Source organism: Mustela nigripes, chromosome 6 (assembly GCF_022355385.1).
Source record: "Mustela nigripes isolate SB6536 chromosome 6, MUSNIG.SB6536, whole genome shotgun sequence".
Lineage (NCBI taxonomy): Eukaryota > Metazoa > Chordata > Mammalia > Carnivora > Mustelidae > Mustela > Mustela nigripes.
In genome coordinates this window covers 27,495,600-27,558,781 of record NC_081562.1, presented here as the reverse complement: position 1 = coordinate 27,558,781, position 63,182 = coordinate 27,495,600, and the positions used below count along the sequence as shown (strand labels likewise).

At 39.4% G+C, this 63,182-nt stretch overlaps 1 long non-coding RNA gene across 1 annotated transcript; it reads left to right on the top strand.

Annotated features, from left to right (window-relative positions):
- Positions 1-2,452: 2,452 nt before the first annotated feature.
- LOC132020518 (uncharacterized) lies at positions 2,453-22,728 on the top strand. The gene is made up of 3 exons (XR_009405008.1): positions 2,453-2,526; positions 3,559-3,751; positions 22,506-22,728. It is a non-coding gene; the product is annotated as an uncharacterized LOC132020518 (long non-coding RNA).
- The last annotated feature ends 40,454 nt before the right edge of the window (positions 22,729-63,182 follow it).

Sequence of the window (63,182 nt, the reverse complement as noted above, 5' to 3'; positions counted from 1 at the left end):
AAGAAGAAGAAGAAGAAGAAGAAGAAGAAGAAGAAGAAGAAGAAGAAGAAAGAAAGAAAGGAAGGAAGGAAGAAAGAGAAAGAAAGAAAGAGAGAAAGAAAGAAGAAAGACAGGAAGGAAAAGAAGGAGAGGAGGAAGAGGAAGAAGAAAAAGAAAAAGAGGAGGAAGAAAAAAGGAAGGGGAATAGAAAAGATTAAATTAGTGTGTGTTTTAATTGTAAAATACTCTGCTTCTAGAAAGGTCAAAATAGATGTTTGGGAGATGGGGAAAGGTATGCCCTGTAATGAAAATTCCCAGGAAGAAAACCAAAAATTGTTAAAGGTATACACATTTTATAATCAATGGCTTCCAAAGATCTGCTTTTAGAGAAATTTTTAGAGAAATTGTAAGCCCAGGAAGCCTGGGAGATTTACTTTAAGTTCTAGAGGGAGTTACTTGATAATGAAATCAGAGCCAGAAACCTTATCTCTCAACCTCACGTTTGGTTTGCTTTCCATAACACCAGAATGTTTCAGTCATTTGGAGAAGAGAAAAATAATCTCATCATTTCTCTTCATGTTTAGAGCTGAGGAAACTATTCAGAGATAAAGAATGTAAGTAAGTAAAAGATATCATAACTAAGTACGTTTTAGTGAAGAAACAAGCAAAAGATCACGGTGCTCCAGTTCCCTACAAGCACTTTTGTTAATTTATTCAATGGCTGTTATCCTGAGAGCATGACACTTGCATATCAAATTGCATTTGGTGTGTCAAAATGACTGGTTTTACTTGTTCTTTAGTTCCTAGGGCTAATTATTATTTTTAACACCTTTTGATATGCTAAATGAGCCTAATAAGAGCTGGATTTCTCATGTGTTTATTACTCATCACCATCATCTCACATGTGTACTTTTTTCCTACCTTCAAAGTGTCAATAAATGAATATATTTGAGCCTTGTAGGAACATCTTAAAACAGCGTTTACCTCAGTGTGGCTCCCAGGAAATCTATACTTCATTGCCAGAATGCTGGTGAAAGATGTGGTATCAGACCATATAGTTTCAAATCTTTCCTCTGTCACTCACCAGCTGTGTGGCCTTGAGTAAGTTTCTCAACCCTTCTGTGCCTCAGTGCCTCATCTATAATATGGAGCAACAAGAGTAGCTGTGTCATGGTCCTGTTTTTAAAACTGCATGGGGTAATCCATGCAAAGTGCTTAAGTCACCAGGTATATTCTAACTATCCTGTATTGTTAGCTAGAATAACCATTTATACATGACGTACAGTTGGTCTGTAATAACTAACACTTCATGGGTGCATATTATATTCCAAGTATTATTCTAACAATGCCACAAGTGGTAACTCACTTAATTTTCATAATGAGTTTGAGGTAAGAGCTATTATTACTATCTCTGTCCTACAAATGAGAAAATTGAGAAACAGAGAGGAAAGTCACTTGTCCAAAGTCTTGCAGCTGAGGCACTGTAGAGCCGGGACTCAAACTCAGAAAGTCTGGTTCTAGGTCTGGTTTGCTGCCTCCTGGGACAGGCTGTGTGCTAGGCGCAGGTCCTGCCCTTGGAGAGCTCACTGAAAACCAATGCAGTGGGCCCTCTGCACAATGGTGGCAGGAGAGAGAGTTCTGCACTCTTCCTGGGAGCTTGGGAAAGTGCCAGCTACTTCCAACCCTCCTATTGTTCAGGTCTGCTTTCTGTGACCTCCACGGCCCACGCATCTACACCAGGCTAAGAATCACGGTGTTACCAGACCTCAGTTTCCTCCCTATGACACTTGCTACTCTATGCTGAAAATTCACACGCAGACTCCAGGCCCCTGACCATTTTTATAGACCCGTTCAGTCATTTCCATGATAACCTTTCTAATGTCCTCAATTCCCTTTCCGTGGGTTGTCAAGCAAATACATTCTTGGCACTCAGTGAGAACTCCCTGTTCAAAATGCCACACATTACAAAGTCGATGAGTCAACACACATTTCTTGAGTGTATCCAATCTATAAGCTGCAGTGCTAGAAATGAATTCACACTTCTTTTATCCTACCATGCTGTCTTTCCCGAGAGTGAGACCTGTGTTTCTTCCATGTATAGTTTCTGATAGTATATTATGATTTCTGCTTTTGCAAAACAGGACGTTGTTTAACCAAGTTCTTATGGGAGGAAGCACGGCCCAGCGAGCAGAACAATGATTTGAAAGTCCTGGGTTCTATTTTCAGCTCCAGTGTTGACTAGCTGTGCATTCAGCCCTAGGAAGGTCAAAGGCAGAATGGCCTTGTGTCGGTGACTTTTTCTGTATGTACAGCACTGGATGGAAAACAAATCAGGCATCTGGCTCACAGCCTCGAAGAGCTATGGTCTTTGGAGAATAGATGTGTAGTCACACTTTGTTTTCCTTTTTAAAGCAAAAGAACAGAACAAACTCTCTGGGGGGGAGAATGGGCTGGCAGAGAATAGAAGAGAGAAATCAAATAACCTTTTAAACAATCTGGGGGTTAAGGGATTGTTTGAGCCATTCAGATCAAAGAAGTCTCTTTGGGGTAAGTTGGAATAGCCTGCCTTTGAAAATGCACAGGGCTAAGGTTTGAAAGATTTCTCCAAACTTGGACAATAGGAGGCATCTACAACTCTGTCTGTAGGCACCAGGCAAGAACACCAGTGGCCGAGGCTTATGGGCCAACTGGGAAGTATAGGTTTGCTCTAAAGCTATCTTCTGCTACCCAGCCCCAGCTGCCTGCCATGAAGAGACACAGGCCATTATTGCCTGAGTAGCTGAGCTTTCAAAAGAAATGAAACAGTTAGAATTATGTCCTTAAAACTCTTGGTTTTTAAATAATGGACACTAATCAACTTATAAAGAGGCAGTGAGTAGGCAAAGCCAAGCATACCACAGTCTGGCAATTTACTTTCCATGTCTCTTCTACCTAAGATGAGATGCCTGAATGTGGGTCAGAGAGTTGACATTCCATATTAACCATCTTTTCTTTTTCTTTTCTTTTCCTTTCTTTTCTTTTCTTTTTCTTTTCTTTTTTTCTTTTTTTTTTTTTACCTGGGACTCCTCACTCTAGTAGCATTTCTGGTGGCCTTAATAGCTTTGGGATCACTTGGAACCACTGTTGACAACAGGAGATGGCTAGGCAAACAAAGGTATTGTTGTAAATGTCAAACACAAATAAAAGCCAGAGGACAAGAGCAAGCCCAGCAGAGATAAGTATTTATATGGTAAATTAATTTGTTGCCTGATGGTCGTGAACTGGGCAGTAGAGCAAAGTGAGCCTCTTACAAGTGAAATTCAATCTCTGTCCACATTCTAATGGCTGTAAAACTCACCATATGAAGCTCATAATTGGTGCATAAAACTAACACTTTCCATTTTTTTTCTTTCTTATTTTGTAGGCTTTATGCATTATTTTAAAAAGAAAACATGATTAAGCCTCCTGACTCGTTCTTATTTCATCTTTGTTTCCTCTTGCTCATTTCTCATAAGAGATATTCATGTGGATTGAGTATATTAAGTCATCTGCAATGGGAAGATGGGGCGTTTATTAAATGGGGCATTTTCTCTTGTCTAGGTGCTTCAGAAGAGGCCCAATAAAGTTGGTGCTAAGGAGCCTCACAAAGCTAGGTGGCAGCTTACATATGAAGGGACCTGCTAAGAGGTTATGGAAGTGGTTCTACCCATGTTATCAGCTTGGCAGTCACCACCCCTCAAGTGCAACTTTAAAGAAGCTGACACTGAAGATTATTTGGAAGCCATAACCAATAGTAAGTGTCCCCATCCTCATTCTCAATGCCAGTAGATGTATTTCTTCCTTAATCCAAACCAAAAGAGAAAGATAGTGGAACCACTCGCAGAGGTTGATATATGTCTTCAGGACTGTATGAGACATAGGAACTGATGTCTAACTCATATTTGAAAACACATGGACTGTGACATGAACTACTCCTTTTTCAGTCCAGGACCAAGATAGGTTGGGAATAATTAGCACTTCAGAATTTGGTGGGAACCTACATCAGAATGGTAAATTGGGTCATTTTATAAGAGATTGTGTAAAAGGGTGATATGACCCCATTTGAGGGGATGTACCACTAGAAGCCAAGAGAATGAAGAGGTCATAACTGGCTAGGCTGAGAAGGCTTAACTGAAGTCAGCGGAACAGTGATTAAGAGATGCCCTACAAAGTAGACAAAGGGAGGTATCTTCAAAAAAGAGACTCACCAAATGTCCCATGAGAGCAAAGTCAGTTGGGATGTCCACTATTCAGAGGACCATGACTGATTATAATAACACGAGCAAAGTTTATTCCACCTTTCCATCTTCCCCTTGCTTGACCAACTTTCCCTGTCTCTGAAGAAAACAGAAATCACAGGTAGGGAATATGGCAACCATATGAAGAAAAGAAAGTAAGAAAATCAACCTGGCTCCTTCTCCTAGGCCCAGACATCCAACATGAGTGATAACCGAGCTGTGAGAGGAAACAGCTAACGTTCATATGGATTAGACTTTCTACTGCACCATATTATTCACTACCTTGAAAAAAAGTGGGGTTTGAAGGGTTTGTTTTGTTTTAATTTATTACCTGTTGGTAATCAGAAAAGCCAATGGAGAACTTTCCAGAGTTATATTGGTTAGTGGAACCTGGGGGTTAGAGGTGAATATCAGGTTCAAAGGGGCAGAAGCAAAATAAAAATGGCTTTCTACTTACTACATTCCAAGTCCAGCTCAGACAATAAACCAGTTTTACTTGAATATAGAAAGTATTTTTGTGGTAAGGATTCAACATAACAAGGATGCAATATGATGTCACAGTTATCTCTTCAAATTCTTATCTTTACAATTAGCTTTGCCTCCTTAAAGATATATTGGATTACAGAAAAATTTCTGCAGGATTCTAACAGATATTCCCTAAAACAACATTTCTATAGTCAAAGATACTGGTGAAAAACTAGTTTATTCAAAAAAATAAATAGGTTTTCTTACTGTAGGTCTTTTAGGAATCTTTACTAGGTTAATATGTGTTGTGAATTTACCAAAAAAGGGGGTTTGGTGTGGGTTTTTCATAGATAGATTTTATGAAGTTCAGGAATTTTCCCTCTATCCCTATACTTTGAAGTGTTTTAATCAGGAAGGGATGCTGTATTTTGTCAAATGCTTTTTCTGCATCAATTGAGAAGATCATGTGGTTCTTCTCTCTTCTTTTATTGATTTGTTGTATCACATTGATTGATTTGCGAATGTTGAACCATCCTTGCAGCCCAGGGATGAATCCCACCTGAACATGGTAGATAATCTTTTTAATGTGCTGTTGGATCCTATTTGCTAGGATCTTGTTGAGAATCTTAGCGTCCATATTCATCAGTATTGGTCTGAAATTCTCCTTTTTGATGGGGTCTTTGCCTGGTTTGGGGATCAGGGTAATGCTGGCTTCATAAAAAGAGTCTGGGAGTTTTCCTTCTGTTTCAATATTTTGAAACAGCTTCAGGAGAATAGGTGTTATTTCTTCTTTGAAAATTTGGTAGAATTCCCCAGGGAATCCAATCCATCAGGTCCCCGGCTCTTGTGTTTTGGGAGGTTTTTGATCACTGCTTCAATCTCGTTACTAGATATCGGTCTATTCAAGTGGTCAATTTCTTCCTGGTTCAATTTTGGGAGTTTATAGTTTTCCAGGAATGCATCCATTTCATCTAGGTTGTTTAACTTATTGATAATAACTGATAATAACTTACTGATAATAACTTCTGATGATTGTTTCTATTTCCTTGGTGTTAGTTATGATCTCTCCCTTTTCATTCATAATTTTATTAATTTGAGCCTTCTATCTTTTCTTTTGGATTGGTGTGGCCAATGGTTTATCGATCTTATTGATTCTTTCAAAAAACCAGCTTCTAGTTTCATTGATACGTTCTACTGTATCTCTAGTTTCTATCTCTGCCCTTCAACAGACAAATGGATAAGGAAGATGTAGTCCATATACACTATGGAGTATTATGCCTCCATCAGAAAGGATGAATACCCAACTTTTGTATCAACATGAATGGGACTGGAAGAGATTATGCTGAGTGAAATAAGTCAAGCAGAGAGAGTCAATTATCATATGGTTTCACTTATTTGTTGGAGCATAACAAATAACATGGAGGACATAGGGAGATGGAGAGAAGAAGGGAGTTGAGGGAAATTGGAAGGGGAGATGAACCATGAGAGACTATAGACTCTGAAAAACAATCTGAGGGTTTTGAAGGGGCAGGAGGTGGGAGGTTGGAGAAGCCAGGTGGTGGGTATTACGGAGGACACATATGGCATGAAGCACTGGGTATGGTGCATAAACAATGAATTCTGTTATGCTGAAAAGAAGTTAATAAAAAAATATGAAAAAAGGGGGTTGGATATAGCATTTCCAAAGTCATTTGCTCATGCAATGTTTTTATTTCTCAAAATTTAGCTTTTATTCAGTAATATATGTTGAACACCTACCATGTGCAGGCATGAGGGTTGAGTGTTGGCAGTTAGTTCAATATATCAGATGTGGTTCCTTCCCTGAAGATCTTATATTCTAATCTGCTTATTTCAGTCCCTCGTTCTCTAGAATTTTCTTTGGAGAGACCTGTTCTATGACATTTTTCCAGATTTCTGTCACTGAAAAGCTATTTGTTAACACAAATGTATGAATCACCTGAGCACGAAGTTGCCTTATAAGAGAGATTTATTTTTATAAAACATAATAAAAATATGCATTCACAACAAAGCATGAAAAAAAAAATTTGGTCACTTTTTCTCTCTCTCCTTGGTAAATTTCAGTTGAGGATGAAAACCCCTGAGAAAGTCACCTCTTTTCTCTTTTCTCCCTTGATTTGATTCCTTCCCCTGTATCATACATCCAATCCCCACATTTTTTTCCTCTGCTCACTCAGGAAAGATCTGACATCAGCCAATTGAATTTGTTTGGCCTTCCTGTGAGGCATTTCCACAGAGGTTAGAGTTATATGTAATCTTGTGTTATCCCACGAGACGTTCCCATATGGGTATTTCTTAGGCTATCACTTTTCTCCATTCCCAAAAAGTCGGTCTGCATTCAATTAATTAGAGCATCTAAATCTTGATGAAGTATGTGAAAGAAAACATGGAGGATATAAATAATTTTTTTTCCTGGATCCTCGGTAAAGTTTCATGATGCCCAACATCTGCATAAGGATTAGCAGAGACTTTGTGCCCAGGTAGCTGTGAACCTATCAGATGTCAAAGGACATGGCCCACTGGGCCTAGACACATATTTCCTCTTCCCTTCTGGTGACAACAAACTTCATGGGAATTTCCATTCCTGGGAGAGACCCAAATATGCCAACTACTACAACTACTATGCCCTGAAGTGCAACCTCTTACTCTACATCATCTATGAATTGCTGACTCCTTTCTGCCAAGTTTTTCACCAACTACCAGATTCTCTGCCCAGTGAGCATGGGTCCTTATTCCTAGGGATCTAACCTATGAAACCTTGTGGGCAAGATCAAAGAATATATGCTGAATCACAGTAATTGGGTTTACAATTATTTGGATTATCAAAGTAAGTTTAGAAAAAGTATCTCATCGATTGTTTTAGGACCTTGTCCTACTTAACATATATCTCAAATATAGCTCAACTCCTTCCACCGATAACCATCACATATATCACTATTTGTGTCTAAGCCATCATCATCTAAGACCATAATAATATAGGTCTCAACTGGTCTTTCCAATTTTGTTTCTGTCTTCTCCAATTTTTCACATAAAAGAATAAGTGAACCCCCAAATAAATCAGGGTTTCCGCTTCTGACCAAAACAGAGAAACAGGAACAACTTGAAACAATTAGAATATCGAAATGTGTGTGTGTGTGTCCCACAGTTTTTAGATATTGACCCAAAGTTAGTACAGGACTGCAATCTCCCAAATAAAGAAAGCAACAATGTGACTAGGAGTGACCAACCATCTTTGTTTGCCTGGAACGTAGAGAGTTCCCAGAACATGAGACTTTCAGTGCTAAAAGTGAAATAGTCCTGACTAAATCAAGAAAGTTGTTCATCCTAAAAGCCCTGTGATTTCACCAGCTAACTGGTATATAGGAAGTTTCCAGCTGTAGCACAGGCAAGAGGGGACACAAGTGTAGTTCATCAGACTTGATAAGTTGAGGAGATAGAGATGGAAGTTTAGGGATACAGGAGGCTAGTCTCTGAAGGGTGAGTAGCAAAAAGAAGAAAGTTGTGCACAGGAAAGCTGCACTCTAGAGATACAGAGAAGGGTTTCCTCACATTATTGGCTGAGTTATGATCTTCACATTCAGGGGAAGCAACTAACTAAAACTGGGGAAATAAATACAAGAAAGGGGTAGGTGGCAAACCCCTTAAGCTCACACAGGGCTGAGATTAGTTTGTTATCCTGAAAGCAAGAATGAAAATATGTCATAGTTCAGTGAACACTGGGTAGAATCCTCAGTGGGGCACTATCTCATTAATGGGGCAAATTAACCATAGCTTAAGGAGACTGCTCTAGACCCACTCTAACAAAGCTTACAGGATAGGATCCAACTGTTTCCAAGTAACCTAATCATATGTCAGGAAAAAAATAATCTAATATTAATTCAAAAATACAACACAATTAATAAATCCAGGAATAAATCAAAGAATACAAAAACACGCCAAAATGATGGAACCAGCAGGCATGTATGTAAAAATATCTTATATAAATATTCTTTAAATGTTAAATAAGGTAGGGGGAAAAAGAGCATGATAAGGGGAAATTTTAAAGATAAAAACACCCAAATGGAATTCCTAGAAAAGAAAAATATAGTATATGATGTAAAAAAAATCCATTAGATGGATTAATAGCAGATTAGACACTATAAAAGAAAATATCAGTGAATTTGAACATAGAGCAAAAAGAAATCTAAAACAAACAGAAAGACTGATGAAAACAAACAAGAAATCAGTGAGATATGGGACAATATTGTGTATAAAATACATGAAATTAAAGTTCCAGGAGATGAAGAGGGGAGCAGAATATTTGAAATATTAAAATTGAAATTGAGGGGCGCCTGGGTGGCTCAGTGGGTTAAAGCCTCTGCCTTCGGCTCAGGTCATGGTCTCGGGCTCATGGGATTGAGCCCCGCATTGGGCTCTCTGCTCAGCGGGGAGCCTGCTTCCTCCTCTCTCTCTCTGCCTGCTTCTCTGCCTACTTGTGATCTCTGTCTGTCAAATAAATAAAATCTTAAAAAAAAAATTGAAATTGAAAATTACAATATTTGATTTAAATTGCAAAAAATAAACCCAACCATCCAAGAAGTTCAATGAATCTTCAGCAGAAAATAACAATCTTTACAAAAAAGTTTAAAAAATCATAATGAGGGGTGCCTGGGTGGCTCAGTGTGTTAAAGTTTCTGCCTTCCACTCAGGTCATGATCTCAGGGTCCTGGAATCAAGCCACATGTCAGGCTCTCTGCTCCTCAGGTAGCCTGCTTCCCCCTCTCTCTCTGCCTGCCTCTCTGCCTACTTGTGATCTCTCTTTCTCTCTCTGTCAAATAAATAAATAAAATCTTTTTTTAAAAAATCATAATGAGCTTGGGGGGGGACAGTGTTAAAGACAAAATCTTGGAAGCAACTAAGAGGAAAAGACAAATTACATAAAAAAGAACAAAAGGATGAAGGCATACTTCTCATCAGAAACTGTTCAAATCAAAAGATGTCAGAGAAACATCTAAAATACCGAAAGACAAAAACAAAACAAAACAAAACACCAATCAAGAGTTCTTTAAAAAGTAAAAATATCTTTCCAAATTTAAGCCACATAAAAATTTCAGACAAACATGGATGGAACTAGAGCGTATCATGCTTAGCGAAATAAGTCAAGCAGAGAAAGACAACTATCATATGATCTCCCTGATATGAGGAAGTGGTGATGCAACATGGAGGCTTAAGTGGGTAGAAGAAGAATAAATGAAACAAGATGGGATTGGGAGGGAGACAAACCATAAGTGACTCTTAATCTCACAAAACAAACTGAGGGTTGCCGGGGGGAGGGGGTTTGGGAGAAGGGGGTGGGATTATGGACATTGGGGAGGGTATGTGATTTGGTGAGTGCTGTGAAGTGTGTAAACCTGGTGATTCACAGACCTGTACCCCTGGGGATAAAAATATATGTTTATAAAAAATAAAAAATTAAAAAAAAAATTTCAGACAAACAAAAGGGGAGAGCATTCATTACCAGCAAATGTTCACTTGTACAAATATTAAAGAAAATTCTCTAGACAGATAAAAAATGACAAAAGGCAGAAATTTGGGTTTACATAAAGGAATAAAGAGCACAAGAAATAGATAAAATTTGGGTCAGTATAGAACAGATTTTTTTTCCGTCTTTTCCAGCCACTTTAGAAGACATGCAGCTCTTCAAAAAAAATAAGTAAATAAATAAAAGCAGTGAATTCTGAATTTTATGTTGTAAATAGAAGTGAAAAGTTTGGCAACAAAACAGAAAGGATCAAACAAGAATTGCACATATGCAATGCCGTAAGGTTCCTATATTATGTGTGACGTGTTGTAATGTTACTTAATGGCAAATTGTGAGAAGTTAAAAATATATAATGTAAACCTCAGTGCAACTGCTAAAAAAAGTTAAAAGTTATAGCTAATCATCCAATAGTAAAAATGAAACAATAATAAAAATACTCACCTGATACAAAAAAATAATGGAGAGAATAAATAAGAAAAGATAAACAAATAGCAAATAGCAATATGGAAGATTTAAAACCAATAATATCAATAACTACATTGATTGTAAAAGGTCTAGATACTTGAATGAAATGACTGATATTATTGGATTGGATAAAAAAGCAATAGCCAACTGTATGATGCCTGAAAGATACCACTTAACAAATAGATTTTAATAATTAAAAAAAAAAAGAATGGCAAAAAGATACACCATGCAAACTCTAATCAAAGAAATTCTGGAGTGACATTTTATGGTTCCAATAATTATAGTTGGAAATTTCAACTCTTTACTCTCAGTAAGTGATAGCAAAAGTAGAGAGTAAATCAGTGAATATACAGAATACTTGGCCACTAGAACAACAGCTGACCTAATTAGCATTTATAGAGTACTCCATCCAACAATATCAGAATACATGTTATTCTCAAGGGCATATAGAGCATCCAATAAAATAAAGTAGACATTATTATGAGCCATAAAACAATTCTCAATACATTTAAGGGGATTAACATTATACAAAATATGTTCTCTGGCCATAAGAAATTCAAGCTAGAACTCAATACCAGAAATATATACCTGTAAAACTCTCCAAATATTTGGAAATTGACCCATGGATGAAAGAGAAAAATCACAAAAAAATACTAGAAAGTGTTTTGGTCTGAATGAAAATAAAAACAATATATCAAATTTGTGGAGTGAAACTAATGGGGCCAGTTCTTAGGGAAAATATAGCATCAAATGTCTACATTAGAAAGGAAGAAAGATCAAATCAATGATCTTAGCTTCCATCTTAGGAAACTAGAAAAAGAAGAGGAAATTAAAACCAAGGCAAGCAGAAGAGAAAAAAAAAATTAATGAAAATAAGCTACCCTAATTGAACACTTACTGTGACCCAGGCATTATCTTAAGAGACTGATGCCCAGTATCTGCTCTAATCTGGTCACAACCCTATGAGCTAGATAATAATAAGATTATGATCCTATTTTTCAGATGAGGAAATTGAACCTTGATGAGGTTCATTAATGCTTCCAAGTTCATGTAGTTAGTTAAGAACCAGAATTAGGATTTAAACTCAGACCTCTATGTAACATTCTTCAGACTTAATTAAGCATATTTATGCAGTTAAACATATTTTATTATCTTTGTTTGATATTTCTCTATTGTATATAGAAATATATAACATATATAGTATATATATGATAGAGTACATATACATATATATGTACATGTCATATATGTATTATACAAATTACATATGTTGTGTATGTATACATATATGTATATACATACACTCACATACACAAAATCTTTATTAACTTAAAATCAGAAATCCTCATTTTCCTAGCCTGTTGGAGAATAGTTTAGAGGTTAGCCATTGCTATTGTCATCTCTGAAAATTATTCTATCAATGAAATGATCCACCATGAAGGACATCTGTGGAAACACAGTCTGTGACTAGAGCCCATGAATAATTTCCACTTGTTCCTGCCAGTCTTTTAAGCTATGTATCCTTGAGTCACAGAGACATGGATGGGCAGCTGAGAGTATCACAGAATATTCCCTTCCTACCATAACTCACTCGAGTGTTAATATATGCTCACACAAATACATCCAACCTTCCCCAAATATTATGCAATTGAACTTGCATAATATTCTTTACTTGAGGAGCCAAATGCATTTCTCTCCAAGCACAAAGTAGTAAAGGGTACAGGATGCCTGATTCTTATTCTTATACACAATTACTCTGTCATCTTGGGCAGGTCACTTTGAGATCCTGTTTTATCAGTTCTTAGGGAAGAAATTTGGATCTCATTTATTTACAGGTGTTAAATGAAAGGAAGGAAGCATCCCCAATATCCTTCTCGCCTACACAGTTGACAACTTTGAATGCCTTATCAGTGTGACTCCTGGTCAGTTCCCAATCTCCATGAAGGTAAAAGTCAGATGATAATATCCATCTTAACTCCTTACAATGACCTACAGAGCCCCACAGCACAATTTTCCCCCACACCCTCTGCTCAAACTCCTGTTATTTTGCTGACCAGATCTACTACTCTTCCCCTCTGTATTAATTTGCTAGGGCACCGTAACAGAATAACACAGAATGGGTGTCTGAAACAACAGAACTTTATTTTCTCACAGTTCTGGAAGCTGGAAACCCAAAATCAAAGTGCCAATGGGTTTTGTTTCTTCTGAGGTGTTCCTTCTTGGCTGGTAGGTGTCCACCTTTTTGCAGTACTCTTCATGTGATTTTTCCTTCAGTGCGGTGTATGTCCAAATTTTCTCTTCTTGTCAGGATACCAGTCAGACAAGATCAGAGCCCATCCTCATGGCCTCATTTTAACCTAATCATCTCTTAAAAGGCCCTGTCTCCAGATGCAGTGACATTCTGATATGCTGAAGGTTAGGGTTGCAATATGTGATATTTGAAGGGACGCAATTCAGTGCCCAACACCCTCACTCACTCTGCTCCTGCCAAACTGGCCTTTTTTAATGTTCTTTAAACACTCTTGCCTTTGCACTGACTATTCCTTTTCTCTCAAACAATGCAAAATACCGTAGTGTCCTCTGTAATCTTATAACTTTGAGGATGCTCCCATAACTAGTGGGCATGTCAACCCTTGGCTAGAAACTATTTTTATAAGATTTATCCTGAACTTTTCTGGTCTTCTTCCTTCTCATTCTTTTTCAGTTTGTTCCCTTTTGCGTCCTTAAATTGTCACTCCAATGCCTTCGCAGGAAATGACTTTAGAGTTTGGCTCCCCTTGTCTCATTCCACCCAGTCAGGGTATGACTCTACTCTTCTGACATGGCCACCGTATTAAATGGGCTGATTCATCCATTCGGAAGAAGTTGAATTAATGAGTACCAGGTTATGACCCCATCAGTATTTGAATCTAGTGATACACAGGAAAACATTAAGATTAGGATTAATTGGGATTGATGAATACAGTAACGATGTACACAGGGCATTCTCAGAGCCCAGGGAAGTGACAATAAAATGAATAGACAACAAGAAGTCTTTTAGAAAGAGATGCAATAGAGCTGAAATTTGAAGACTAAACAATGGTTAGCCAGGCATAGAAGGGGGAAAAGAATTTCCCAAGCTATGACAGCATCATATGTGAAAGTCTAGAAGCATGAAACAGTATGATATTGACAAAACAGAGGACATGCTTCAGGGTATGGCTAATGAGGCTTGATTGAGGATAGATATGGGGGGGGGCAGAAAACAAAATCATATCTGATGAGATACTGTGACTTGGAAGCCCTGGGAAGCATTACCAAATTCTTAACAGGAGAATAATTTGGTCAAATCTCTAATTTAGAAAGTTAGTCTGCCATTTCTGAAGAGGATGGTTTATATATAAGAGCGGGTACTAGACAAAGGAGAACAGTTAGGAAACTATTATTGTAATTCTGCTGTGAAAAATAAGGATCAGAATCAAGGCAGAGGCAACACGAATAGAATGGAATGTATGTTTCCCCAATAAATTAAGGAAATGGAATTTAGGGGGTTAATGTTGGGTGTACTGTGGGAGTTGAACTAGAAGAAAAATTTGAACTAACTCCCAAGTTGCTGGGTTTGGCAATAATAGAGATGATCATATTGTTCATTATGAAAGGGAAGAGAAATAAATTCAGTTGTAGACATGCTGAGTATCTGTGAGATATCCAGAAGAGATGTCCAATAGGCAGTGATATTTATAATTTTTCTAACCGTTGAGTGAGAGTACCAAAGAGTCTTTACTGATTGAAGCCTACCTAATTGTTTTATTCTCCTTGTAAATGTTCTATTCTCCAAATCACAGCTTAGGATCTTCAGCAAAAGGAAGAATGATAGAATTCATTTGTTTGTTTTGAGACCAAGGGTAATTAAAAAGGTAAAGTACATCGACAACCCCTCTCCCTCAATGTGGCACCACCTAAGGTACAGATGTCCCTTGGGTCCCAAAAGTGTGACAAGGCACATACATTACAGTGACCATCGAGTAATCTCCTAATTTCCACTGAAAAACAATACATAATAATTAGTGCAAAAGTATAGTGTTTCACAGATAACCCAATGTTCTCTTTTGACTGAAAAACTCTAGTGAAGTAGGCAAAAGAAGTAATATATTCTGGCTTCATTTTACTGATGAGGAAGTTGACGAAGAGATCAAGTGACTTGTCCAAAGTCATACTAATCTGCAGTGAGCAGATCAAGTCTTCTGGCTCTTCATCTTGCTCTTTCCAAGACACCACACGTGCTCCCCCAGAATAGCATGCTTACAAAAGACATATAATCTACTCACCATAACAGCTTTGCAGTAATAGTTTAATCTTCTAAGTAATCAATCCCGGCTTTTCCATTTACTAGTGAAATTGCAGGTGGAAACTATAGAACTTGAAACTCTACCTTTCCCATTTCTGTATTGATCCTCTCTGAAGGTAAGTGATATTAATGGGATACATGCTATCATCTCATATTTCACAACCAAGCCCTTCAAAGTTGAGTGACCCATAATGCAGAAGGAACCAATTTCCTTCCTTGGCTCTAAAGCATCATTAATCCAGACTTCTCTGTTCTGTCCAGTTGCTTAGTGATAGCTGGCTTTCATTCTAATAATTATCATCATCATAATTTTATCACTCTATTCAGACTCCTCTAAATTGCAACGTGGCCTGGGATACCTCCTGAGATCATATTTTTATATGTAGAGATAGTGTCGTAAATTATCATCTGCAAAATCCTAACATCTCAGAAGTTATAATTCCCTGTCAAGTTCACTATGATAGCATCATAAATTGCAACACTATGTGTGGCATTGCAACAAGTTAAATACAACACATATATACATGAATCCTGCATTAATTATTGCCTTTTGGTTCTGCTGGTTTCTCAGGAATGCAGTTTGCAAAGTTTACATAAATGTTTTTATTTAGTGAGATAAATTGAGACATGAATCTTTTGTAAAAGGGAGAAAGGGGAGTAATCGGATTCTCTGCAGAGATGGCAATGTATTGGAGACAGCCGAAAATGTTTTGTCTTCATCTACTAAAAATTCCAGGCTGAAAAGAGTGAAATTACCTCCTCTCTCTAAATGCTTTTACCCTAGTGGCATTATATAATTATCCACAAAAGGGTGTGTCATATTACACAATCACTACCTTTCCCTTAGCTGGAGATTTCAACGATAAATAGATGAGAAATAATGTCACTTAGAAGGGACATCAAAAGTTCATCCAGACAAGCTTTCTTGTATCAGTCTTTCTTATAGTAAGTCAAGCAATATTTTAATTTAAAAAAATACAAAACCTTAACTTGTTCTTCTGTCTTGAAATAGGTTGGGAGATCTTTCATTCATTCTCCAACCTCATCTAATTCCACTCTGTCCAAGCACAGTCATCTTTTCAATTCACTGATTATCCCAAGATTGTTCATGTCTCAGGGCCTTTGCACATCCAGCCAGATCCTTCTTCCTGCCTACCCTCCACAACCACCATAGTCACTTCCCATTGTTTTTAACCATGTTTTTCTCTATCACTTCACCCTGTTCATTTTCTTTATGCTTATCAAAATTTGAAAAAAAAAATAAATAAGTGGTGCCTCTTATCTGTCCTCCCCAGCTCCATCAGCACTGCTAACATGTCTGAGTTGGATGTCATGTATGACCAGTGGCTAGTCCATCATTAGCGCTCAATATATATTTGTAGAATGAATGAATGAAAGGAATTTTTCCCCAAGTTTTTAGTTGTTGCCTTATATGCTTAAAAATCACTATTATAGCCTTATATTCTAAACACAAATATACTTCTATAGGTAGGGGAAACCACCCACAGACACCAAGTCACTGAGGTTGTAGGTAGGGGAGTGATTACTGAGCTTTTGTGAAACATAGAATCTCTTCTGCTAATGTTCACTTCCTAGTCAGCTTCAAATAGGTATAGAAATGGAAGATGAGGTTTGAAACTGTCAATGTGATCTGATTAACCAAGATAATGTGGAATTTTTTTGACCAAAAGCATCCTGCCCACTTTGTAGAATGAGATGCAGAACCTGTATTGCTTCTCTACTTCCCTCCAATTCTGTGTTCCTTAAGAAATTCCACAAACAACAATTTAAACCCAAAGGAAATAATTCCTTTATTTAACTTAAGTAACACCCAATGTAATACTATTTCTTTGTTTGGTGTTCATTTATGATGGAGAATAGCCCAACTTTTTCTTTAAAAAAAAAAAATTCCTGAATTTTGCCAACAATTATTTCTAAGCTATCAGTAGCTTGATTTCTTAATCCCATCTTTTTAAAAAAATCTCTCCAATAAACATAGCTATGTTTTTTGTTTGTTTGCTTTTTAAAGATTTTATTTATTTATTTGACAGACAGAGATCACAAATGGCAGAGAGGCAGACAGAGAGAGAGGGGGAAGCCGGTTCCCTGCTGAGCAGATAGCAGAGATGCGGTGCCCAATCCCAGGACCCTGAGATAATGACACAAGCCAAAGGCAGAAGCTTAACCCACTGAGCCACCCAGGCACCCAAACATAGCTATGTTTTACAATATATAAAACACGCTAAAAACATGTTGATGCAGACCAAGATGTATTGGTAGACTGAGCAGGGAAAGTATGGTAGCACAGAGAGCACTTACTTGCCCAAAACAACCTCACCAGTCCCGACCACATGCAGGTGCATGAGTGAGGACCCATCCCCCACTTCAACTGTAGGCACCTGAATTGCTATCTGAGATGGTTCCATGTTTCAAGACATTGAGAGAAAATATAGTCATTATATCAGACTAAGGATGGGCACAGTTTTCCTGTAAAAGGCCAGAGAGTGACTATTTCAGACTTTGTGAGTCACACAATCTCTGTCACAACTACATGAACAATACAGAAATATACACGAATAGGTGTGTTATAATAAAACTTTATTTATAAGATTAGGCTGCAGGCCAGATATTGTGGCTGTAGTTTGTCAACCGCCATATTAAGGGATTCTGTGTAGCTGGTTTTGTGAGTCAGCCATAGGGTAAATTCAGTCTCAGCAAACATCTATTAAACACCTACTAAATGCACAGGTTTTCAGATAGTGTCATAACTAAGCTTCACAACAGATATGTAATTGATTGGTGCGAAAACTGAAACTGCTTGACTACTAAGTTGCATAGCCAGAGATAAATCCATTCTCCTCCTCCGGGGCTTAAGACCCTGGATTCAAACAACCTGGGTTTGAATCTTGCCTGAGCTATTTTCCAACTGTGCGCTCTATGCAAAGTCACTCAACTTTCGTGAGTCTCAGGGTCTCCTCCACCTCATACAGTGATTACCAGAACTAAGAAATAAAACACAGTGCTTAGAACAGTATCCTGTGCTCAATGCCCATGGCCAGCTTCAAACACAATTCTGTAGACGCTTAAGGTTCCAGAGAGTTCTTTTAACAGTTCCACAGGTATTTGATCCAAACAATTGCTGTTGAAACATTTTACTATTTAAAACACATTAATAAAACAAAACTTATACCCAAGCAGTGTGTACCAAATTTAACCTTTTTTCTTCCTCTTTGTATTAACATTTCCTGTCTGTTAACTTTTTTTGTGCTCAGACATTGAAGCAAAGCTTTTCCTGTTCTGTTTATTTAAAGATTTTGCAGAGAATTCAAGGTAAACTGATAAAGCTAATTATTGCCATTTTTAGCTACTTATCTATGTGAATGACAATTGTCTTGATACTGCAACCAAAATAAAAAAATATGAAATTGGAGGTTGAAGTGGATATGATTCCATCTCTAATTTCATGTTACTCGAAACAATTTCATTATTTCCATCAATGGATTTCCTAACAAGTAAATTTTAAAAATTATTTTAAAAAATCTTTATGCTAAAAATGATTCCCTGTTTTCTCTGTCTCATATGTTGAAGATTTATGCAAATTTTCATTTGGAGCTAAAAAAGACATTCCCCAGCAAAAACATTTAACTAACACATCACTAGACCAGAGTTGTTTCTTTAGATCAAGGCTTAAAATTCCTAGCATAAGAATGATTCTTACATATCTTTTTTTAAAAAATCACTCCCTGATAACCAGAACAGGGCAAGTGGTCTTCTTCACTCTCTTCGGGGCCTACTGTCATCATAGCACTCTAGTGACCTTAATAAGTATTTCTCCCTCGATCCTCCTGACAATCCTCTGAGTTTGCCAGGAAACTGGTCTTAGTTCAGCTTCAAAAATGAAGAAACCGAATGAGATTTTTGAAAGTATAAATGACTTCCCAAGATCATACTACTAAGCAAGTGTCAGAGTCAAGACTCCAGTCAGGAGACATATGAGTACTGGTCCAGAGTTTTTCCCACCAGTTTTGATACTGAAAAGATCGCTGGCACTTGGGAGTGGGGTTTTGGGAGTTCAGAGGTCAACCTTTAGCCATTGCCAAGGCTGATGGACATGCAGGCTGACCAAGCATTATCTCACTCCTTGGTTGTTTTCCTACAGGATGACCAGGCTCACTAAGGATAAAAGAATAGCCCAAGGACTTGAGTATTTTATTTGTCTGGTCTCACTTTCTGCAAGAGTCATTTGACATACCACTTTCCTAAAAGACCCACATACGGGTTCTCAACCTCAGTCCTGATCACAGTCTTCTAGACTTTACAACCCATAGGGGAGAGATGGTATTGTGCATTTATATCTATAGCACAGAGAGGCATCCAATCCATCTCTGTGAATAAATGTAGGACGGAGTCAAGCATCATGCCACGTTCTTCTTTAGACCTCTTTTCTTTTTGTTACCACCCTTTGGGGGCCATTTATGCAGGAATGTTGCAGTAAGCTTCCAAGTGATTTTTGAAATTTTGATCCTATGTCCCTCACATTTTTTTTCTGCATTATCACCACCAGCATCTCTAGCTCCAAGCTAGAGAAACCAAGCAAGGTTTCTCTAGTGCCTCTTAGAACAACACAAGTTTCTCTTCCCAGGATCCAAGTTTCTCCCCAGTATGCCTTACTAGTATCTGTCAGGCATCCTCTCTACTCCGATCTTGTCATTTCCCAACCCCCTTCCTTCATGTACTGGGCAGGCTTGCTACTGCCTTGTGGCTTTGTCATGCTTGTCTCTTTGCCAGGTTTCTTTTCTCTCCACAAATCCAATCCTAACCTATGATTTCAGACCCAATCCAAACTTCATTTTCCATAAACTCTTCCCTAGTTATTTTAGCCCTTTATAATTTTCATAACACAAATTTTATACTTGATGACACTTATGTTAGTTTATGGGTTAGTCCAATCTCTATGAACACTGTAAACAACTGTATAAATTATACCCACGTTTTCCTACCTCCCCTACTGTAGATACCCACTAAATTAAATGCTTAATAAAATAATTCAGAGATTTAACTAAATCAGTATCAACCCAAAGCACACATAGAAAAAAAAAATAAATATTTCTGAGACATGTCCCATAAATGGTCTATGCTTATCTCAAGATAATTTTCCTCTGTACTTTCAATAAAAGGGAAACCTAGACTTTAATTTTATAGGTTGTTTTTCTTCCTTGGGCATTGCCATTGCTATTGATGTTTCCTAAACAAAATCTGCCACAGAAGCATGTATAAATGCCTAAGAATGAAACATAACCAATATCTAACAACTGACTGCCTTCTAATTGGTTAAACTAAATGAGTGACACACTAACTAGTCAAACTCCTTTCACCTGGGAGGATCTCTATTGATTTCCTTTCATGTTATCTAGAAGATTCGGAAAAGTCTAATGGCATTTCGAAAGATTTCAATGAGTGGGACATGACACTGCCTTTCACATCTACCGACTAGAAGGGAAAACTAAATACAAAAGATTCTTTTGAGTGAGCTTCTCTCTGATTTTTCAACCTATATGTATTTTTTGTAATGAAATATGAATGAAAAGCAAATTTTATTTGTATTTAAGAAACGAAGAGAGAAGTTATAGGTTATTATCGGGGTACATTTTATACCTGTTGCAGAAGATGAAGGTGCATTTTTTTGTCTTGGAGCCAATCTGTAAGTCGTGTTCCTTTAACACAGATGGAAGCCATCCCCGTTGTGGCTGTAGCCTCAGGCAGAGGAGGAAAGTGGGAGAAGGAGGAGCCCGCCATAATGTTTTATCCATTCTGATAGGTCAATATTCTTTTTTTTACCTGACTTTAATGTCTGGCTAATTGGAGAACTAGTAATGGGTTGACTGAGCAGAAGCAAACTGCTGTATTCTGTTCTCTGAACCCAGAGATAATCAAAGACCAGTATTTCATCTCTCAGCTGACCTAACTTTTGAGAGGGAAGTGAACTAGGGATGTGAGATAACTGGATAATTTGAGCATATTTTTTAAAAAAAATCAACATGCCTCTTGAAATTGGTCAGACTTAGCTGATAATTTTTGTTCTCTTCACCGGTAACTTGGATTTTTTTTTTCTGTATTCTACACTCTTTGGTTGCTGTGGGATTTAATTTATTGGATAAGAGTAAATGACTTAAATATTAATCATATTTGTAAAAAGCACAGAAAGATGGTAAGGCTACACAACCTAGAATTATACCCCAGGGTAGAAATTGACTAGGTTAATTAGGACAGACTTCTAGGAAAAGTTAGATATTTCCTTGAATTCCCAACTGGAAATTGATACTTTTTGCGTTGTTGTTCATTAGTCATTTAAGCCTTAGTCATGTCGACTCAAGACTACCCCATTCTTGGGGCATGAAAGAAAATGATGAGTGCACACATTTGATAGGAAAAAGAGCACTGGACTGGATGGAAGCTGAAATATCTGGGCTCCAGTCCCAGTGCCTCCCTGTGTAGCCTTGGACAAGCATCTTTACCTCTCTGGTCTCCTGTCTAAGGTACACAGAAGAGTTTGAACCGGGGCAGACTTCCAAATGGTCCTCAGTTAGAAGGGGTGGTGGGTAAAAGCAATGTTTGCCTCAGAATGCCCACCCTCTCCTTTTTTATTCTCTGGGATGTTCCCCACCCCGCCATACCCCCCAGATCCTCACACGGGTCATTTCTTCCCATCACTTAATTCTCTGCTATAATGCATTCCCTTAAAAGTCCCTTCCAGATAGTTCTCTTTAATGCCTCCTTTCTCAGTTACTTCCTATCCCTTACCCTGCTTTACTTTTCTTCTTGGGGTATTTCACATCTTACAAATACATACATTTTTATGCATTTCCCTTTTTATTAACTGCCTCTTACCTTGGAATATAAGCATTCCGAGAACAGGGATCTTATCCATTTTATGTATGCATAAAACTCTACGTGGTATGTAGTAAGGACTTAGGAAATGAATGAATTAATTAAAGGGATGAATGGGTGAATGGGTCCCCACCTGGCACAGGTGGCAGTATGCTGGAAGGGGGTGGCAGCTGGCACACCCCAAACAGGCCCAGCCAGTTTGCCACAGTCCCCACCACTCCTATTGTGTTCCCAGTGCCGAGTCCATGTGTTCCCAGAGCTGCATTTCTTAGATCCCACTTTTCCCACTGATGTTCCTGCGTGTTCTATGTAGGTATTTCCGTTTATGATATGATACTCCTGGGCTAAGATGTGCTCGGGCCAAAAAAAAAAAAAAAAAGAAAAAGTCCGCTGCTAAAAATAATTTGAAAACTCCCAGACAAGAGGACCTTTCAAATCCCTTCCAGTACTAACAGCCAGTGAATTCATGCTTCACGGCCATTCAGATCTGTAAGTATGAAATGCAAGACGTGTGTATTCAACTTCCCTTCATTGCCTCCTTTAAATGCTTTTTTTTTTTTTTTCTTTTTTGATTCAATCCCCGCAGGAGCACACCACGTGAGCCCATTAGGAGACCGGCTCCTTCCCACCTGCCACCTCACGCCAGCCAGCAATCTCAGCGTCCCCACTCCACTCTTGCTCATGTAGAGCTATCCAATCCTGAGTGGCAGGACTGGCAAAGACAGCTGTTGGGCTCCCCACACATTTGGAGGAGGGGAAAATATGAGGTAGGTGGCTATATTCTTCTCCTCCTTTTTACGGAAAGAAACAGCTGCGATCTTCTTGTGTAAGAAGGAGTAAACAAAAGCTGGCAGGCCTCAGCCCCACGCAGGAGACAGCAGCGTTCAAATGGATTTTCCCCACCCCCCGGGCGCCATCCCACAACCCATGGCTCCATCCCCCACAGCCCCATCCCCCACAGCCCGGAGGGGAAGCAAGGTCCTGGCGTGCCCTGTGCACTTGACCACACCCGTCCAAATGTGCGATTCGACCGAAGGAAACCAGTGCGATGCACGTCCTCGACCTCATTCAGCAGTCCCTTACTGGTTTTCACGAGTGGCATTGTCAAGTCGCAGGGAGGGCTGCGTGCACCCGGCCAAAACGCAGTTCCTCTGGGAGAAGCAGCATCCTTAGGTTCAAGGGTGGGCAGGCAGGCAGGAGTCTCTGTGCATGTGCACAGACTGGCTAACGAAGAAGTAGATCTCCCTGTGTTAAGAAAGTCAAGGTATGTTTAGCGGTACTCTCTGATTCAATGGTGGCTGGCTCATTCCTATTGTTTGCCCTTCGCTTTTGTTTGCTGATACAGAAAACTGTGTTCATTTATTCCTTTTCCCGCCCCCTTCCCTCTTAACGGCCAGGACCATCTGTCCCTCTGAAACTGTCTTTGGTTGCACAGTTTTGAATCCAGGGGACAATCCACGTGAAGAAGTGATTGTCCCTTCATGTTTTCTCGGAAGGGATTACATTTTTTTAAAAAACACCCTTTGTTTTTGTTCTTTGCACGTTCTCCAGTTGAAATACCGCACTCATTGAACTGCCAGGAATAAAGCCTGGGAGCGGACACTGGGCTGGTGTGACGTCAATTTGTTAAGCAAGGGCACTGTTTCCTAAATATGCTGGAATTGAGTGCATTCTTTATTAAGAAAAGTGGGGGGATGGCTCTTTGGATGCTTGACATAGTTATCTTTCAACCTCTTCTGCTCCATTTAAAACTAAGATTCTTTGTCTTCGTTGGTGTCTGTCATTTAAGACCATGTGGTTGGCAAGTTAATGCACTGAAGAATGAAAAAAAAAATCTTTTGTGTCCTGACCTTCATGAATTCAATAACTCAAGATGGCCACACACCTATGAGTCTGAATCAAAGATATTCACAGATCCAGTAAGAGATAAAGAAGGAATTTGTCTACAGGATTCTTTTATCCTGGAGGTGCTTCATGTCACCCAGTTGTGTGGCTGTTTTTTTTACAAAGCCATTGCCCCTTTAGGAAGTATTGATTTAGTCTGGTTAAACATGTCAAGTGAGAGGAAATGATCAATGAATCACTGCTTCAAAACATTTAGCCCAGCCATGGAATCTGCTGATTTTTGTAATCTCGAAGAGGCTGATGCAGGAGCTGGGGGGAAGAAGTGAAAATTCCAAATGGTTCCTTCATCTTTTTTTTTTTCCATGTCCATAAATGAGAACACAAGTTCAAGAACACTGTTTCCTAGGTCTCTTCCTCTGCCTGTCTACGCTATCATCACTTTTTGTTGCTGCTGTTGTGTGCGACCTAAAGGAGCATGAGATGACCTTCATCAAATATCTGGGTTTTCAATGTAATTCGTATCTTCTAAGCAAATTGGATTAGGCCAGTAATGACTCACTGCCCTGTGGTCTGGGGAAACGTTATCAGCAAAAGCATCTACCTCGGCACAAAACAAACTCAGACCATCTCCTATGGGCCCATCTTTCCCCCATCTCCTGGATTCTGGTAGCCTGTCCTGAGCCAAAGATCTCTTTAGGGACACCTGGGTGGCTCAGTTGGTTAAGTGTCCGCCTTCGGCTCAGGCCATGATCTCAGGACCCTAGGACAGAGCCCTGAATCAGGGCTCACTACTCAGCAGGGAGTCTGGCTCTCCCTCTCCTTGCCACTCCCCCCAACTTGTGATTTCTAATTCTCTCTCTCTCTCTTTCTCTCTGTCAAATAAATAATATTTTTCAAAATAAAATAAAATAAAATAATATTTTTCAAAATAAAATAAAATAAAATCACTCTGTGCCAGACTACTTTGTGACATTTAGGAAATGGCTGAAGTCCTTACAAATCCCAGATAGATCTGGAGGAAAACCACTTTGAATCAAGGATTTCCAGGATCTCTAAAATTCAATCAGCAGTATTTCTTAAAATTAATGAAAGTCAGCATATAACAGGTTCAGCAGGGATCAGCTCAAGGGGAATTTTTGGATAAGTTTCCAGAGGTACTGACCACAAGACCACTTCCTAAAGGGGATCCCCCAGTTGTTTTCTGCTGCAAAATTTCTCTGAGGTGGGGGTGTCTGCAAAGACATTGTTTCTAATTATCTTTTAATCAGAAGAAGAGCCAGCCAGCAATTTGATAAGTGTATCCTATGTGCCAGAAACCATGCGTCTATGTGATGTCTCTAAAACTCACAAGTATGCCAGGTAGGAAGTCACCACATTGTATTTTTCAGATCAGGAACCTGAGCCCTAAGAATGGAAGGTAGCATGGCCCTAGGCCACACTAGTCCTAGGTACTGTCTTTTCAGAAAAAAGCATAGATGATCCAAAAGAACCATCTTTACAAAGAAGCCCTATAGACTCAGAATGCCAATTTCTTCCATAGTGGAATGCATTCCTGATAATGAGGGAATTTGGAGAGCTCGATTAATTCCTTGCTACATCCTAGGATACTATTTACATGTTCTTAAGAGGGTCATTCTTTTTGTATACCGAATACTTATATGAAAAGATCATCACCTTATTCCATGTGCTAATTTGTAGGGAGAAGTTTATGTATTTGGGGAATTTAATTCATTCTGCATTTTATCCAGGAAATGAAAGCCAGATGTTTTTTGGACATTTGTTACTTGCTTTAAGTAAAAGCTAAGGTTAAGATAAGAGATACGTTGATTGGCCATTGCATCTTCCTCTGAAGAAAGTGAAAATTTTCATATCCTACCTTACCATACCTTCGGGACAGACTCTAATAAAAAGAAAACATTTAAAAATTCCTTGTATTTGTAGATGGCAGGGGTTGGGAAGGTGCACTCAACTAGATTAACAGAGTTCTCAATTAATCTAAATTCAAAGCAAAGGGCCTGTGGAGTGTCAGGGACCTCGAGCAAAAGCACTTTGGAGGAGAGTTCACTGCCAAGTTCACAGAGAGGTCACGGTCCTCCTGCACTCTCGAGGCCAGATCCTCGGATTTCATTTCAGGCAGCAACACTCCAACCGTAAGAGGAGCTCACTGAGCATGGTCCACGTGTGTCTGCTGGCTCGCCCGCCTGTCTGGCATCTCTGCCTCTCCTCTTCCGCACTCCCCAGCACGACCTTCCAAATGGAATGAGCTGTCCTTCCAAATATCACCCTAACGCATGCAACAGCTGGAGGCAAGAGCAAAGTAGACTGAGCTCATGCAAAGGGAATTAGCATTGAGTTTTCTTTTTTTCTTTTTCTTCTTCTTCTTCTTTTTTTTTAAATCACCAAAAGATGTGTGGAAAATTCATCTTAAAAACGTTCTTAAAAATTTCATTCATAAGGGTTGTTGAACTTCTCGGAGAGTTTTAGCTTAGCAGATTTTTTTGGAAAGGATGCATAGCTAATCATTTCTCCTTCTCCCTATCCCTGAGCTTGGGGAGGATTAGAGCATCTAGCAAAAAAAGAAAGCTCACCTAGCTACCCTCTTTTTCCTTAGCAAGTCTAAGGAGCTGCACCACCATGCTCCGTGAGTTTCTCTGGAAGAACAGACAGCCGCCATATTTGCAGAACTGGCCCACGTTTTGAAGACACAGGTTTTCTCCCTTTATTTGTCCTTGAAACTGGCTTCACTCTGATTTATAAGTCAAAGAAGTGATCTGGTGTACATTTAGGGAAGCACCTCAAAATCTGTTTGGCTCTGTACAAATCAAGGATATTCCCCGCCTTCTTCACATAGTTTGATTATGACTTAGGGGACTTGGCATGAACTCAGATAAATGACTGAGACATGGTGACTTTATGCAGAACAATTTATACCACACTATCATTTTCTACTTTTTTATTTGTTTGTTGTTTTGTTTATGGGGGCGTTTTGGTGGTTCGGTCAGGGGAGTCCCAAATGCATAGGGTATCATGTCAACAAGATACATGACAAACACTGATCCTGACAGAGAGTTGTTTCATGAATTAAGATCAGCTTGGGGAGAAGCGGCTAATATGTGCTGTTGAGGTGGTCTTCTGTCCTACACTGAGTGGAGACCACAAAACTAAGAAGGACATTGGATGACAGGATCAGGATTCAGTAATTTCTTAGGAGCCTGGCATGTGGGCCAAACCCAATATGTTAACATTTGGCAATACATGTAATTATGAAATTCTGCATTTAAATAAAAACAAAAAATAATATCACCTGGAGGTAAGATTGGGCAAGTTAAATACTGGTTAAAAATATTTTGGAGGTGTGCCTTAGTGGCACAGTCAGTGAAGCACCCAACTCTTGGTTTCTGCTCAGGTTGAGATCTCAGGGTGCTGGGATCAAGTCCTCCATTGGTCTCCACGCTCAGCACAGAGTCAGCTTGAGATTCTCTCTCCCTTCCTCTCTGCTCCTTTCTCTCATTCTCTCTCTCTCTCTCTAATAAATAAGTACATATTTTAAAAATTATTTTGGAGATTTTTATTGTCCATCCTTAATTATGATGTAAACTCCAAAATGTCCCAAATAATCTTAATCCGAATTAATAAAAATTACAGCTATCATTTATTGAGCACCTAGTATGTCTAAGATAACAAACTCACAATGATAAGATAACTATTCCTTTTTATTCCAGAGGACAAAATGGAGGAGGTTAAGTAACCACCACCAGGACAAAATGGCTAGCAAATAGCAAGTCCAAGACTTCAGTCAAAATTGGATGCCCTAAATGAAAATAAATTTCCAATAACCAAGACACAGGCTATTCAAATCACATATAAAGAATGTTATTCATCTTAAGGAAAGAAAATTAAATAAAAACTCTAAAGGTGTCTATAGAAAGATGAACAGGATACCAAGGAAGTCTGGAAGACACACAATAAAAGGAAAAATTAAATTAAAAGGAAAATTAAATAAAGGAAAATTAAAGATTTGGAGGGATATGGGAGATATTTTTGGGTACTGAAGACCTAGAATCAACTGAAAACTATAGGCAAACAGATTTTAACCCCCAATAAACTTTCCAGAAAGTTTCCTTACAAACAGGGGAAGAGAAAGCTCTGAAATGGACTGAGTTTATTCATTCACTAGAAATATTCAAGCAGATCTGCTCAGCCATCTACTAGGATTGTTCCTGGGTGAAATTCTGCCTTTGGGGATGTTTGCCCTCCTCGAGGTATTCTTGATCCATGGGTGAACTTCATGAAGTCTTTGGATGCCTGTAAAGTATATGCAAAAAATGTGTGTGTGTATACACACACACACACACACACACGTATATCCCCCCGGTCCCCAACCCCGGGGAAATGGTACATATACTTCTTTAGATCCTCAAAGCAATTTTATAAAACCTATGAACCAGTAAACAGAATCCCTTCCAATTATGCAATTCTGTAATTCTTGTTTGTAAAACTAGTGCTCACCTTCAAGAGGTGCACCCAACAGAATTTGTGATCGATTTAATGTTAGGGACAAAAGAGAATGAACAATTGAGGAAAAGTCCAGTGTTTTGAGCCTAGTAACTGAGAAGCTATTGATACCACTGAGAGATAAAGAAAATGGAGGAGAAGCAAGAAGTCCATTATCAGTGGAAGATAATTAAGTAGAAATAAATGGACAAACTGAAGCCTGTCTAAGATTCCGGGACTGAGTGTTCTGAGTGTGTAATCCAAATATTCTTTTACATCATGGCAGAAAAATGCTGAAATCTTGAGATGTATAAATAGAGAAAAAGCCACTTGAAATTTAGAACCATGAAATGTTGTAACTCTAACTGGCCTACAGATCACTTACCTCACCCCCCTAATGTTACAACTGAAGAAACCACATCTCAGAAAAGCTAAGAAGCATTGCCCTCTACCCTGGTACTCTGGTTGCCAACCCAAGTCTCTGTCTACAAATTTAAGGGAAAAAAGTCCAGATTTCTAAAACATTCACATTTGAAAGAAAGATACCACTTAAATTTTCCAGGGGTGGGGAGAGGGGGGAACAGTCTTAAGTATATATAATACACAAAGATCCACTTTGTTATGGTATAAGGCAAGACCATAACCCTGCCCCTTTAGAGTTTTAAGTATGAATTCCACTCTTCAGCCTGTTCTGGGGTGTTTTCACAGTATTTTTAACCTTGGTCTTCATAGTCTGATTTACGGAAAATTACACAGATTCTTAAACTATAAGAAGCAAAGAAGCCCATGACTGTGTTATTTAGAATTGGCGCACAAATCTTTCGGTTTCCTTTTACATGTTGTCTTGCCAAGTTCTAAGATCAGAGTGAGACTAGCCCTATGAGTGCTCATGCCTCCAATGATCTTTCACACCATCGCTGTCGCTCACATGGAAAGATTCTTTCTAAGCCACATAAGGTTTTCCCAGGTCCGGTTCTGAGTCAGCAGGTCTTTAGTAGATGTATAAACTTTTCCATGGCTTCTTCCCCCTCCCCACCCCAGACAAGGTCAAGGTAGGGTTGAAACAAGAAAAATTTGGAACTATTCCCATTTGAGACTTATTTCCTGAGAAAACAAACTGTTTTTCATAATCTGAAAGTTTATGGAATTTTGACATGCAAGTTACATGCGTGTGTGTGTGTGTGTGTGTGTATGTTCGTTTTTTGAGGAACTCCGATTAAATAAAATTTTGTTTGGGGAGTTGCTGGAATGACTTGGGTGTCAACTGCTATAACTTTAACTTTAAATATTAAACCCAAACACAGCTTCCATGTTCCAATTCATACTGAAGCTTTATAATATATGGCTTTGGAAGAGAGGGATAACGATCTCTTGGGAGAGGCAAGATCCAATTAAAATTCAGTTTGCTGTCTTTAGGAAAGACATAAGCGGTTATATATCCTTTGAGAGGGTCTTAGGAAATACACACCTGAGCTTTAAATGGCTACTCACTTGACTGCGAAGTTGAATTTCAATTCATCTGGGAGGCAGAGCCCAAGAAAGAATTCAAATAACAACACTCTGATATTTCCTGGTGTGTTACCAGGGAGAAAAAAGCTCCTGGAAAATGAATGCCTTACACATTTGTAGATATTACCAACCACTTATAAAAACAAGACCATTGTTATGCGTAAAAGTCATTCCTTTTAGGGGAAACCGAAGAGTGAATTGAAATGTGGCTGACATTTCTACCAGGAGATAAAAATGTGTGTTTTTTTTTTTTTTTAAATATCGTGTTTAAGTTCTCTTAGTTAAACAAAGAAAAAAAAAAAAAAAAAACCTCTATAACCCAGTATTCATAAGCAATTCCAGACACTTCACCCATAAGATAATTCACAGGAAGACATTACACTTCTAAACACAAAAGCTATTAGCAGGTTTTTCTAATTCTCTTTTAGTTCAGTAAGGGGATTATTGGCTGTATTTCACAATCCCATATATTTTTTTTTAAAAAAAAGACAAAATATACAATAGATTGAACAGAAAACATACAAATGATTGCTATTTCATTCATTAGATGACTGCTAAGATGAAACACTCCAACAATGTACACCAGCTTCCCTGCCCCAGCTTTGTTTCCTTCCTTCTTGTTTACAAGGGTCTCATGTATTTTTTAAAATACAAAGAAGAAAAGCCCTGATATTGCCTCAGATCTACCCCATCTCACTGCCCCACTTCAAATTCGGATTGACTATAACTGTTTCTATTGGAGACCATAAACTGATGAAATAAGACCAGTGGATTTATCATATATCCACATTAAATACTAAGTGACATTGTACCAGGGGTGTTTTAGTTACAAGCCCATTTATTTCTTAAATGAATTTGCTGAACAGCGGTCTTAGTTAGAACAATGCAAGTTGATAGAATAAATAAGCCCCTAAATGTCAGTGTTCAAATTTTAATATCATCAAGGTTTCATTATCATTGACAGAAACAATGCAGTGGGAGTGATTCCTGTGATTTAGGGAGTCAGAATCCCTCATCTCCTGCCCCCACCATTTTCTGGAGCCTCAGAGCCCTCTGCATTTACGAGAGAAGGAAAAAGCAGCTTGAGAGACTCCCCCTTTTTAACCCCCTTCTGCTCACATGCTATTGGAATGAGAAAATCACATCGCCACACCTAGATACAAGATGATTGAGAAATGAATTTCACAACAGGGCAGCTGCCTTCCACTGACAACTTCACACTCCGGAAGAGATTAGCCGCAACACCTCGGATGAGATCCTGTGCTGGTCATTGTGGAATGTTTCAAACTAAACTGAGCTGGCATCTTGTCTTTCCGTGGCCTGCACTTGAGCAAATTTTCTAAGTGTCCTACTTCCTGATCAGTAATAATAGTTAATCTATAGTAAAAGCTTGATGTATATCAAGGGTGTGTAGGTGGTAACTACAGGACTCAAACCCTGCTGTGTAAATATCCATACCCGCATTCCTACCTTCTACATTCTTCTAATCAAGGACTACCACAACACCAGACAATGAAATTATGTGTGTTATACTAAACAGAACCCCAGTGTAAACTGCTGGGGTAACTACAGGTCATAAATGAGGGCCAGTTCCAACTCATAAGAAGCTGTATTCCAAAACACAATGTGTGTCAATACTAAAATATTGATTAATCATTTAAAAAGAAAAGCTGATTCCATTGAAAAGGACATGCTGATTTATGTGAGTAGGTAGGTGTATAGCATTAGTGTGGGAAAAAACTATGTAAGAAAGTACTCACAAGAGAGAGCAAGATGCCCACAGCAGGGCACCCCCCCACTTTACCCAGGATGTTCTACCATATCCTCTCTGCATGTCTACCTCTAACTTGCAAACTGTCTGGATTCACATGTCCCATTGCCAGTTTGACAGCTTTTCCTCCCGCAAAAATTAAGAAAAGATTTCTCTGATTCTTGTTTCTTATTGTAATTCTCCCATGTTTTAGAGGCAGGCTTTTAAGAAAAAGAATTCCGGGTATAGAACAGTCCTTGAGGGGCGCTTGGGTGGCTCAGTGGATTAAACCGCTGCCTTCGGCTCAGGTCATGATCTCTGGGTCCTGGGATGGAGCCCAGCATCTGCCTCAGCATCCCTGCTGAGTGGAGAGCCTGCTTCCCCCTCTTTCTCTGCCTGACTCTCTGCCTACTTGTGATCTCTCTCTCTGTCAAATAAATAAATAAAATCTTTAAAAAAAAAAAAAAAAAAAAAGAACAGTCCTTGACTTGGAGCAGAAAAGGAGTGTCTTCTAGCCAAGGATGTAGTTCATATGCATAAATAACTTGTATACGAGTTAAAATTGAGGATAAATCACCTCTAAAATGTGTGGATGACATTCTATCATGGGAGAGAGATTACATGCAGTTTTGTAAAGGAAGTGAACTTTCAGCTAAGGCTTTTAGCAACATGTAAAATTAATTGAGTTGACCAAGTGTAGAGGAAATAGGAAATTGCCATTTGGAAGCATATGATCTACTCAGTTAGTCAACCAACAAATACGTTGAGTGCAGGGTAGGGTATAAAGTATGGAGGGAAGAGGGGGCCATGAAATATGCAAGATGGCTTCTACCTTCACTGAGGTCAGCAACTAAGAGCAAGATGGAAGAGAAAGGACAACTGGCATGGATGGAGCCCCCATGTGTGCCTGGCAACGTGCTAAGTGCATCAGCTGGATTATCTCATCTGGTGTTAATGGACGTGGAGCACTTAGCCAGGTGCCTGGCACAGAAAGAGTGTGCGGTAGTGGCATCTGTGCTTTAAATGCCAATTTTATGTGGGAGTTATTATTATCTCTGCTTTCAAAATATTGAAAGTAAGACATCATGAGCTTAGCAGACCTAATCAAAGCCCCTTAGCTGGAGAAATTAGGTGGAAAGTTCAGTAACAAAGAGAGTATTCCTGGAAGAAGATAGCCTGAGCACCCACCCTGCCACTCCTTCTACTCCCCCCATTCTAATTCTAATCAACTTCCACCTTAAACAGAGCATCTTTGGGTTAGGATGTTAGATAGGGCATGGAGGATGCATGCCAGACCTCCCATTTCTGGGGGTCCAGCTGGAGCAAGTTGGTGATGAGATGATTTCCATACACCAGTAATGATGAACTAGGGGAAAGAGTCAGAGCACCAAGCTTCCTGAGAGAGTGCAGCCTGGGAGGGAAGGGTCTATGAAGCTTTAGAGTGTAGTGCACCAGCTTGGGGGATGATTCTGGGGTCACCTGCTGGTCTCCTTGGCTTTGGAGAAGTTTGATGGAGCCAGGCAGATGCGCTCTGGTCTCTCTGCCTTTGAGACTAGCCAGCCACCTTGCCACTTTGTGGGGAAATGGCTTCCTTTTACAAATTTGCCAGTTAGGGATTGCTCGATCTCCTTCCATTCCTACAACTCAGGGTTCCTCAATGCTAACCCAGACAACTAGAACCAGGGGTCAAAAGTAAAAATAATGAACACCCCAAGGGGATGCAGGAGTCAGATTAAGGAATAACAATCTGCACACCAAGAAGAATATTCTTCTGCTAAAATAGAATGGCCAGAGGAGACAGAGAACAACATCAACAGAGTAGAAAACTCAATTACAGAGATGAAAAATAGCAATAAAATCACTTTCCATAATTTTTATATTTAAAAATGTAACTCTGTTAAGGTCAGGGTGGTCCCAGATAAGGCAGACTCAGTAACATTTGAAACTTAAAGTGACAAATGCAAATGAGTAGTTCTGAGTCTCAAAATTAGCTGATCATTGGACTCACTTGGGATGCCTGTTAAAGACACAGATTTTTCAACTTAGTCCCAAGTTTGAAACTCCAGAAGTAGAACCAAAGAAGTGGCCTTTCTGTTTGAAGTGGGCAGTGGGTTTAATTGGTGAGTACTGGTTACAAGGACCCTTGAGGGTAGAGGCAAATATTGAATGAGGTAGATCCCTAGATCTGCAGGGGCTGTGAAGGGCAGGTCATATTTAGAAATAATGGCTGATGAATATAAAACAAAGATTGATGAATGTTTCATTTGCATGATATCAATGTTTCACAGGGAGTAGTCACAAACATGTCACAACTGTATATCAAATATCAAGTCTAAAACTTCCTTATGTTTAAATCTAGCCTTAAATAATGTGAAACAGATCACATAAGTAGGAAGGTTAAGCCCTGCACTTTTTCAAAGTTTTAAAAACCTGGGTTCATCTAGTGCACGTTTCCCTCACTCTGTGTGGGTGGGTGTCTTTAATAATTGTAAACAGGCAAGTTAAATTTTGCAGGCTTACTTTTTTAACCACTGACAATGACAATGCTCCATTTGTCTTCCAATGTTCCATTTCGAAAAGGATGGATCACCGTTTTGGCAAGGTATGAAGGAACAACAATAGGGATAAATGGAGTGCTTGGAAGACAGATGTGTGGTGGTGTGTCCAATTTGATAGAATCACCCTTGCATATTTCTCTCCTACATTTCTTGAACTACACCCACTAAGGGAGACCACTAAGAAGCCAAGTAGTTCTTGGCTTTTTTTTTTTTTTCCTTTAAAAAGACTTCTTCCAGAGTCACTGGTGTAATCAAATGATTCCTAGATCAAGAAAGATGGTTTCTGATAACTTCCAGCAGGTTGGTCCCTTGTAACTGATTTTTTTTTTTTTTTCCAGGAGGTGTGATGGATTGGAACTAATGGATTCAAAAAATTTCACCACCACTTATTTACTAAAAGCAGCCAAGCTCCACAAGACTGACCTTGCTGCCGTTGTGAGACTCACAGCGTGACTACTTCTCCAAGAGCAACAAACCCAACACTTCCCTGCATCAGAATCACAGAACACCAGCCTCAAGAAATACTCTGCAACAAATAAGAAGCATTCTGTTATCAAATTTGGGACAAGAAGCACACACACACTGTCACCTCTCAGAGGACCTCGGGATACATTAGCACATGTGAGCTTCTGAGGGCCTCACAGTAGGAAAAACAAGAAACAAAAAACAAAAAATGTCTAACTCTCTTTCACTCAGAATTTCTGAAATGTATTTAACCACTTATTTTAGTTCACTAAAGCTGCCTTTGGAAAGTACCACAAACTGTGTGATTTAAAGAACAGAAATTTACTACCTCACAGTTCTGGAGGCCAGAAGTCCAACAAGAAGGTGTATTTAGTTTCCTCTCAGGGTTTCGAGGGGTTCTGTTCCAAGCTCTCTCCTTGGTTTGAAGATGGCTGTCTTCATGTTCACGAGGTATTCTTCCTATGTATCCATGTCTGAATTACCCCTTCTTGCAAGGACCCTCGTCATTTTGGATTAGGGCCCATCTAAACTTGATTACCTCTGTAATGACCCCATCTCCACACAGGTCACATTCTGAGGTGCTGAGAGTTAGGACTCACATATGAACTTGGGAGGGGTAAGGACACTCTTCAACCTATCACACCACTGAACCCCTTTTGCAAATGTCATCTATGAACAGTGTGCAGCACCCATTTGGGAAAATGTAACCATGACCTCACTGGTTACCGTGCTTGTCCTTAGTAGTTCCCAAGTGCCATTTGCAGAACAAACACAGAATCATGGGGGGGGTGGGGGGAGAGGAATGCACTTTTAAAAAATTGTAGATTCTTGAGTCTCACCTCCAGAGATTGAAATCCACTAGATCTAGAGAGGAACTCAGGCACTTGGAATTGTGAAACCTGCCCAGGCTCAGACATATAACCAGATTGGAGTTCTACAGCCATTTAACACTTCTATGTTATTTTTAGACTTGATTTGGGCCAGAAATCTCAGAATAGCTGCCTAAGAATTGTGCTTTCTTTTAAAATAGTGTGAACATGGGATTATTTCCTTATCTCTGTTTTTATCACATCTTGTAGCTGCCTCCATCCTTGATATAAACTACATACTGTGCATAGAGACCCTGCCTTATTCACCTTTTCTTTCTCTGTGCCTACCAGAGAGCCAGCAGATAATGAGAACCCAGTAAGCATGGATTAAATGAATCAGTACCCAAAGCATTGCATGCAAACATGTACAATTATTGTATTATCTAAAAAAAAAAAAAAAGGTCCTTGATATTGACATATCTTTAGCCTTGGGAGATTTCACCCACACCTAAGATTTTAGAACATAACCCAGGCAAACCTTCCTCACTTCCCCCTTTCTACTCCAACCTGAACAGACTTGAGTCTTGTGTTTTTAGGACATGTTTGTTTTCAGAAGACTTTATACTCTTTTCTAGACTCGAGAATTTTTGTCCATGCTATGTTGAGATTCTTCTCACTGCTCTCTTCCTCCACCCTACCCCCCAATTGCCACCACTCTTGCTAAACTAAAGTTTGTTTCCCCTGTCAGATCTGGAGTGGTGGTCCTCTTAAACATTTCCAAACAATGCTTCGGTTTTCTTTGGAGAAACTTATCACACTTGTAAAAATTACTTCAAAGGCTGCTCTCCATGCCAGACTCTAAGCTACTTGTGAGTAGGCTTCACACTCATTGTGTTCATTTTTGAAAGTACAGAAACTTGTACAAAATAGGAATTCAAAGATTGATTGAGGGATGATGTACTCTAAGACGCTAACATGCTTTTCTCTACCATGGAACAGGGAGCTTCTCTAGAACAGGGACTAAGTTTAATTCATTTTTCTATTTTGGACACCTGGCAAAATGCCTGGAAGACAGAATGTTTTCATTAAATTTCCTTAAAATTGTTAAGGTTTTTTTTTATTTGTGTCTTTGTTTACTTTTGCCTAGATGAAAGCCTGGGAGGGAAAATTTAGGACAAGGGTAGATGTTGGTGAAAATACAAAAATAGAGTTGTTCTTTCTTGTCCTTAAAGCTCAGACTTAAAATATCTTTAAAATAAAAATAAACCGGAATAACAGGGAATATTTACTGGAATCAAGGCACGCCAGACAGCTGATACGATTCTAAGGAAACAAAAGGTAACAGTAAATGAAAGAACAGTTTCAAAGTCAGTTTTTAGATTGCCAAGATCATTTCACATATAGATCTTGGCAGTTATCTTCTTAGGGAGAAACTGGAGTATTTATTGGCTGGGGATTCCACCAGTTCACTGTTTTTAAAGGCAGAGGAGATGTGCACAACCATGACACATGGGGACCATGGCCATGACCAGACTTCAGGTCACAGAAGTGATCAGAACTAAAGGTACTATCTACTTCTTTACTGGAAAATGCAGCTCAGCTTCCTAACGCTTGTGACATTCTGTGTGTGCAATTACAGGGATCAAGATCTTTCTTCCCATAATACTAAAAATTAGCTTCCTGGTCACTTGCTGTCTGTCTTTCTAAGGCAACTGTGGAAAATAAGGGGGATGGGTACCTGTTTCCTAGGGAAGGTGGAAATGGGTCTTTCCATGAAATAAAAGAGAAATTTCTCTTTCCAATATCTCCAATGTAGAGAACTGTTCATAAGAGACTGGAGAAATCTTGCACTGGAAGAAATGGCCTTCTCAGAAGGAAAGAGATTGTGATTCCATTTACTTTCTTATGAAATGGACTTTCAACATCGTTAATGGATTGGGATGATAGCAACTGAGGTCTCTTGACAGTAAGAGGAACTAAAAAAGGGGCTCCCTGCTAGGGAAATGAAGTCTGACTTTCAGGACTGGAAGTTTGTGGCACAGAGAGGCTAAAAACAGGAATATCGCCTGGTATAAACATGGCAGCATTAGGAAAATGGCCTGAATAATTACCAAGGTGCAACCCCAGCAAGACAACCAGCACAGCAATAGATTCATGTTCTCAGGTTTTCCACTGAGATATTGGGAAACCCACAGCACATCTCCAGTGGGTCAGAATCTCCTGTGCTCGGCCACCTGAAGTCTCAAAGCAGCACTGGCTTAGCCTTTGTTCTAGATTGCTTCCTGGAATGCTGGGCCAACACAAAGAGAAGGGGAAAGTCCCGAAGGAAAGAAAAGCAAAGGTTTTGTGATCAGTTTAAATATTTTTTCTAAATGTTAGCTATATATATATATATATATATATATTTTTTTTTTTTTTTCAGGCTGATGAATGGACTATTTTGACCACCATGGCAAAGAATGAATTATTGGAGTTATAATACTTTCTTATTGCTGCCTTAACAAATTACCACAAACATAGCAGCTGAAAACAACACAGATTTATTATTCTATAGTTCTAGAGGTTAGAAGTCCAAAATGAATCTTACTAGCCTAAAATTAAGGTGTTGTTGAAGCTGCATTATTTCTGAAGACTCTAAGGGAGAATCCATTTTGTTGTTTTTGTCAACTTTTAGAGACTGTTGACATTCTTTGTCTGCTGGCCTCTTTCTCCATCTTCACAATAGCAGTGTAGCATCTCCAAAATCTCCCTCTTCCCTTCTCCTTGTTTCCAGAGTTATGTTTTCTTCTCTTTTTAATCTGATCCTACTGCCTCCTTCTCATAAGGACCCTGTGATTTCACTGAACCCACACAGAAAACCAAGAGAGTATACCCATCTCAAGATCTGTACTCTTAATCACATCTGTAATGTCCCTTTTGCTGTGTAAGGTAACATATTTATGGATTCAAGGACTCGGTAGGTGTAGGGATCTTCAATGTGATGGGGTGGGAGTTGGGGTAGGAGGGACATTATTCACTGTATCATATTCACCCTTCATTGTCTTAACAATGAATGACTGGTCAGCACCCATAATCACCTTAACAGACATCAGGGCTTTTTAACAGCACAGTCACTGGGCAAGACAAAGAAAAGGGAGCAAGGCTGAACATGAAGTAACATAAGTTCAATGGACAAGACCTGGTGCTTCAGGTTCTGGTTTGGTTGGATGGCATGGGTATCAGTGCCATTAAGTGAAGTCAGAAATCCATGAGACGACTTCAGAAAAAATATGTGATTGTAGATATTTTAAGTTTGAGATAGAGTATCACATAAATTAATCCAATACCAGATTCAAATCCTTATAACATATGACCATGTGTTCTATTTTAGAAGGGTTTGGCATATGTACTGTTATATATTAGAGGCTAGTATAGTTCAAAGATTTATTATGATTTTTAAGATACTGCAATGTAGATAACTTACAAGTCAATTCACTCCTCATCTGTCTTGATCTCACACCTACCAAGATGCAGAAGCAACTTTTCACCCATTTTTTTTTGAAGATTTTATTTATTTATTTGACAGACAGAGATCACAGTAGACAGAGAGGCAGACAGAGAGAGAGGAGGAAGCAGGCTCCCCGCTGAGCAGAGAGCCCAATGCAAGGCTCAATCCCAGGACCCTGGGACCATGACCTGAGCTGAAGGCAGAGGCTTTAACCCACTGAGCCACCCAAGTGCCCCTTTTGAAGCTAATTTTGAATTCATAATTTTATATTCTCTAAAAGGGGCCTCCAGATTCTATAAGATTTAAGATTTACAAAATCTGTCTATGCTGCCTAAATGGATTTATAAAAGCATCAAAGATGGACTCTCCCATGAGGATTTTTCATACAGGGCTCCTACATACTATTTTTGCATATAGTTATGTATAATTAATTCTCCTGCACCTGTACCATGTTGGCCAAAGTTATCCATGTCCAGCTCATTTTTATGTCCCTGGTGCCCAGAACGTTACCAGGTGTTCAGTCAGAATTTTATAAAACTGTATTGATGTATTAGATAAAGGGTAGATTCAAATTAATTCTTACGCATGATTTGATCTAATGGATAAATTAGGGACTGGCATCAGCATTAGCTGTGTAATTGCATTCACCATAACATTCATAGAAGAAATAATATTCGAGGAGCATTGTTAAGGTTGAAAACAAGATTTCTCAGTAAACCCACATCTGTCCTTTTTCCATGCTGTGAGACACTTCGGGAAGGTTTTCAACATTTGGTTGCCCAGCTGCCCTGCCAGTGACCAGAAGGACAATGTCTCTGTTTCTGACAACAGTTCAACCCAGGGTCTCTAGTTCAGCTTTATCAATAAATATCAAGGTTTACCATTACTAACATTTTGATCTCCTATTTGCTTGTTATATGTCTATTTTTCATAATTTGTAGGAGGGAGGGCCATGGTTGGTTATCATCCTTAAACCAAAACAATTCCTTCTGAAACACTGGATGCTATGACCTTGTGTTTGTTATCCTAGGTCAGAAATTCCTGCTCTGAGAGTTCTAGAGAAAGATTTGCCCATATTTGAACAGATTTTGGTGGGGGGAGGGGACCTCTAAGGTAAAGAGGTGGCTTCTGACTAGCAGAGAAATGAACAAGAAAAACCAAAAAAAAAAAAAAAAAAAAGTCTCCAAAATTCAGGCCAAAGAAAATAAAGAAAAGGATGAAGGAGTAGCCCAGAGGGGTTAGGCAATGGAAAACTCCAGAAGGATTAGTGGGAGGACAGAACAGAACTAAGGGCCTGAAGAATCATGGGAGAAAGAATTTTTAAAAAGCAGAGAAAAGATTCTAGCGCCCTGAGGAATGTCCATGCCCCAGGGTAAGGAGAGAAGGAAGAGGAACAGAGCAAGTCAAATGAAAGAAAAGGGTAGAAAAATGAGAAGGAGGGTTTGAAGGTTTGTGCACCGCTGCGGGTGGGCGGGTGGGCAACACACATTTATTTGTCGTGTTAATGTTTACTGTTAATGTTTTTCATCTAATTCCTTTAAAATTTTTAGTTAGGACTTCTTTAACTTTAAAACAGGATCATTAGCTGGGAGTTAGTACAAATCAAACACAAAACCATTGCAAACAAGTTGGAGTTCTCATAACCCTAATCAGAAAGGCCTGTGTTGTGTTTCTAAATCCTGTCCCAAGGGTCTATGAGAAGTGTGTAATGACAGTGTTTCCATAAGAGCCTGATTTCATTCAATCACCGCTCAGATCAAATGTGGGGGAAATTAAAAAAAAAAAAAAAAAAAGGCTGTTTTCAAATTCAAGTCCCTCTTTGAAATTTAAAATCATATTCTTTTCTCTTTAAAGATGTATTTGAGGGGGGAGAGGGTCAGTAGGAGAGGGAAAGAGAATCTCAAGTATATTCCCCGCTGAGTACCGAGCCTTGGGTGGGGCTGTCTCAAGACCCTGAGATCAGGATCTGAGCTGAAATCAAGAAAGCTACGCTTAACCGACTGAGCTACCCAGGTGCCCCTAAAATCATATTCCAAGCCGATGTTTCATATAAATTATAAAGCCAGGGAATGAGCTAAAAGAAGCAGCACAAAGAAGATTTTAAAAGAAGCAGAGCAGGAAAAAAGACAAGCCAGGGTTTGGTTACACCTTCTTAAAAAACACAAGTCTCCTAAGTGTATCAGATCTACACCCAATGCAATGGTCAAGGGCCCTGGAGACTCACTTCAAACAGACTACCTAAGAAAACGCCATATTCAATTCAGGGTTCAGGACCACTGTAGACCCCCAGTTTAGTCATGTACTGAAGTTCCCAAACTCATCCCTCAGTGGTCACCAAAACTGTGTCAATCTCAGAAAACCCATTGCCATTCACAAAGGCCAAGGGCTTTGGCAGTTTATGCAATGGCAAACACTTGCTTCAACACCAGCACCTTCCTTTGTTGGGTATTTGAAATTCTGCAGTTGGGAGATGCTTATGTTCACATGAAAACAAATGGAAGCGAAGCCTCTTATGGTAAACATGTCTCTAGAAAAAACAAATTCCATCTTTTTACACATAGGAAACAGTAACAGCAAAATGAAGTTAATGCCTTCAACTCATTTAGTTGTAAAATTATCTGCAAGTTCTTGGACGCTGCCCTAAGAAATCATTTAATTTGGTTTATTGCAGGATGTATGGCTCTTAGAAACCTGGTTTGGGCAGTTGCATCTTTAATAAGCCTGATTAGATAAGAGGAACAGATCCTCACTAGATTGAAAGCTGTCTCAACAAATGTGGAACACTGTCTTCATTTAATTTATTTTAATCAATAGATTTATTCATACCCTGCCTTCTTCCAGAAAGGATTTAGGGCAGCTTAGCTAGTGTGAAGGTCTGAAAGTATAGGTGCTCATGAATGCCTCAGATTAATATCTAGAGCATATAACGTATCCAGATAGTTTTCAATTATCAATGTGTTAATCTGAGCTTGGAAAAAGCTTTTCAACTGCAGTGAAATATCAACTAGCTTCGAACCTGCATTTTTAGCAAGCTTTTTTTGTCATTTGGAAGCCTGTACAATGAACCTATTATACCTTTTAAAAAAAAAGAAAGAAAGAAAAGCAACCTTCTGGTGTTGCTTTTGTCCATCTTATCTTATCATTCAGCAGCCTATTCAGGATTGTATGTGGGAAACTATGTGTGTAAGATTGAGCCCTATACTCCCTGTAGGAACTTCTTGGAAAAACATCCTTCTTAAATGGGCAGCTATGTGTTAAAAAAAAAAAAAAAAAAAAGAGAGAGAGAGAGAGAGAAACTCTAGTTCTGTAATGAAGTTGGCTTCTTATTCAGTATGTTTCAAATCTCATGTTTAAAATTAAGAAAACTCAAAGCAGACCATCTCTAGAGATTTTCATAGCCCATTTTTTTAATGACAAATGCCTGCTTAAATTAGATTGTTAGCAAATTCTTATAGTAAGAGGGATACAGTACCATTTTTAAAATGATCTCCTATGGCTTGATATCCCTTTGTTTTTGAGATGAGTTTAAAGGGTGAAAAGACATCAATTTTCTACTAATGTATGCCAATATCACATGAACATTATAGGGATAAGAATATTTGCAGAGTTCCCTGAATATATAAATATGCATGATTTGAGGGCCCAGGACAGAAATGAAAACAAATCTTTATTGGATTCTAATCTCAAGACTGAAACAGACTCATCCTGAAATCCTGTTAACTGGAGTAACCCCAGTTTATAGCTAGATTCCATCTAGGAGATACAGTGGGGCCAAAGGTCTCACTATTGCAGAATATTCATTATATAGTATTTCTGTTGACAGAAGTGAATATAAGAGCATTTGCAGATGTGACAAACAATTGGTCAGATGCCACTGGCCATTTAGAAGCCTCATTGGATTTTTCATTAAATTTGGTGACCACTGATTAACTAAGAGCCCATTCTACCACAACCATTCATTTTCCCTTGAACAATTTCACGGCCATCACTTCCATGAAAAAAAGAAAATAAAAGGTAAGTAATGATCTCAATAACATGTGAATAACTACTGCAAGCCCAGTAATTTCCATAGGGCTTATTCCTACTCTATACCATAGAGCTTGGCCACGGCCCAAGGTTCTGTTACTAAAGAATAAGGTGGGTGGGAGGGGACATGAGGGATGGCTGTTGGAAAGTCAATAGGAAACTCCATCCTCTAAGGTACTCAAATACATTAATGTACTCATCCCCACGCATGGAACAAGCTGCATCCATTTATTCCAAGCCTAGAATCTGCATACTTTCAAGTTACTACTCCTATTAAACCAAATATAAAATGGTAAATGAAGGGTCTAGAGTAACTGCAATAATAATAATTAAAGAAAACCATTTGGGGAGGAAGGAAAAGGAAATACATAGCAGTCACAGTTCCCCAGCAATGATCAAATCCTGCAGGGTGGAAACAGCACAGCCATGACAAGACCATGGCAATGGCAGCTTAATTGTTGACCTGCTGACAGCCCATGGATGGTTATAATCCATGGGAATCCTTCCATTGTCTACCATCCCCTGCAGCCCTGACACTGATCACTCCAGGAAGTTCATCTTTGTATATCATCTTTCGTAGCCACAGTCAAGGTAGACATTGTAGAGTAGTATTTCTTTCCTTGGGGTCTTAGCTTGGGGTATGTAACAAAATACCATGGACTGGGTGGTTTGAACAACAGACATTTACTTCTTCATTTCTAGTGGCTGTTAGGTCCAAGATGGAGGTATCAAAATGGTCAGTTTCTGGTAAGGATACTTTCTAGCCTAGAGACGGCCACATTTTAGCTGTGTTCTCACATAGTAAGGGTGAGAGGTAGAGAGGAGTAAGGGGATGGGGAGAGAGGGAGCTCTGGTCCTTATAAGGACACTGATCCATCATGGGGGCTCTACCCTCATGACCTCAACCAAATCTAATCACCTCCCAAAGGTCCCACCATCAATCACATTGGATGTTGGGGCTTCAACACATGAATTTTGAAGGGACACAAACATTCAGTCCATAACACTTGGGGTTACCTAGCTTTGGTGGCCCACATCTAAGTGCTACAGGTTTAGGGACTCAAACTTATTTAGAGATTTTTATAGTACCAGCTATTTTTCAGATAGGCTTGGAGTTTCTTCAACTGTACATTTCTCTCAAAAATTTGGTAGATTTTCCATCTTTCTGCTGTCAGTAAGTTTCTGTACAGATAACCACAGTCAAATACTTTATCTAAAAATAGTTTTTAAGTTGGAAGACTTCCTTTAACCTACTTGATTCTGTGTTCTGTCGTTTCCAAGTCCTCCAAAGACAGGCAGGAACCTCCGATCCATTTGAAACAAAGGTCTCAGGTGGGAAGATAACAGCCTACATCCCACCTTGGTAGTTGCCCACCAGCTGTGCAGTGTGGTTGTCCCCATCGAAGGAGGCTACTATCTAAACTGCTTTAGATGTGGAGGGGTATAGTTTACTTCCAACTCAACAAAACTGCAAAGTACTAGACTTTAGAAGACCTAAATCACAGACTTCAAGCATGGAACACCTACCTAAGCAATGCAGCACCTTTTTTTTTTTTTTTTTTTTTAACTCTTCTACACATTGGTGAAGTCCAGCCTGAGGTCATTTCTCACTTATAGAGCTGGCAAGACACACTGCTACATTGAATTTCACCAGTTATCAGTCCTCAGGTGACATGTTTCCTTTCAGGGAAGGTGGGAAATCAAATGTGTCACTTACAATTCTGTCCAATGAGATTCCCTTTCTGGTTGTCCTTCTGGGCAACCCCTGTGGCGACAACAATCCACTCCCAGCTGCCAACAGCACAGAGTTTTCACAGCCATCTGGAAACCACTCAGATTCTCTTCTTCTCCACCAGCCAACTTGTCATGGAAAGTATCTGATGAATCCTGGGGAGTGGGTTGAGAGAGTGCTGGTGGGAAAGGAAGAGTGGGAACCCTGGGAGTGTGAGTCATCTGTTCATTCACTTACCTAAGTGGGGAAGCCTTTGAGCTCTCCTTAAACTGATTATCAAATCAGTTCACTGATGGAATACTAAATGTCCTGCTCGGCGTTGTGGCCCAGACCCGCAGTCCCCAATATGGCAGTCACTAGCCACATATGGCTACTGGGCATCTGAATGTGGTTTGTCTGAATTGAACTGTGAGAAAAGTATGAAATGCACATACTTTGAAAACTTACTACAAAAAATGTAAAATTTGCAATAATTTTTTATTGATTACTTCTACTTGATAAATTTGATGAAGCTGTGAATTCAACCCACATTGTAATTCAGCAACCCACTAAATCAGCCTCTGCCTAATATTTGGCTGCTAGTGGTAAGAAATTGTTTGAAGGCAGTCATTGAAATGCTATGGCCTATTAACCATGACTTGAATAGAGAATCTCAAGGTTTGCACTTGCCTTTTTTTTAAAGCAATTTAGTACAATTCTAAGAAGTCAGCACACCAGCTTTCTATTCTTGGTTATAAAATATCCATAAATAGATAAGTGCTAGAATCTTTTCACTTAGAAGCTCTGCTGGCAAGAACATTAGCTTTGTGAAAACAGAAAAGCATTGAAATCATAGCAAAAAAAACAAATACTTCATCCAGATCCTTGATCAGCCTAGAGCAACATTCCTAGGAATAATGCTGTTCCCATCAAGTGCCAAGATTTGAGCTGCTTTCAGTTATCTGGTGTGATACCCTCTTCTCTCTCTTTTTTTTTTCCCTCCCTCCATAAATATCTATGCATAATCAAATGTAATTTTGAAAATTTAAGTCATTACCAGAGGACCTGGGATTATAATGTTATCTTTCTTCTCTATTCAGAAAGGATTGCATTGTTTTTTGGCTTTGGTTTTACATATACATATATACTATATCATACAAACACACACACACACACACACACATACTTGTACTCTAGCTGATATTACAGTTGTATATGTATATATCTCACCACATCTCAATCTGGTTGCATCTTCTGCCTTGCAAAGGCTATCAAGTCATTTTGTGCATTTCCTGGAGCCATAGGTGTGTTTTTGTGGGAGGAAATGGAAGAAAAAACAAAACTATTCCTCCAATTTAGCTCTCACTCAAAACAGCTGGGACTGGAATAAATTTGTTTTAAGACCATGCATATATTCTTATCAAACTGAGTGAGCCAAAAGAAATATAAGTCATACACACTCAATGCACACATTTTTTTCTTCATTCTGCATATAGGAAGAGAGTCATAATTAAAAATAGGATATCAATTGGACTACAACCACTGTAAGTCTTAGAGAAAATATCATCAGAAGTGGAGAGTCAAGAAAATAACAATTTTTCATTTTATTCATCACCAGAAAAGCCGTTTTTGTGGAACAGAAAAGTCAGTGGTTCTAAAACTTTACCTGAGATCTTGTCACCTGGGGTGTGTATGAGGAAGAGGGCAGGGAGGATGGGGAAGACTTGTTAAAACAGAATCTGCTGAGCTTCAACCCCAGAGTCTCTGCTTTAGCAGCTCTGAGGTGGGACCCAAGAATTTGCATTTCTAATAGGTTTATAGGTAATACTGCTATTTTTGGCCTGGGGAACCTTACTTTGAGAACCACACCTTCTTCTTCTCCCCCGCCCTCCGCCAGCTTTCACACGAATTTTACTTTAGAGAAAAGCAAGAAGTTCTGTTTCATCATCTTGGACCTTTCCAATATCTATGTTTGTTTTGTTTCTTTAAAGTCAGGGAGGCAATTGTGTGAGAACTAAATAACATTTTTTTATTTTAATTCAATCAATTAACATATAATATATTATTGGTTTCAGAGGTACAGGTCTGTAATTCATCAGTCTTATATAATACCCATTGCACTTTAGATCACATGCCTTCCACAATGTTCATCACCCAGTTACTCCATTCTTCTACCCTCTCCCCTCCAGCAGCCCTTAGTTTGTTTCCTACGATTAAGACTTTCTTACAGTTTGTCTCCTCTCTGGTTTCATCATGTTTCATTTTTTTCCTCTCTTCCCCTATGGTCCTTTGTTCTGTCTCTTAAAGTCCACATATCAGTGAGATCATATGATAATTGTCTTTCTCTGATTGACTCATTTCGTTTCATGTAATACCCTCTAGTTCCATTAATGTCATTGCAAATGGCAAGATCTCATTTTTTTTTGATGATTATGTAATATTACACACACACACACACACACACAAATATATATGTATATATCTATATCTACCACATCTTCTTTATCCATTCATCTGTCAAAGGACATCTGGGCTCCCCTTTGGATTATAACATTTTTTTCTTTGTGGTAAATACCCAGTAGTATAATTGTTGGGTCATAGAGTAGCTCTATTTTCAACTTTTTGAAGACCCTCCATACTGTTTTTCAGAGTGGCTGCACCAGCTTGCATTCCCACCAACAGTGTAAGAGGTGAAAACCACATCCTTAAGATATCATTGAAAAGGAGAATGTGAACGCTTCATCTAATCAGTTCAATGCCTCCCGCTGAAAGGGAAGTGGGAAATGGTGAATCAATTTGCAATCGATTTGAGATCCAGACCCCTAAGCCATCCACCTCCTAGATTATGTCCTTTGGGAGTGTTGGCAGTATTGAGATATAAAAGATATAGTTTCAAACAACTATAAATAAATGCAGCTTATTCATCACTCTTTTAGAGGAAGTAAGCTTGAAATAAGATTATCCTGAACAATCTTCATTGATAAGGAGCCAGTAAACCCTACCTGATTTTATTTTAGTCCCCATATTAACAAGAATCTTAGTTTCTCTTCCCAATAGTGGGAGCTAAGAATAATGTGCAGAAACCCCTCAAGGAGTGATTCTGATGATGGAACAGATTAGACTGAGTCATGGTGCTAAGGTAAAGTCAAGCTGGACAATTTCTTGCCCAAAGGAAAAGAATCTCTGAGTCACAGCAATATGACAGAGATTTAGTTGTAGTTTCTGAGTGCCTACCATGTTCCCCACAGATAGCAGTACTCCAACACATCTCAAACAGGGCTTTGTATGTACCAGGGCCTTAATAAACATTAAATGAGTGAGTGAATGAATGAATAAAATTAATGTCACAATGTTTGCTATATAATGTCACACAAGCTCAATGATCTTGATGTGTTAAAGTCCATGATTTAGCAGTATTTACCTCAACTTCTGTGCTTTATATCAACATAAGAACTCATGAAAGAGACACAAATTGTGACATCTGCCCAACTTACAGAAATTCTTTCAGTAGCCATCTCCAATTCTGTGGTATGTTTTAGTCTTCTTGGTCACAGAGTGGACAAGGCCAATCAATACATTCCATTTTTCTGACCGTGGTGATAGATCCAAATAGGAGGTCAGGTGATCCAATCAGGGTCAGGAAGAATCTTCCCTGGGATATTTACGACTGAAATTCCAAAAGAGAAATTGCTTGTCCTTTCTGGTCACACTGCTTATGGGATGTTACCTGGGCAGATGACAACTAGGTGAGTAGAAAAGTAAGTCAGGAGTTGAAAGGAGAGGGAAAGGGTGAGGCAAGAGGTAAAAGGCACAAATTTATGATTGTGATTAGAGAGTCATTCTCAAATTTATCTGTATTTCTTGCTGGTTTCATATCTGGATTAAAATTTCCAACCACCTTTAAACAATTTAATTTAGCCAGTGGATATGAATGAACATGACGGATGCCACGGCAGGCCTAACCCATACAATCTCTCATGCCCGATCATTCCTACTCTTTTACCTTTTCCTTGGAAGTTATGCTTTGAAGACAGCAGAACCACAAAAGGAAATGAGCCTAAATCTCCACTTTGTAGAGTATCATCAACTCATCAAGAAATCCAGTTTGAGGGGCTCCTGGGTGGTTCAGTCAGTAAAGTGTCTGCCTTCCGCTCAGGTCATGATCCTGGGGTCCTGGGGTTGAGTCCCACATCTGGCTCTCTGCTCAGTGGGGAGCAAGCTTCTCCTTCTCCCTCTCTTGCTGCCCCTGCTTATGCTCACTCATTCTCCCTCTCTCGCTTTCTCTCTTTATCAAATAAGTAAAATCTTTTTAAAAAAAAGAAAGAAGTCCCATTTGAACTTTCTGTCAGTTATAAATAATAGTCCATCATGCTTTAATCAGAGCATATTTTTGAATTTGTTATAGTGGCCATATAACAAAAGAATTATTTAATATATAAATGTCATTTAAAACATGAAGTTCTAAGACATTTTCTAGGGAGTGGGTTTAGATAGAGAATAGAAGTGATTTGGGCGGCATTTAAGCAGCACGGTGGATTGAGAGTCTGACTCAGCTCAGATTGTGGTCAGAGGTTGTAGGGTCAAGCCCCACTTTAGTCTTTGTGTGCTCAGTGCAGAGTCTGCTTGAGTTTCTCTCTCCCTCTCTTCTGCCCCTGTACACTATTCTCTCTCTCTCTCTCTCTTTCTCCAATAAATAAATAAATCTTCAAAAAGGAAAAAAAAAGAAAGAGTTTAGTGAAGCCTAATTCCTGAGATCCTTCAACATTTAAAAATCAGGAAAAAGGAAAATTAGCAAAAAGTCTGAGAACCATCTAGGTGAGTAGGAGAAAAGTCAGGGAGCTGTGATGTTCTAGAACTAAAGTGAAGAAAATGTTTGAGAGAAAATTACCTATATATTACATACAGTTTCTGAGAACTTTTTTTTCTGCATATCTTCCTTCAATTCTGTGAGATACTTCAGTATCCCTCCAATAAATGTCCTATTTTTTTAAAGTAATTTGAGTTCACTCCCTGTCAACCAAGAGTCTTTGACTGTGGTAGGTACCTTCCAAGATGGCTCCTGGTAAGTCCTGTTTACTGGTATTCATGTCCTTGTATAATCGCTTGCCTTCTAGTATGGGCTGAACTTACTGGTTCACTTATAATGAATAGGTTATAAAAATGAAAATAAAAGGTGCCTTTTCATCTTGGGTGTCCTCTCTCCATGCTCTCTCTTGGAGAACACCACTGCTATGCTACGGAGCAGCCCTGAATAGAGTCTCATGTGATGAGGGATCTAGACCTTCCAACACCACATGAATAGGCCTGGAAGTGGATCCGCCTACACCAGTTGAGCCTTTAGATGAGATCTCGGTCCCAGCCAACAACTTGAGTGAAACCTTGAGTCCCAGTCACCAGCTAAGCTACCTCCAGGTCCTTTACCTACAGAAACTATAAGATAAATATTATTTCAGCCATTAAGTTTTTGTGGTAATTTGTTATGCAGCAATAGATAATAACACACTGACCAATACACTTGATAAGTACAGAGATAATCCTTCCTATTAAATAGCCCTAAGTAATAAACAGTGTCAGAATGTTCTTACTATTTATGCCTCACTTAAAAATTATTTTACAGATAAAAAATCCAAGCCTCCTAAAAGCAAGGTAACGTGTCAAAATACTTGTGATTAGCACCGGACAAACTGAAATCAAACCAGCTTCATCTCTAAGTACAAGATGTGTTTGTGGGATTTTACGAGTGGCTAAGTGTTCATGTATAGAAGTAATAGGAGAAATATCTGAAAAGGTAGGCTGGGATCCAATTGAGGAAGGTCACATTGAATACTAGCCCGAGGGGCTTTTATTAAACCTTAGATAATAGGGATAAAGACTTTCTTCATGAAGGGATGATATGATGAAGTGTTGTTTTAGAAGATTTGTTTGAAGTTGGTTTAAATGTGAAGACTGAACAAAGAGGGACCTGTTAAGAAGAGCTGGTTTAGGTACATGGAAAGAAAGAAAGGGATGAGGACAATCCCCCTCAAGGAGAATCAACAGGACTTAGAGACTAATTTAAGTTTTAGTTTGGGAAAGGGAGGAAATAAAGAAGAAACCTAAATGATAAAGGGAATAGTCCTACCTAAAGAGAAACAGAGTAATCTGTATAGAGGCCATTAAAACCTTGAAACTCCATGAGTTCCCAAAGTCAGAGGGAGACAAGCAATGTACTAGACTGCTTTCAGTGGGTTTGCAACTTCTGTTCCCCACCTAGACCTTCTTAGCCAAATTTTCATTTAGTTCAGTTATCATTCTACCACCCCTCAGCCATGAGCTTCACGTGAAGTTGTTCTCAGATCCAGAAGGTGGATCCTGATGAGTCTAAGCTGATAACAGTCATTCCCATCTCCACTGGGCATGTCCACGGACACAAATCTAAGCAATGAGATTGAAGAGGTTCACTAGGAAGACCCTAAGGAGACCTGAGAGAATATGGCCTCCTGTTATCCCCTGGAAGTTGTTCCTGGTCTTGACATGAAACTTGGGACAGTCTGCCACCTTGGGTCCCTGGAGTGTCAGGCTTCACTGGGCACAAACATCCTGTGATACAACCAGAAACCAAGCCTTGGGAAATTCTTCAGATTCAGAGAACTGGAGGGGGAAACAAATCCAGTGAAACACAGAGAAATATTCGTCAGATGCTAGGAAGACAAAGAAAACCACGTTAGGCTCTGAAGCCAAGATATCAGGGAATTGAAAAAAGAAGCCAGGGATTTTGACAGGGTGTAAGTTGGGCTGAGGTAAAACTTTCCGGTGCAGGGGGAGAGAGAGAGACAAAGAGAAAGAGAGCTAGACCTGAGAGAGTACACAGGGAGGCAATCATCTTTCCAGACCAGCATATTCAAAGAGCTGCACTTGACAGGATTCCTGAGGTGATTCTGGGGTCCCCAAAAGGTTGTTCCTGAGCTATAAAATACATTCGCTTTTGAAAAACTAACATTCATAGCGGTGGCGGGAGTCTCTCAGAAACCAGCCCCAATGCAGCTGTTATTCAGATGCACCCTGTCCCTGTGAAAAGATGGGCTGAAATGGACTTTGCTTCTTGAAATTAAGTGTGATCACACTCAGCTGCGTTGGGAAGCACTGCCATTCAGACCTCAGTTAGGACAGGCTGGGAGCCATGGGGAGTTGGGAGTAGCATCTGAAGAAGAGAAGGCGGGGTGGAGAGGTTCTTTTTCTGGGCTTTTCCAGAGGGCAGCCTTAATCCCACGTGCACGCTCTTCCTCTTCCTGCTCTCACCAGATCCTTTTCACTTCTCCCTCCTAGGGAGAATCCGGACCCTTGGGTGAGAGTGGCAGGTGACTTCACAAGCCGTGGGAATTCTCTAAAGGGTACTCGCTCCCAACAGCTGTGAATTCCCAGTGTGGGCCGTGGCCGAGACAAACTGGTCATGTTCCTACCCCTACTTAGCCCTGGGGGCCCTGAAGAATCAGTGGACACTGACACTAAGGCAGTCCGGCAAAGTCAGGTCTCTCTTCCAGATACAACTCTTTTTCCAACCTGCCTTGAGGATTGGGCACTGCGATCTCCCAGAAAGTCTGGACTCGGTTTGCTCTAAGCTTAAAAGGTGACGCCAACCAGAGGCAGAGCTCAGTGATTCAGTGCAAACCTTGCTAACTGTTAGGCAACATTGAAGACTTCAGAAAATGCGAATAAAAAACACAGAGTCTTGCTTAGGCAGTGGCTCATCGGAGGGAAAAGTAATATTTCGGTTGTCAGTTGGAGGCACAGCCCGTTCTTTTCTGATGTTACAGATTTGTGGCTCTCACCTCTAGGGGCAGTTTTGACTCCTGGGGCGGGGGAGCTGGTGGAGGATGGGAGGGGTTACAGAGGGCTGACAGCGGGTGCGTGAAACATTCACGCGCTAAAGATGCCTAGACTCAGCCAAAACAGTGTTTATTTGTTAAAAATATACTTCCCTGCGTTTAGTTTAGCAGAACTCAGCCCCCACGGAGACGGGGTGATTAGGTTTCAAGGTGAGGAGCCAGCCTGTGCTTTGGGGGGCATTCATGGGCCAGCTGCTCCCACAGCATTCATTTTATTTCCAGTCCCCAGGCTGGTTTTACACTTTGTTTTTGTGTAAGGGAATCAGGATTAGTGGGTCTTTTGTTTGTAAGGGGGAGAGGAAGAGAAGCAATTCCTTTGAGCTTCACACACAAGGGCAGCCTCCCAGGCAAAGCTCAAAGCTTTGATTTACTTCTCAGTGGCTGACTTTTTTGAGGCAAAGAAAAAAAAAATAGGATCCACCACATCGGGCTGCTCTGTCGTAAGCTTGGATGCCAATGATTGGGGTAACTGGCGTCTCCAGAATCCAGAATCCAGTTTGCAGCCACAAAGCCAGGGTTTCATTTGAGCTCCGTAAGGATAAAGTGTCCCCAACCTAGTAAGAAGCGTTGGGAACATTCTTCCATGTGAAAAGAAATGCCTCATTATCACACAGCAAAAGGCATTTTTGGCTGGTCCTTGTCTTTGAGCTGAACAGAGTATGCAGATGCCTACTTGATGCTTTAGAAGAATTAACATTATTTTCACCAACTTGGAAATGCTGAAATGCTAGCAGGGTCCAAAATCCCCCATGTTGAGCAGCTTGTCCAGCTGGAGTGACCTGCCACAATGATCCCAGAGAGTCGCCTCCACTGAGCAAATCACCCAGCCTCTTCAAATGGAATAGCTAAACACACACACACACACACACACACACACATAAAAATGCACACACACACACACACACATACACACCATGTAACTTTTTTGTTTTGTTTTGTTTTGTTTTGTTTTTTTAAGACCAGGAACAAAATTACTAAGCAAAATTTCCCAATGAACACTTCTCTCTTTTGTTTTTAAGGACAGGGAAAGACAAAGTGAAAAAGGAGCCTCCCCCTATCTTCCTTCCCTTCCTCCTCACAGCCTAGAATTAAAACACTATTCTCAGGACAGAGCAAAGGTGGAAAAAGTCTGTTTACTGGCTTCTGAAGCCGGCCTGAGCACAGACTCCGGGCTGGAGTGTGACTCGGGCACACGGGGAAGTGGGGAGTAACATCGAATATTTTTTGCACCTCAGGAAGGATGGGTTTTGTTTCTCAAAAAGAGCAGAAATCCTATTTCTGGGTAGCTGTTATCAGAAACTGGTTTTAACCAAACACAGTTGGACACTGTGTGTGTGTGTGTGTGTGTGTGCGCGCGCGTGTCTCAGTGGAAGGGGGAAGAAGAGAAAGAGAGAATAAAGTCAAATCCATTCAACCTTTCCTTCTGTATTTTATTTCATTCTGTATTTTTTTAATGTAGAAAAAACTGAAAATTTTCAGCCAAATGAAAAGCAGTAAAGTGGTTGAGAAAGACTTTATGACTAAGAGAGGATTGCAATGGAAAATATGTAAAAAGAGAACTTAAACCAGCTGGCTCATTTAATTTTGGCTTTTCCCCCTTTTTACTTTTTTTTTTTTTCTTCAGCTTAAACTGGGGGAAAATGTCCTGTGTAAATATTCAGTGTTTTTCTTAGTATTTAGTCCTAACAAAATTCTTCACCAGACTTAGTTCAGTGGACCTCTGGGGATTGGGCGTGAACATGACATTTCACCCCTGGGTCAGAGGCCACTTCCTGCTCCGACTTATAAGTAAAAGTTCTTGCTGTCCCATGGGTCTCCTGTGCTGAGGAGTGGGAGTGGCCGCGGGGGCTCAGAGGGTCTGAACGGGGGTTGGGAGGGAAGCCCAAAGACAAGTATTTCTGACATTATTTTATTGTAAGAACACTTCTCTTCCCGTTCTGATATCCTATCCAGAAATCCAATTTCAAAACTCTTTTCCAAACCACATATTAATTAACATATTTCCAGTTTATTAATGTATTCAGGCCTTCAATAAACATCCCTTAAACACTGTCTATGTACGGAGCATTGTGTTAAGTGCTAGGAAGTTAAAGATAATTAAAATAGATTCCCTGCCTTGTATGTCCTCAAATAAGTAGGAAAGACAGGTGTCCAGACTGATAATCAAAGCATCTGCAGAGAGTTCTAGGCCATAGTGCCACAGGAAAAAAATAATGCTGCCTAGGAAGGGCATAGAAGACATTTGAGAAGTAGTGATACTGGAACTGAGTTTGGCAAGTTAAGTAAAAGCGTACCAGGAGACAGAGGAGAGGAAGAGCATTAGAGGCAAAGGGAAGAGCCATGGAAAAAGCCTTGTTTCCCCCTTGGGTAACTGGACAAGTCTGTGATGTCTTATTCTGATTGGGGTTCTAAGAACCCAGGATGAAAAATGGAGCGGGATGGGATAGAACTGACTCCCGGGGTTCAGAATTTAAAACCAAGGAGCCCCCAAAGGCAGCATTCAGGGATAGAGGTAGAATTAAACCTAGTGGAAAATCATACCCCCACAGCTTCCTAAAGGGACAGAGCAGAAACGCCAGCCCCAGTGTTAGAGCGTCAGGAGTTGGAGGCAGCGCCGGGTTGAACCTATGAGTGGGAGGAAGAGGCTGGAAAGAGGCCTTTGCACAGAGCTGTAGGGGATTTTTAGAGGCAGTCTAAGGACCCACAGTGTTAAAGGCACAGACTCTGCTCAGGCAGTCGTGGAAACAGAAAGTACAACTTGTCAGGAAATGAAGGTCGATCCTTGTGACTGATGCCCAGACAAGAGAAAAGGATGGCAGAAAAGGCAGAGTCAGGAGCTCGCTCAGTGGACTGAACCATCCTCCCAGCTAAAATAGCCATGCCCCCGGAATTGGCAGTGCCACCACTGACCAGTGTGTTGTGACATGGTAAACAAACATATTTTAAAGATTTTTTTGGTGTTTTAAAGATTTCTAGCAGCTATATGTTTATTGTATACAACTCAGAAAAAAATATGCCTTGAATACTTTAAATCCAATATTATACAGGTACAAAACTTGCTTAAGATAAGGCGTACAGGGGGGCGCCTGGGTGGCTCAGTGGGTTAAAGCCTCTGCCTTCAGCTCAGGGCATGATCCCAGGGTCCTGGGATCGAGCCCCGCATAGGGCTACTCTGCTCAGCGGGGAGCCTGCTTCCTCCTCTCTCTCTGCCTGCTTCTCTGTGATCTCCGGCTGTCAAGTAAATAAATACAATTAAAAAAAAAAAAAAGAAAAAGATAAGGCGTACAGGGACACTTGGTGGCTCCATTGGTTGGGTGGCTGCCTTCGGCTCAGGTCATGGTCCCAGGGTCCTGGGATCGAGTCCCGCATCGGGCTCCTTGCTCAGCAGGGAGCCTGCTTCTCCCTCTGCCTCTGCCTGCCACTCTATCTGCCTGTGCTCACTCACTCTGACAAATAAATAAATAAAATCTTAAAAAAAAAAAAAGATAAGGTGTACATAGATAGTAGCATGGTGAGTTGACCTGTAGAAAAAAATTAAGAGAATACCCCAGAAAAGGTAATATACAAATATACAAAAGTTGAGAAGGTGGTTGATACATGATTGAAGTTTGAAAATGCTGGCAATAAGCAATGGGGAACCCCTGATAACTTTAAGGCATGGGATTATATTCTAGAACGTTGTTCTTGGGGCGGGGGTAGAGAGGGTCTTAGGTGGGAACTTGAGGTATTTGTTAAGGGGGAATTGCATTACCTTCCAGGTGTAGAAAGTGTGCCAACCTTGCACACTTTCAATATAAAGTCTAATTTAAATCCTAAAATACTTAGACAATTCTTCAAGCACCTCCATTTAGTAAATTGAAATACCCATGACTTTATTTTAATCTTGAACAACTCAATATATATATTTAAGTGAATAATTTTGATAAAAATATTCAGAGGTCGAAATGACTTCCACAGTGTAATGAGACGTTAATTATGTCTATTAAATGTTTGTAAGTGTGTCTTTGTAATTATTTAGTTAATTTTATTTACATAGACCCTGGTACCTTATTTTTAAAAATATCTCTGGTACCTTATGTATTAATCATTTTTTAATTTCCTATATTTTCTGATGCTTTGGCATCCAGGGTCCTTGTGGACCAAGGAGGAACTACTCCTCCCAGGATTCACTAATTCCTTGAGATACAAAACAATTTGAGTGTCAGCACAGCCTTCATATGCAAACTGACCTGTCAGAGTCCAATACTCTTCTCCACCTCCTAGTATCAGGCAGTCATCTGGGACTATATCCTGTGCCCTTAATCACCCCAAGGCCAATTACTAGACAACTGGAGACCAGCCCTATAGCCTATCAGAATGATTCTAACTATTTAACCCTAAGCCTGCCTTGCCCATTTCTTCCAACGAAAACCAAAATAAACCCTCTTGCTCATTCCTTTGCCTCCTGACCAACACTGGGGGTTCTCCATGTGGCTCTGCATGACTTGACTTGTCTCTTCTTCTTATGAATCGTAAACAAATAGATTTTTTTTCAAAAGTGGTTATCTCTGTGTCTTTTATTTTACCATACCTGATCAAAGCAAATCTCAGGTACATTTTTAAATACATTAAAGAAAGTCAATAAACAAGAATATGTTAAATGAATGAATGAATAACGATCCCTATCCACTGAACACATGTTCCTCTTTTAGTTTATTAAAATTGTTCTCGTGTGGCTAAAACCCACTTACATTAGTTACCTATGGCAATCATGCTCTCATGCAACCAAGACTTGGGTTATGAGAAATTGGAATTCAGAGTAATTTACACATTGCAAAATAACACAAAGAAACTATGGCCAGCAAGATGGTGTTGTTTCTTTATTCCAGGAAGAAATCCAAAGAGGACTTTTTTCCAGCTAACACACCCATATTACTGTATCTTCCTGTATAAGATGTTATTTTTTCTATGCCAGGGTGGATTAACTGCTATAACAAATAACCTTAAATCTCAATTGCACAAGATAATAAAAATTTATTTCTTAATCACTAAAATCCAATGCAGGTGTTCATAGTTGGACAGCTCTCCTGGCTGACTCCATGACTCAGCAATCAAAGATTCCTCCCTCTTGTGATACTGTCAGGTTCAAAACTTGACCTCCAAGGTCACTAGAGGAGGTGGAAAAATTATAGGAAAGGCATATCAGATACATACCTAAATTCAAACACAAGTGTCAAATAAAATGTCTGCATACATCCTGCAGAAGTAGTCACATCTTCCCCCTCCCCCACTGAAAGATGCAAGGGAATGGGGATATACAGTCTCTGGATGGGCAGCCACTTCCCAGCAGCCCTTCTGCCCTGGGGAAGAGGAGCTCAAACCTTTGGTGGTCAGCTCACCTTTTCCACCAGTTCCAGACCTATTTCCCAGGACTGCATTGTGGTGATAGAGTAACTATGAGTTGGTCAAGTGGTAAGGTAAATCAGTATTTCTTCATCATTTTGGGGACGTGAATTTGATAAAGTTGATAGACCCACTCCCTAAAAAAACATATAAGAATAAACACACCTAATTTTTGTGGCATTTCAGAAGCTCCATAGATTCCTTGAAGCCCATTCACTGAAATCCTAGAGGGTCATAGGCCTACACTTGTGGTATAGTGGAGATTATTTTATTTTGAATAGTGTTGTAAGTCATAAACCATTAGCTAACTTTTTTTTTTTTAAGATTTTATTTATTTATTTGACAGAGAGAAAGAGCACAAGTAGCAGAGAGGCAGGCAGAGAGGAAGGAAGCAGGCTCCCTGCTGAGCAGAGAGCCCGATGCAGGGCTTAATCCCAGTACCCTGGTATCATGACCGGAGCCGAAGGCAGATGCTTAACCGACTAAGCCACCCAGGCGCCCCAATCATGAGCTAACTTGAATTAAATTTTTTTAATTCAAGTATTATTAATATTAACCAAGAATTAATATTTTTTAATTAATTGCTAGAACTAAGAATCCAGAATATCAGTAGTGTGGTATCCAACTTTTAGGGGCAAATTTTGTGCTGAACAGAAATTTCTACCTCTGTTACTGCAAAAGATTTTATGTTGATATCTTGCCATCCATCTGCCACTCTCTAATCCACTTCACATGCCAACCGGAGTGACACATTAAAAACTCAAATTTTAGCATGTCCCTTCCAAAAACTTTTCACTGAATAAAGACCTAAACCTTTAAAATGGCATAAAAGTTGCTGAGTAACCTGGCCCCACCTGCTTCTCACATTGTGCGCTGCTTTGCTTTTTGTACTTCTCACAGCTGGCTCTTCTTCTCTTCCTGCCACCGCAGGGCCTTTGCAGATGCCTTTTCAGCTTCTTTGAATTGTTTTGTCTTCATTTTTTATGTAATTAACTGCCACTTTTCTTCCAGATGTCAGCTCACCTGTCATTTCCTAAGAGAAGACCTCACCAAGACACCAAGTAAGTCAGTCCTCTACATGTTCTTACAATATGCTTTGTTTCTCTTCTAATGTTTATCACACTTTATAACTGTGTTTCTGTGATTATTTGATTTGTCTAGTCACGCCCCCTAACTGGTAGAGTTCACTAGGGCAGAAGCTATGAGCATCTGGTACCACAACTCAGTATCTGACTTAGTGTATGGACTATAATGGACATCCGGTATTGGATGGATGGATGGATGGATGGATGGATGGATGGATGGATGAATAATGCCTATGTTTTGCTCTGTATCTTGAAAAAGAAAAAATTAAGGGATAAAGGATCTTGAAACCAAGTTATCTTCTCATTCTGAGAAATGAACAGAATAACCAAGTTAGGATTTGCTATGATTTCTGGGAACTTTACAGTTAAGCAACAACTTTTACTGTGCTGTGTAACAACCTCCACTCTTAGATAACTTCTAATCCAATAGGAGAAACAAGCAGCAAAACATGTTTCCATCATTATTTTATATTGTCACAAAGAGAATGGCTCACTAATGGAGTAAGGACAGTGGAAGGAGACTCTCCTTAAAAACAAAACAAAACAAAACAAAACAAAAACTGGTGAGTAGGAGACTTCTGGGCTAATTTAGGAAAGATTTCTGGGGGACCTAGTCCCTTGGTAATAGTTGAAACATCTCTAATGACACTTCTTTTTTGAAATACATTTGGCACCCTGAATGCCAACAAAAGATTTTCCCCACAAGTCTTGCTCCTCAGCTTTTCTGTTTTGTTCTGAAAAGGATAAAGCTATGAATGATGAGAAAGGCTGGGAAGCCAAGGATCAGGCCAGCATTTTAGTCCTCCAGCAGGGAACAAGACTCTAAAAGTTCTGTCTCACACTCTGATAGGTTTTATTATTCTTCAAAATATTCAGTGTGTCTGCCTTCCATATGATTGTACATTCCTGTCAGATTTGTCCATGTGGCTTCCTCTGGAAGGTGACATGGCAGCAGAAGTGACAGATCCAGATGCTTTGAGAGCCATCATGAGTTTCCACCATCTTTTCCCTCTGACACAGGCTCATCATGTTCTCAGATGGGAATCTTTTATTAACATGGATCCCAAACTGAAGAGGTAAAGGATGGAGCCAGAGTTGACGTCAGCCAACATGGAACATGAGCGAAATAATTGGTTTTTATTCTTGTAAGGAACTGAAATTTGAGTCAGTTATTTTTGTGGCATAACCCAGGAAAAGAGGACAGATACACTTGCCTTCCCAAAAATTATATATCATTTGACTCAAATTTAGAGCTATATGGCTCATGAAAAAAATGGTCATTCCCATTTGGGTGAGTCATGCATCAGTGTTATCCAGATGCAAAACTTCAGGAAGGCACAAATGCCATCATGGGAAAATGGAATTCTCAACCAGTAAAACCAGTGGACTAACTTTTGTATTCATGGGCTTCAAAGATATGGAAACCAGCTTGCCTTGTAGCTCTGCCAGAAGTGCCAAGAGGACCCCATTTGAAATACAGAGGAAAATTTGCAACAAGTGATTGCTATCAACTAGACAGGAATTTCCTTTCCTGGTTAGGAAATTCAGCGGGGTGGTGGGGAGAGATTTATCTGCTGATCTATACTGAAACAAGAATAGTCAGAGCTCGTTGTAATATTTTTAATAATAACATTGCATAGAGAAGTATAAAAGAAACTCATTCAAGACAAAAGGAGTTTGTACAAATTAGCCAAGTTCTTGCTTAATGTTCCTTCCTCTTCCTCTTCCTCCCATTCCTGTTCCATTTTCCTTCTCTTTCTTCCTTGTCTTTTTTTTTTTTTTAAGATTTTTTATTTCTTCATGTAACAGAGAGAGAGAGAGATCACAAGTAGGCAGAGAGGCAGGCAGAGAGAGAGGGGGAAGCAGACTCTCTGCTGTGCAGAGAGCCCAATGTGGGGCTCGATCCCAGGACCCTGAGATCATGACCTGAGCCGAAGGCAGAGGAGCCACCCAGGTGCCCCTTTTCCTTGTCGTTACCCCAAATCTACTCATGGCCATTGCTGGAAGATGCAAGGATAATAAATACAAATAGATATACAGAGACATTCTTTATTGAAAGCAAAAGATAAAATAAACATACTCTTATTTCTCAGAGTTTAGTCCATAACTCTAAAATATTAAAAGAACTTGCTTAACCCTAAGCCTCTAAAGTTTGAAAAACCTTCCAAAAACTACTTGATATTTGAGGGGTTTTGACATTTCTTTTAAGTATGCCAAAGTGTATTCCCATGTCTCCCATGAACAACTTCAGTTCAAGCTTTTCTTGAGTATCTCCTAGGATCATAAATCTGTCTTCATGTAAAACTAGTACTTATAAAGTGTGGATTATCTTATCGAAGGTAATCTTTTTGCCATGAGCTTTCTCTCCCAAGGTCAGTTCCCCTAAACACACACACACACACACACACACACACACACACACCAATATTCCTGAATTTCAATGGCGTTGCATATTGCCACTTACAAATCCCTATTGTCAAGAAATATTGCCCTTCCTCTAAATGTGCTGAGTTTTTAAAATATTCAGTAGAAGGTGTGCAAAGCTAAACTTACCATTAAATCACTCAAGTCACTTTCTGGAAGCTGAGCTTCGATACACAATTTAGACACCTCAGTGTTCAGTTCCTGAAACACATTTTAAACCAGGAGTGGGAGTGGTTCAATTTTGGTGCTATGGTATCTGAATTTGCAAAGGTTTTCTGGTAATCTAAGGAGTTGTATAGAGTTACTCTCAGCAAATATTTTGCTTTATTTTTGGAACTTTGTGATAGAGTGAAAAGAGCTCTGGATGTCAAGTTAGGAACTGGGAGATTTCAGAAAGGGTTTCATATACAATATTTTTGTAACCTAACAAAAAATGTAAATGGTTTACAATTTCATGACCATGAATATGATGAACTGCTCTTTGTTCTGAATTGCTCTAGTTCAATGTAGAATAGTTATAATCTGATCTGCATGAGAATTCAATGTTAATTATGTATACGAAAAAGAGTTGATTTTCCATAATGACTCCATGGTTTAAAACCATCAAAAGAAGGGGAGTATTGCAAAATTCACCACTCCAAAAATACTACAGTCCATCAATTAAGCAATACATGAAGCATGTAATGACAGTAATTTCTGGGTATGTCAACCAAGAAACAGGAAAGCTAGTTGTTATGTTGCCTCACCATAAGAATGATGATTGTGTTAGTGCTTGGGTAGGTCATTCCCTACCCCAGCTCAAACTTTGAGGGAAGACAAAATGGATTTGCTGAGCTGGTTCTTTTCTTTAATGCCAGCTGCCAAGTAAATCAGTGTCTTAGGCTATCTGTGCTATCAAAACCACAAAATACCCAGTTTGTGACTTTAGAGAAACCAAGTCATGAAGGTGAGGACTTGAAGTGGAACTTGTAGACATCTTATTCATTCTATTCATCTTAACAATGTGATTAAAAAAACCAAGAGAGACAGGTATCTTGTCCAAACAATCACAAATCTAGTAATAACTAACATAGAAAAGGACTTTGTCCAAATCCATAAACTCCTAGCCCGGGCTTTCTTCTCTGCCATGTCACTGGGCAAACGATATCGGTTCCCAAAACCAAACCTAAGAGGAACAAGCATGAAATGTGATGTTTTTGATTAAGATTCAGAACTGTAGAATATCCCTTTGAAATTTTTAAATCTAGTACCAATAATAAATATGAAGTCCTACTAAAGAAGTTTCAGGCATGTTCATCTTCCCCCTGTGCTATTAAAAAAAAAAAAAAAAAAAAGCCTGCCAGTCATATATCAAGCTACGAAGGGACATCCATAAGTTTTCTGCTCAGAGTAAACTTGCTTTACTCTTACGCATTCTGAATATTCCTTAAAGGTGAAAAATTATATGTAAGGTACAAAAGAGAAAGACATAGCTTTACGGTAAAATTATCTCTAAACCAGAAATGCTGACTTAATTTCACTTTTCTTCTTGTCATTACATTACTGTCTGCAACATTAATGTTTCTAGTATTAAATCTGTATTATATGGGACTCATTACTCAAATACGTGCGTATATATGTTTCATGTGGCCATAAAATACGAAACTGAGTCTTGCAAACACCCTCAAGTGAATTCAAACATACACAAGGCTGCTCTGAGATCAAGTAGACACCTGTCACTTAGATCAAAACACTACAGACTCAATGCTGGCAAATATCTGTGCAATTTCTGTTGTTGTAGTATTTGTTTTTATCGGAAGTTGTCGTCTCAGAAGTGACTTTACACAATTAAATGTAATCTTACTATCGTAGCC